The sequence below is a fragment of the Vigna umbellata genome, chromosome 8 (genome assembly GCF_029865625.1).
Source record: "Vigna umbellata cultivar VRB3 chromosome 8, Vumbellata_1.0, whole genome shotgun sequence".
In the NCBI taxonomy this organism is placed as follows: domain Eukaryota; kingdom Viridiplantae; phylum Streptophyta; class Magnoliopsida; order Fabales; family Fabaceae; genus Vigna; species Vigna umbellata.
The window spans coordinates 43,087,661-43,147,956 of NC_142172.1; the positions used below are offsets into that span (position 1 = coordinate 43,087,661).

At 33.5% G+C, this 60,296-nt stretch overlaps 5 protein-coding genes across 12 annotated transcripts; 3 read left to right on the forward strand and 2 right to left on the reverse strand.

Moving 5' to 3' along the window:
- Positions 1-5,808: 5,808 nt before the first annotated feature.
- Positions 5,809-20,581, forward strand: LOC124837266 (MADS-box protein AGL42-like). 7 transcript variants are annotated; one of them, XR_015781583.1, is made up of 11 exons: positions 5,809-6,059; positions 6,382-6,439; positions 6,595-6,779; positions 8,567-8,645; positions 9,134-9,259; positions 13,316-13,377; positions 13,609-13,708; positions 13,830-13,871; positions 13,966-14,007; positions 16,371-17,286; positions 19,907-20,035. XR_015781583.1 is itself a non-coding variant. In XM_088096505.1 (11 exons), the coding sequence occupies exons 3-10, from the start codon at positions 6,598-6,600 to the stop codon at positions 19,980-19,982; spliced, it is 780 nt and encodes a 259-aa protein (XP_087952631.1). In that variant the 5' UTR covers positions 5,811-6,059; positions 6,382-6,439; positions 6,595-6,597; the 3' UTR covers positions 19,983-20,031; positions 20,186-20,581. The 7 variants fall into 7 exon arrangements, 4 of the variants coding, with proteins under 4 accessions (XP_087952631.1, XP_087952633.1, XP_087952632.1 ...); XM_088096505.1 differs by lacking the exon at positions 16,371-17,286 and adding an exon at positions 20,186-20,581 and having other exon boundaries at positions 5,811-6,059; positions 19,836-20,031; XR_015781584.1 differs by lacking the exon at positions 16,371-17,286 and adding an exon at positions 20,186-20,581 and having other exon boundaries at positions 5,812-6,059; positions 19,836-20,035.
- An 11,387-nt stretch (positions 20,582-31,968) lies between these two features.
- On the forward strand, positions 31,969-35,590 carry LOC124837261 (uncharacterized). Of its 2 annotated transcripts, none has more exons than XM_047312575.2 (4): positions 31,969-32,265; positions 32,444-32,529; positions 32,705-33,751; positions 34,596-35,590. In XM_047312575.2, the coding sequence occupies exons 1-4, from the start codon at positions 32,079-32,081 to the stop codon at positions 35,292-35,294; spliced, it is 2,019 nt and encodes a 672-aa protein (XP_047168531.1). In that variant the 5' UTR covers positions 31,969-32,078; the 3' UTR covers positions 35,295-35,590. The 2 variants fall into 2 exon arrangements, with proteins under 2 accessions (XP_047168531.1, XP_047168532.1); XM_047312576.2 differs by having other exon boundaries at positions 32,708-33,751.
- A 2,263-nt stretch (positions 35,591-37,853) lies between these two features.
- LOC124837263 (junctophilin-like protein) lies at positions 37,854-41,875 on the reverse strand. The gene is made up of 7 exons (XM_047312578.2): positions 41,565-41,875; positions 41,456-41,487; positions 39,825-39,922; positions 39,628-39,710; positions 38,917-38,994; positions 38,746-38,844; positions 37,854-38,359 (listed from the first exon to the last, which is right to left on the reverse strand). Exons 1-7 carry the CDS (start codon positions 41,646-41,648, stop codon positions 38,066-38,068), a joined length of 768 nt encoding a protein of 255 aa, XP_047168534.1. The 5' UTR covers positions 41,649-41,875; the 3' UTR covers positions 37,854-38,065.
- A 3,278-nt stretch (positions 41,876-45,153) lies between these two features.
- On the reverse strand, positions 45,154-48,474 carry LOC124837262 (putative fructokinase-7). Its single transcript, XM_047312577.2, has 7 exons — positions 48,315-48,474; positions 47,041-47,249; positions 46,667-46,879; positions 46,385-46,582; positions 46,151-46,291; positions 45,783-45,899; positions 45,154-45,408 (listed from the first exon to the last, which is right to left on the reverse strand). The coding sequence occupies exons 1-7, from the start codon at positions 48,334-48,336 to the stop codon at positions 45,283-45,285; spliced, it is 1,026 nt and encodes a 341-aa protein (XP_047168533.1). The 5' UTR covers positions 48,337-48,474; the 3' UTR covers positions 45,154-45,282.
- Positions 48,475-53,410: 4,936 nt separating this feature from the next.
- On the forward strand, positions 53,411-55,392 carry LOC148194775 (uncharacterized). The gene is made up of 2 exons (XM_088096382.1): positions 53,411-54,305; positions 54,383-55,392. The coding sequence occupies exons 1-2, from the start codon at positions 53,411-53,413 to the stop codon at positions 55,390-55,392; spliced, it is 1,905 nt and encodes a 634-aa protein (XP_087952508.1).
- Positions 55,393-60,296: the final 4,904 nt, after the last annotated feature.

Consider the following 60,296-nt stretch of genomic DNA (forward strand, 5'->3'; position numbering starts at 1 on the left):
TGATTCTTGCTAAGTGATCAACTCGAGTTGGACCGGACCAAGTCGAGTCGGATTATCTGTTTTGAAAGGTCCAACTCCATATCCATTAAATAAATATTCACTTAAAATTATTAAAATTAGATGAAAGAAAAACGTGTTTTGGATTGCAACGGGTATATTCAAGTCAACTTAGTTTGTTAAACTTTTCTATGTTCACATAAATTTATCCCTAAAAATGTAGGAAGAAAATGTGGGGCAGGCTATATGAATTAATTGTTCTACCTCTAGAAAAATAATGGGCTGAACGATGTATTTTTACTTTTATTAATTCATATAATCTTTATTACGTGAATTTGTTTTAATTGTGTCCATACCATGTAATATGTCTATTGAGAATTGTGTGAATTTCTCATTCATTAGGTTTGTTTCCAGAGCAATCTTTTATTCACAACTTTAATCATTTAAAATCTAGTTTGAGGTGTTGTTTTAGTTATATACATTTGTTATAAAAATTCTAACATGTTTGTACTTAAAAACTACGAAATTATAAATATGATTTATTTTAAGAAATAACCTCATAAAATATATTATTTATATCAATTTAATTAAATGAAAATAAAATTATTATGATTTAATAACATGGTATTTTACATGTTATAACTGAAGGAAAAAGTTATAAAACAAATATATTTATGTAGGTTAGTCCACAAGCTCGCATATCAAATGTTATTTAAGATAAATGGAGATAAATTAGTCTATATTTCTTACACAACACAAACTAACTCAACTTCTTTTTATAAGCCAAATACAAAACAAGTCAAAATGGAAAAAATCAACCAACCTTATCATTTCTATGAAAATGTCTTAAATTTTGCGTTATATAAAAAACCAAAGTTTAACTACTTAATTTGACATGAAAATCCCCTAAATTTAATCAAAATTTCCAAAACATCCGAATTCTTTAATTATTTTAAGTAAAAAAAAAGAATATTTGAGGTTTATGGAAACGAAAGCTGGTTAAAGGACTTCATTGTAAATGGAAAAAAAATAGAAACTAAATTGAAGTGAAACAAAATTAAAACAACACATTAATTTTGTAGAGTTGTGAAAAAAGTAAAGAAGCCATAAAAGCCTCTCACACTTCCCTCCCAAACTCCCTATAAGTAAAAATATTGTTTTAAAATGGATCTTATAAAGATAAATTTCTTAAAATTAAAGAAAATTCTTTACAGAAACTTCTAAGGCAGAAACTCCTCAAACTTTCTTGTTCTGTATTTTAATAGTATTTCACACACATTTCTTATTATAAGCAACTCAATCAGTGTTTTACTCCAACCAGCAAACCCATTTAAAATTTTGAAATGGACCTCAAATATGAAAATTATAATATTTGAATATTTCATATACTATTTGTAGCCTACTTTTCTATGAACAGAAGTACTTTCTACCAGAAACAACTCATACACATTGGGTCTCAGCAAGTCTTTCTCCAATAGCAATTTTTTTTTACAGTAGTTTCTATCTATCATGTATACCAAAATAACACTATGTTTTTATATAACAGTTCATATTTACAATATTTGCAATAAAATAATATTTGTGATGATACGAAATTGATGAAAAAAATCTGATGAAACATGCTCTAAAAGTGGTCTGCTGTCAATAGTACGCAGCACAGTAAAGACTAAAGTATAGCGTGAAAATGCAGAAGGTGAACTGATAAGAATGGCATGACATCGACAATGGAAGAGCAGACAAATGGTCAATTCCACGAAAGGACAGCCAAAAAGAACATGGAAGCCATGTTGATTTATTTTCACTCATGGCATATATATACAGTGGCAGTCATAAACAGCATCATCTCCTCCTACCAGTCATTGTTTTATTCCCAAACAAATCAAGAGAATCCAAAATGGGGTTTACGTCAAACCAAAGATCAAGTCAGATTATGATCTTAAATTTTCAAATGCTGTTCAACACTTTAATATAAAAATATTTCATATATATATATATATAGTTAATTTTAAGATAGGTAAAAGATGTATATCATAAAAACACGAATAATAAGTAGTAAAATAAAAATTGTACGAACTTGTAAGAATATGTGATGATTAAATATAAAAGTAGAACACAATAAAAGTTAAGAAAGACAAGAGTACATCAATCACAACACTTTTAATGTCAAAATCTATAAATGTAAGGGTAAACAAAGTTATTTATATAAATTATATGACGCTTCCCAACAAATATATTTAACTAAGGCATACAATCAGCCAGCCAAACAAGAATATTAACAACTAAGAAAGAGATAAAATAACTTAGAATACCACAAACCTATTTTTTTTTTGTGAATATGTGAAAATCACAACTTTCTCTCTCTTTTTTTCTTATTATTTATTATTGTATTTTGAATATCAAGTCTTCTATACAAAGTTTGTAGTTTGGCCACTTTTCACTTAAATAAACAATACAAATGAGTTCTAAACAATTTGTTGTATTTTGTGTTTCATTCTGTGGATTTTGTGTAGATCTCAATTAAAATGAGTAGCAAGGAAGTTTTCATCATCATGACCTTTTCTACCCTACAACACTCTTTTTCTTTTTATTATGCATCATTCTTTTTCATTTTAGTGGTTCCTATCTTCCTCAAGATGTCTTGTCCAACAGTCCAATTCAATCTCAGAAATATTCTTTTTCACAATACGAATGTCATCCACATATAATAATACTGGTGAGAATATATCTGCATATGTGTGTAACCTTTTTATTATTATAAGTAATTAATTTAGTTTAAAAATCCGTTAAATTTAAATAAAAAGTCACTTAATAAGGTAAAACTTAATGGTATAAATGATAATGAAATTATCATAACAAATAAAAGACAATATCATCGTAGTTTCTTGCAATGTTTCAAATAATATACGTTTTTTTAAACCTATAAACATAGTTTTTCTTGCCTTTAACAAGAAAACTATCTGCTTGCATATTATGTTTCTCTCTTTCCAAATTGATATTTATCTATTGATATTCTTTTTGTGATATTTTTTGTATATGAGTTTAACCCATTCCTAATGTCTTCTTATTTTAATTATATACTAGTTATTACTAATGAAGAAAAAAACTACGAGATAAAAATTTCATATTTGTTTACTCTATCTTCACATAAAAAATAACAAATAAACTTAACGCAACATCAATAAATATATTTTTACGTGAGAAATTCTTATTACAATCAACACATTTTCTTTGATTAAATTCCTTCATCATTAATATATATATATATATATATATATATATATATATATATATATATATATATATATATATATATATATATATATATATTTTCCAGAGATATCAAGTTCCAGCATGTTTCACCTAATAAATATACCTAGTATCTAATATTTATGATGGATTTTCTTTTAGAAAAAATGGATTATAAAAATCTGAACTTAATTCACAGACCACTCTCTTAAAACTTTAAAAGAATGAGTTTGTTAGTCTGTGCTCAACTTGCTCGTTTTTATTTAATATATGACACTTAGATTCTCAACATTTTCTCCTTATGCAACTTTAAGAAATTAAAAAAAAATGTGTTTTTTATCATTTTAGAATTTCATTTCATCATTCATTATCTTCTACTATTTTTTATTTTTTTAATATTTTGATTATAAAAAGCACATATTTATAAGAAAAGTACCCACTAGATGGTTATCTTTTGGTTGAAATTAAAATGCTTCAATAATATGGTTAAGTGATAGATATGAAAAATACATGTTTTCAAACTTATTAATTAACTCAAAATTTATATTTGTTCATGAAATAATGTGTTTTTCTCATTGAAAAGTTGTAATTAGAAGTAGGAAAGTGTGTAGTAAATTGTACAGGAATTTATACATCAAAGTGGAGTGCTATCATATGTTTCTCGCTAAGCCAGCATTAAATCGCTCAGCTAAATAGAGTTTTATTCGCTCAGCGCACCAGCACAACACACTGAGTGAATAAAGGACAATTAAAGATATGCTGCTGCAGTTGAATATTCGCTTAGCGCATAAAGAGTTGTGTGCTTAGCGAATTAGTTATTTTTTCAATTGGCTTCTAGAGTGGGAAATAGACAGAAATAACTCCTAACAGAAGTTCCAAACAAAGCAAAGAAACGAAAACATCTCAGGAACTCAGGAACTTTCGGAGACTACTTCAAGGCATCAAAACATCATTGTTACATGAGATTGCTTTAAATGTGTACGTTCTAGATGTCTAGGAGTAGTTAAATTTTTCTTTCGTTAGAATTTGATGTAACGAACTCATTTTGATGTAATTTTTCTGTTCAATATATCGTTGTTCGTTCATATACTCTTTGTTGAATTTACTAACATTGTATGAAAATATAATGTTATTTGAATGTCTTTGATTACTGGGAAGTAACTTTGAAAATGAACGAACACCTGAGTGATTTGGGATCTAAGGACTTAATAACTTGGTCATTTTTAGCATCAGACTTAATGTAAATTGTATGTTAAATTAACTAAGGGATTAACATTTTGATATATAAATTTAGAATTAGTTGCTAAGGGATTAAGACTAGTATGCCTTGATGTGAATGTTTGAATGAAATAATGATATATTGTACAGAATTTTATCTTCATATGATTCATGAAATTCAATTCCGATAAAGTTTCTTTTAAATATAATTCCTTGCACACCAACTGTTTGATAAAATACAAAAAAGAGTTTCTTGTGTTGTTTTGTGTATTTTGATGTCTAATTGAGTTATAAAAGGAAGAATTGTCATGTGTTACACAAGTGTTTTGGAAGAACGATACTTTGAACTTATTCTATATTATTTATAACGATTTGGTATACTTGCTGAAAAGTTATGACTAAGATTTTGATATTGTGATATATTATGAGTATCAAGATGGGGATTCTAAATAAGCTCATGTACTAATTCAACCTCTATACGTTTTGTACTTTTCATGTGCTAATTATATATATGTTTATTTCTGTCACTATATTACTATTTCTTTGTCAAAGTATTATGCTGATGATCAACTTTATTCCATATCAGGTTACAAACGTTTAGTTGGTTCGTTATTGCACCTTCGTTTTTTTTTGCGTTTAATATGCAAACTATATACTAATTAATGATTTTGTCAAGTTATTTTGACAACACGCAATTCCACTGCCTTTTCACCATTATAATATAATTTTATTATAAAATTGCAAGAATAATACAAATTTTAAAAGTATTTCGAGTTTGGATACATCGTATCATGCTAAAATGATTTTAATATGAATGAACTGAAATTGTAACATAACTTTAATTATACAATTAAATGAACTAAAATGATGTCATGCCTTAACAGCTAAAATGGTATCATGATAATAAAAATTGTACGAGTAATAACATAACTTTACTTTATTCACAAAAAATCCTAATATGATATATCTTTTTTATTTTAAAATCGTGTCAAGTTAATACAATTTGTCAAAAACTTAATTATTTTTAAAAGTTACATCATTTTTATAATTTTTTAATCTAGAATAAAGTCCTGAAAAGTTGCAGTCTTCCACTGTCACATATCACACTATTGACCAAATAAATTTTGACTAGAATAAGTAACTAAAATATGATTAAGGTAGCTTTAATGTTTAATATATGTAGTAGCAGAGTTTTATAGTGTATTGTTTAAATTAATATTCTTCAGACCTTTTATTCAAATACCAAAGGGGAGTGTTTCTTTTTTATAAAAAGAACATTTTGCCTTAAATAGTTAATGTAATTTTGCTAAAAGAAGACAGACAACGAGGTGATAAGAAAAGAAAAAACAAAATTCGTTTTCATTTTGTTTTTCTGATGGGTTTTCAAGTCAACTATTGGGGTAACCACTGGGAGGATGACAAAAATGGATGGAATAAGGCAACACCTTCCTTTTCTGTGGTCTGAGAAACAGCTACAATGAATCCCACTTTGCTGGAAGTGGGATCCTTCTGGCTAGGGTTTCTGGAATATTTTTCAGTTCTTTCTTCCACTAGCCACAGTTTCTGCTCTCTTCTTTAACTTTAACCTAAATAAAGTGGTGAGTTTTGTCTTTCTCTGTGTTCCTTGACCTATGATTAAGTCTTGAGCTCTTTTAGCTTTCTCTCTGCTCATATCGAAATGGTTTAATTTCAAGCATACTGGAGGTCAATATTTTCCACCGCATTAATTTAATCGGTACATGTCCAAAATAAGCTGAACGAAATGTTTGTCTGTAAGATCCATTCTGAAGTTGGAGGATCAGTAGCGCTATTTCTGATAAAACTAAATACCCCCTTTTAACCATGTTCTTCTATTGAATGTTTGCTGCTCAGTCCAGGCTGGATTGTGGGTTTTAATGGTTTTTTTCTAAAATCTTACAGTTTCCAGCTTTAGAAAGAACACAACTTAAAGGAAAAATTTTCTGGAGGAGAATTTTTGGTAATATTTTGTCCCCTTACATTTTCAATTTTTTTATAGTATCTTATTTCTTAGTTCTTTTAAAGTTTTTACTTCATTTTTATTTCTTCTCACTAGGGCTTGACGAGAACTTTTGCATTCTCTTTTTTTGTTTTCCAACTTGTTTTTATGTGCAGGAGATGGTGAGGGGAAAGGTTCAGATGAAGAAAATCGAGGATGCAACAAGCCGTCAAGTGACCTTTTCAAAGCGTCGAAATGGTCTTCTAAAGAAAGCTTATGAACTATCAGTTCTTTGTGATTCACAAGTAGCTGTCATAGTCTTCTCCCAGAATGGAAGGCTTTATGAGTTCTCAAGTTCCGAGTACGTTTTCCTTCATTATTCAATTTGGTCTGCTTAAGAAATATATGCTATCTAAAAAATGTATGTACCTTTATACTAATAAAAATGGAGATGGGTTGAATTGCTGATTCTGTGTTTATTTTTTTCACTAACTTCTGATTTGAGATTTGGTGCTATCTGTACAAACAAACAACTGAGTTGTTGAGACTTTAATTGTGAAATTTTCTTTTATTCAATGTATGTGACTGGGTTGTACTAATTACTGAGATGGCTATACTAAAGAGTCCAATAAATTTCTGACTAAGAACTACTCATTGTACTGGGTTTGGTACCTTGTACTCAATTCAATGAATTCTTTACTTGACTAAGTAAAATAGAAGTCTATTAACAAGTCAGTTACTCTTTGAATCATGATTTAGGTCAGTTCAATATTCTGTAGTTTTTAGCGTAATTATAGACATAAAGCCCATCTATCAAGGTTCAATTTTCTCAAGGCTTAGTTAATTAAGATGTCGAAGGCTTAAACAGTTAATAGAGATCACTAGAACCTATGTAGAATTTGATATGCAATATCTTCTAGGACGATTTATTGACAAGATCGATATCTTGTACTAAAATCACTATGTACCGTAAATTTGAGTAGATGTTAAAGCAACTTACATAAATTCAGATTTATCATTACATAAACTTCACTCTCACTATTTTTTCTTTGGAACCTAGAGACGTGGAAGTTTTTGGCTTTTGTGGAACAAACTATGGACATTTTCCAGTGCAGGCATGTGTTTATGCATGCCGTTCTCCAACAGTATTGAGAATATATAAAATATATATATATATTTCCACCTTGGAAAGAGGGATTTTACGTAGTATTTACGAACAGTGTTGTTTGGTCATTCCGTACACACTGATTTATTATTTCTAATAAGAATTCTGAGCACATCTCTCAATTACCCCAATTCTTGAAAATCTCAAGTGATGCACAAGTTAAGCAGTTTTTTTTTTATAAGATTTCTTGAAAATAGATTAAGAAAGGTTATATATATTAAGAAAAGTAGCTGCATTCCTTTTAATAAATACATTAAATAAATAATGAAGGTTGTTGAATAGTTAACATATTAATATGTAAGGGAAAACTAAAAAAAATATTAATAATATATTGTAAAATGAAAATTTCAGTTACTTTGGGGTAAAGTGAAAATGTTAAAATTGAAATTTAGGAGAAAAACAGTTAATAGTCTATACAAAATAAGTATATTACTTGTTTTGAGATAAATTGGGAGGAAGATGCAATGAGTAAATTTTTTTTATTGAAAAACATGGGGCAGTGTAGCCCACCATGAGAAGATGAGGAGAACCACTAATAGATATTTTTTCGAGGCAACATAAAACTTTCCATTCCTAGGGTTTAACATATTTATATATATGTACAATTTCACCAACATTTTCATCTGAGGTTTTGAGTCTGGACTGCATCTCCTGTTTATATTCAAGATCAATAAATGAATGGGTCAATCTTGTGCAATTATAATCTTAGTTAATTATAACAGAATAAACTCTTTGTATATGTAATAAAATTTATCCAAATAGCTCTATATTGATGTTCGGAGTTTAGTTATAATACTTTGATTAAACAGTGTCAACTAAATCAGTACTAATATAACTTATAAATAAATTATTAGAAAAGTTAACAATACACAATAATATATAATCAAGTGCTAATAATTAAAAAAATTATAATGTAAATTTATGGCACCATTAAAATTTAATTAAAGTCTTAATTTTAACAAGATTTGTTTTGAAAATTTCAGCATGTCAAAGATTTTGGAACGATACCGTGAATATACCAAGGATGTTCCTACCAATAAGTTTGGAGATGATTATATCCAGGTTTTACTCTCATCTTACAAATTTAGAACACGTCATTATATAGAGTCATAATTATGAATATATTGTTGAATAATATTTTTATTACTCTAGTGTGATATTTGTACTGATCATAATTTATTATCACTTAATATACTTATTAAGAGAGACTTGAATGTTTAAATTGTCAATCCAAACATCACGTAAACTTTTATTTCCATTTATGACCTTTATAAAAACACAATTAGTGACTTAAATAAAAGCAATGCCACTTGATTGGCACGGGAAACATTAATTGAATTATAAAGTAGAATATTCATACTATTGTCCATAAAATATTTACTCTAGATGCTGATTTGACTTTTGTTTTTTATCAACAAGATCTTTAGATGTTAATTATATATATATATATATATATATATATATATATATATATATATATATATATGTGTGTGTGTGTGTGTGTTCCGGTATAGGGTCGAGTCACTTAAGCTCTGTACAATTTTCTTCAGACGTCGTTCGGTCTACGTTCTCCCTGTTCTCTCCGTCCTGTCAAGCTTTGTTCAATCTCTTGTGCACCTACTGGAGGTGTACCTCTTAAAGGTGCTCTGATGCTAAAGTCAGTGATAATCCAATCGGTAAGTTAAGTGCTGTAATAAATGTGTAATTAATGAACTTGCCTAACTCTTACCTTTGACCTATATTTATAGTTTTGATTATCTTACCTTTGACCTATATTTATAGTTTTGGTTATGAGCTTTGTATTAACGAAGTCTTAATAGCGGCCCAACCACAACCCAATCATCCTTATTCAGTGTTTTACCTTAATTATGTTCGGAAGCACACCTGTCATGGCAGGACGACCTTGTCGTTACTCCTGTGCCGTTCGTCTAGACCGTCCGGTGGACCCCAGTACAATATATATTATAAATAAAAAGAGTACTTTAAAGTGCCCTAATTCATATATTTGTACATTATGTAAAGAAAACTTAAAACAAAAATTAGAGAACAGTGAAATTTCTTCGAAGTTTTTGGTCTTATGATTAGTGGAATTGCACTCAAGATCTCTAATATTATCTCTTCAAACAATCAGTTGCTTTGACTTTTTGTATCTTTCAAAAACTTGTCGATGAATCTGTTCCTGAAAATTTGGAATTGTTGTTGTGTTGTTTTGATTGTTAAGGCTTAATATATGCTCAAAACAATGTAGATATGTTAAGTTTTCAGCATAAAGCAACAATTTCAGCTTCAAGGATCTTCTCTTATCTACGTGAAATTTGGTCATAATCTTTTTATAAGATGTAAATATTTCTTTAACCTCTCCAAAGACGTCAAGATAACTAGTTTTAAAGCCCAGGTCATGACCAAAATAAAGAGAAGTCTAAAAAATCATTAAAATAAAAATAATAATATTAATAAAAAAACTAGTATTAGATTTGTATCAAAATCCAATTAAGTATAATCGATAAATTGAAACTTAGTTATAGTACCAATACTAGCCATAATAATAATAGAGGAAAGCCAATAAAAGATATTGCACCAATCTAATTCAAAATGTGGTGGCAATTTTGTAAATATTTGAAAGTATTTTAAATTAATTATAAAGAGAATCGATCTAATATGTACATATTCATATTAGATTGGTTAAAGAAATCACTTATCTAACATGTTTTCTTTATTACAAAGCAAAAAAATCCTTTTCATTTTTTAAACTTTGTGTTTTCTCTCACGTCTTCATTGTTACTTTTTTCTTTTTCCTGTAAGAAAACAATGAAACTCTAGTCTCTTTCAGGCTACTCACCATAGTCGTTGTCATGCCCTATCACGCTTGAACAATGTTCTTTCCTTTCAGGTCACTCTTTAGCAACCAATACAACAAGTTAGTGTTTTTTCTCTCTTTTTCTCATGCTTAGGGTTTTTGTTTATGGAGAAAGTTCTTTTCGTAGTTTTCTCTTCCTGGATGTTTTCCCCATCTCTTCTTCAAATGAAGCGCAATCGTAATGTTGCTTACCGAGTGGACATCGTTAGTTCCGATGGTGTTTCACAAAGTCTTCTAGTAAATTACATGTGTTTACATTCAATACAATATCTACATTCAATACAAATGGAGATTATAACCCAATTTTGTAACTTTTGTCAATCAAAATTTATATTTTAATAATTTCAATTCGTCCTTCATCAAAATAGAATATTATTTTAAGATATCTACACAATAATCTTTCATGATAATTATGCCCTTAGTCAATAACCTATTATTGAAAGAAACCTTTATAATTTTAACTAATCATATAATAGCATAACACATTATGTGATCCAACATTTTTAACATGCAACCCCTCAACCTCGTGCATGAGTGAAAAACATAACAACCTATATGTACACAACCTCTAATATGAGTAGAAGTGAAGAAACTAATATATGATAGTTAGATAACCTAACAATACACTTGTTATCACGTTGTTTGTATTGTACTTGTGGTGTCGTTTATCATTCTAATAAGTGATTTATTCTAATGTTAAATATCACTCTACTTTTGAGCTTGAATTTGTGACTACTTGGTTATCAACTATCTTGATATCTTGTATTACTTCTTAGGCCAACTTGGGAGTTATTTTCATATAATGTTATTTCATTTTCAAATTACTCATTTTTTATCATGTCAAAAGACAACTAGACAGGAGGACACAAGGTAAACATTATTAATTGTCTCACCAACTACATAAGAACAAACCAGTTGCATGTAATTACTTGAGTAACCAACTAGATAAATTGATGAATGACTCAAATAATATTAGCAGAATAGTTATATAAGTCCTAATGTATCATTCAACTCACAACTAGATAAGTGAAGGAATGAGTCACACACTATTAGATAAGGGATGTATATAAGTCCTCTTATTATTAGTCATGTCATCAACTAGCTAAGTGGAATGATTAAGTCAGTCACTTGTTCTATCCTTCCTGATATTTATCTTTTGTATGATTTCTTAGAATGTTTCACAAATTACTTTATTTTCTTGTTTTGCTTTAATTTTTATTGATTTTTGTTGAGTCACCAATAAGATATTAGTCGAGTAATCAACTAGAGAAAGAAAGTAAAAGACTTCACATTTATAGATGATTTGTTGATTAGGAAAGGTAAAAGTCCTTGTGTTTTAGTTGGGTAGTAAACTAGGTTAAGGATGCACAATTCTTCACCCTATCACATGAGTCACCAACTAACTGGAACAAAAAGTCCTTGTGCTATATTAGTCAAGTAGCAAATAGATAAGAGACATATAAGTACTTGCATTATTAGTTGAGTCACAATTTAATAAGGAATATAAAAGTCTTGCGCTATTAGCTAAGTCAAATAATATTATCTTAGTAGAAATGGAATGTTAAAGGAGTTTTTTGCCCAATATATATAAGGGATAGACTTTTGTAAAGACTTCATTATTTAACATGTTTCATTAAAATCAATACCATCCATTAGTGTGAAAGGTGAGGAATAAGTCACATGTTATTAATCTAGTTACTTTAACTATTGAAATTGATCAAGAATTACAATTCTTAGATATAGTTGCAAAATGAAAACTAGGAATTTACAACAAATGCATACATATAACACCATTGGTCAAAATGTGTTTTTTTCTTTTTAAATTATTGTTAACTATTATTTTTTAAATATATAAGAATAAAAAATTATTTCTAATTTTATTAGTATAATTTTTGAAAATAAATAAATAAATTCCATAATTTTTAATCGTAATAAAATAGTTAAAATATTATTATTTTATATTTTTTTCAATTCTATTTTATAATAAATGCATATATTTAAACAAATTAAAGATTAAGTGGTGACAAAAACATAAATGGTAAGAAATTGTTGTTTCAAAAGTTAAAAATAGTACTGATTGAAATTTATAAAATTTAAAGTTAATAATTGGCTTGTGACTAAGATAAACTCTATTTCATAGTTTTGAAATCGTTTTAAAAGTTAATTCAACCCCAGAAAATTAATTTGGAAAACAAAGTTTGCATCGATTTATATATATATATATATATATATATATATATATATATATATATATATATATATATATATATATATATATATTATAAACTCCTTTTATCTATAATGTTTAACTTCCAACCATCACATAACTTTTGTCATAATGAGGTATTGTTCTCCCGTTTTAATTACGAGTGAGTTTGCGTGGGGAGGACTGCTTCTTTGTAGCGCAAGGCATACGCCAAAATGTTTTGGCTGAAAGCTTAAAGCAATCTTGAATTAGAACATTTAAAATCGCTTGTCTTTCTTACCTCTGATCCTTTTTATAATTGATTATTCCTTTTAAAGGTTAAAAGTAGACTTCCAAGGACCGTATTCCCTGATTTTCCTTTATTCTGATTGATTCATATATATTAGTAATATTGACTTGGCTGCACCTACAAATGGTAACTTTTCTAGGACATTATAGTTCAGATTGCTCCATAACTAAAGTTTATTGATGAATCATCACCCTTCTTGATTTCTTGATTGTGAGAAGTAATCTTGATAATTTTGATTGTAAGAGAGACTATATGATCAGTATTACGTTGATAATTAGGTTATGGTAAATAGTTTAACACTAGAAAAATATATTATTTTTATTACTTTCATGATAGTGAGAAATATATTTCTATAACTTTCGTTCATCTTTTTCAAGCAGCAACTGAAGTTAGAATCCGCAAACATGGCAGAGAAGATTCAGCTTCTTGAAATATCTAAAAGGTCACTCCTTATTTAATGCTTTCTTAATTATCCTACTCCCGCTAGTTTATCGTATTTCAATACCTTATAGTATAGCTGAGGTTTTACTGCTGCCACATTAATTACTCAACTTTTGGGAATGCTCTTTAGCATCTTTTTGAGCTCTCATTCTATTGGAGTTCTTGCCTGAAATGTGCTGCACTAGCGTCTGTAGTTCTTGGCTCGTCATTTGAAATTGAATTAGTGTTTTAGGAAGCTGCTGGGACAAAGTGTGAGTTGTTGTTCCTATGATGAACTCCAAGAAATCGAAGATCAGCTGCAGAGAAGTTTGCTAAGAGTCAGACAAAGAAAGGTAAGTAAACACCTAAGTTGAGATAATCAACAAAAATGAAGTGCTGTAGTTGCCTTCTATGATTAAATTAATGAATGAATTCAAAGGACATAATTGAGAGATTTTGATCTCGCTCATTCAGGCTCAACTATACATGGAGCAGATTGATCAGCTACGATCCCAGGTAACCCTGCTTCATTCCGCTGCTATTTACATTGAAACGCTTAACACGGTTACAGAAATCCTTTACACCTGACACATTTTCCCATTGAATTCAGGAGAGTAACTTGCTCCAAGAGAATGCCAAATTAACTGAAAGGGTAAGATTCTTATATTTTTCCTGGTTTTGATCCATTTTATTCATTATCCCTCATCTTCTATATGCCAAAAACAAATGAAACAATTTGATCCATTTTAGTTTTGGTAACTGCTTAATTATAACTTTTTGTTAATTCATTGAGATTGAGGCATGATATTTAACTTATAGTAAATAATAGAATTTTTATATTTTATGTTTTTAAATATTTTCTATCACCTTCAAAAATATATTTATTTTAAAACCCAATTTAATAATATAAATAAATGACCCGAGAGGATAGAGAGTACTGTATTCGTCTTGGATTTAATTTAATAATTTATCATGCTCTTAATTTATTGATTTCTATAGTTTTTTAATTATATACCTAATTTTTTGTTACTGATATAATCATGGTTATCAAATTTTGAGTTAACTGAAGGTTTTACGTTTTTATTAAGTTTTTTTGAGTTAACTTAAAAACAAACTTGTTTTTAGAGTAGAATCGTGAGATCGAAGGTGGAATTGGTAGAACCTGTGAGTTTTGCTTCCAATTTAGTGAGTTCAATGAGCAATTTTCTTTTTGATCTTTTACGAATCCATTTCACTGTCACATTGTCTTCGTCTTTCATTTAGTGTCGAGGAGTTCTCCTTCACCTCCATAACTTCGTCATGTACAGTTAAACTTACAATGTTGTCCTTTGATTTACATAGGAATGAGTGAGTTATGATTGAGTAATGATAGTGTTTGCTTTCTACCAACCAATTAAATGAACTTGTATATACGTATACTTGCAACCCCCGGTGGTAGTCCCGGTGGCAGTGGTGATGGTTATTGTCGTGATGTTGTTCTTGGTTCGTAGTGTTGTTCTTTGTTGAGGCTAGCATTCGAGGTAAGATTTATATTCGGAAGATCCTTAATTGGCTTTCAAAAGCTGGTTAAGGAGCCAACCAACGTAATTTTTGAAGGAGGGGCCTACGTAATTCGAATTACGGCAAGGTCTAGATTTTAAAAGTCGACGAAACCTTAACCGTATTTGAAAGTATGGTTAAAATTTTTGAGGTTCATTTTACATACATTTATCTATTAACGCTGACACATACATTTCAATCAAATACATTTATCTATTAACCATGACACATACATTTCAATCAAATCCAGTAGAATGATCCATACATTTTAATCCAAAACATACCAATGAATGAGCAAAGGAGGACAAGAGGGAGACTAACCTTTAGTAACGCAATAACAAGAAAAAAGACATGAGAGGAGATCCACCACATTACCACCAAGGAAGACCCCCACACCACCACCACGTTATCACACCCGTCGCAAAACCAAAAGAGGAGAAATGAAGTTGCGATGAAGGAGAAAGCAAGGGAGGCGCGAGGGAGGAGAAAAGAGAAATCAAGGGAGAGAACGCGTGGGAGGATAAAGTAAAGAGGTAAGGGAGAAGACGTGAGGGAGAAAGTAAGGCTGGAGTGTAAGGTTAAAATGCACAAAGAATCTTTTTGGTCAAAGATTCTTCTTCCAAATGTCAAAGATGCAGATGAGTAAAGTTGAAATTTTTAATAAAGTTGGAGGTACAGGATGAAGTCATGTAAGGCAACGCCTTCTTGGTGTCACTTTACTCACTATCTGTGCCATTTGGTTGTCCCTTGTAGTTGTCCAAGATTGTCATCACTTATTGTCGTTCTCACTATCTGTGCCATTTGGTTGTCTCTTGTAATTGTCCAAGATTGTCATCACTTATTGTCGTTCTCGTCCGATTATGGTTTGTTCAAGAGATCTTCTTATATTACCTTCAAATAGCATTGAAATATTATATTTGATGTTAAAGTTTTTGTTAACCATTTGGACCTATTTAGGCTTCAAAAATAGTTTAGATATGAAAGTTAAGACACATTTTTTTTTATCATATTAAATGTTATATATAATTAATTAAAGTTATTATAAAAATAATAATTAGGAAAATATAAAAAAGTATTTAAAAATGTATAATATGATGAACTAATAATAATACTTCAATAAGAAAAATATAAAAATCATTTATAATAAATATCATATAATAATAAATTATTATAATTTTTATAAATATTTTAATATTTATTTATCTAAAGTAAACTCTTAAAACTCTACGAGTGTACATATTTGCACGAGCGTAAACTATCACGTCTAACAGCCTTAAAACTCTTAAAACTCACACATTACGTGTGTCTGCATCAGTCAGTTTTCCTCTGTCTTCTGTATATGTATCAGACTCCTTTGTTTACGATATACATGATATTATCAGCTTTTCTTTCATGCTTTCCATCTCTCCATCTCTTGCTCTGAAACCTTACATGGTATCAAGAGTTGATTTTTTTTCTTCTATATGACTTCTGCAGATTCTGGTGTTTCCCTTCACGCTGCCTCCTCTTTCTACTATGCCAACACCGCATACATTCACTTCTCCCATTAGTCTCAAATTAAATGAAGATAACTTCTTGGTTTGGAAACACCAAGCTTTAGCCACCGTTACTGGTCTGCATCTTATGAAATTTCTTGAGAGTTCTTCATACCCTCCCAAATATGTCACTCCTGATGCAGCTGCATCGGATGCCGTCAACCCCCTTGACCTCGATCACCTTTAACAGGATCAACTCATTGTAGCATGGTTGCTGTTCTCCATGTCCGATACAATGCTCACCAAAATTATAGGTTTAAAAGCATCTTATAATATTTGGAAAACTCTTACTGTGCATTATGCAAGTGAATCTCGTGCTCGCATAAAAAAGATCAAGAGTCAACTCAAAAGCACCAAGAAGGATAAAACTGTCTCTGCCTATGTTCTTGAAATCAAGAAATCCGTGTATGCGCTCGCTGCTATGGGGTAACCTATCACCGATGATGACCACATTGAGTATATTTTTGCGGTCTTCTTGACAATTACGACGGCTTCGTTACCTCTATTCTTTACCCTACACTGTTGAAGAAAATAAAGCATTTGCTCAAGAAGAGCGCCTTGAGAAAAATCTGAATACTGATTTGGTTCCACAAGTCAACGTTACCACGTCTTCTTGGCATAATTCTTCACGTGGGAGATCTTTTGAACGGGGTGGTTGTGCTTGCTCACGTTCTTTCTACACTCGTTGTGCTCGTTCTTCTAACCAACGCCAGCAGCCTAGTCAATCTTGGCCTCATCAACAATCTACTCCTCAAACCAACAATAGAGCTCAGTGCCAAATTTGTTCCAAGTTCGGTCATCATGCTCTTGAATGCTGGCAAAGATTCAATCAAGATTTTCAGCTTCACAACTTCCAGGTTTCGTCTTCTAGTATTGAGATTTATGATCAACTATCTAATATTTCTTCTTTGCCTGATCCCCTGTGGTACCCCGATAGTGGGCTTCACACCATGTCACAATGACTCCAGTAACTTCAATTCAAAATCCTCATATACTGGCTCTGAAAATATCAAGTTAGGTAACTGTGCAGGTCTGAAAATCACTCAAATCGGTTCCACCACTCTCTCTACCTCTTCTTCTTCATCCAGTTTTGTCTTAAACAATTTTTATATGTTCCAACAGTTATAAAAATTCTTTTAAGTGATCTCAGTTTGCACGAGGTAATCATGTGTATTTTGAATTCTTCCCTAACTTTTGTTTTGTTAAAAATCATGAAACCAAGGAGATCCTGCTCAAAGGCATTCCTAAAGAAGGAATGTATATTTTTCCCACGTTGCAGAGCAAGAGCTCTCGAAATCTCCCACGATTCATCACTCCACTCTGACTGCTGATCCGTGTACTTTTTTTCCTTATGGCCTGCTCGTATGGGTCATGCCTCTGTTCAAACAATTAAAAGAATTCTTAGTTAATGTAATATAGATGCTAAAGCTGACCTTGATTTCTGTGATTCTTGTGGTCGATAAAAAATTCATCAAATACCATATGTTGATTCCCAAACCACGTATATGCATCCTCTTGAATTAGACTATATGGATATTTGGGGTCCTTCCCATGTTTGCCCTTTGAATGGTGTTATTACCTATCTTTTGTAGATTTTTTTCAAAATACACTTGGATTTATTTCTTGCATGCTAAATCCCAAGCTCTTGATATATTTCGTAGGTTCAAACTTTTAGTTGAAAATCAATTTGGCTATAAAATAAAGGCTCTTCAAAGTGACAATGCTTGAGAATTTATGTATTTTGACACTTTCCTTGCTTCTGCTGACATACACCATCGTTATATCTGTGCACACGCACATTAACAAAATGGTAATATAGAACACATGCATCGACATATATTAGAAACTAGCTTAAGTCTCTTAGCTCATGCTGTTTTGCCTCTTAAATATTGGAGTTATGCTTTTCAAACAGTTGTGTTCATTATTAATAATCTTCCCCTTCAACTTTCCATTATCAAACACCTCATACTGTTCTTTATAAGCATGCAACGAATTATGATATGTTTCGGGTTTTTGGATGCACCTGTTATCCTTTACTCAGATCATACACTAAACACAAATTTGATTTTAAATCCCTTGCATGCTTATTTCTTGGATGCTCCTTAGTAAGAATGGTTTGTGTGTCTTCACCCAAGCGGAAAAGATTTATATTTCTAGTGACGTGTGGTTCAATGAAACTAATTTTCCATATAAAAACACTCCTAATATTTTTGAACCCTTGTTTTCATCTTTTACTCCCTCATCTTCTACTGTGTATCCATCCCTTCTATTGATGTCACACAACTTATTGTGGACTATCATCCTACCAATCCTGTGTTAGAAATTAATTCAATGAATTTGATTATGTTAGCTAGTACAATAAACCCACTAATAAATAGTGTGTCATGCAATATTAAATTAGAAACGTAATCGCATGATTAATTTCTTCCTGTTCCATTATTAAAAATGATACACTATGAACAAATAATATCCTATTTTCATTTCTATCTTTTAAGTAATATTTTTATAATTGGGTGACACAAGTAAGGGATAGGTGATTTCATTTGTGTTTAATTATAATTATTTTCTCTTTCATATAGGAAAATCAAAATTAATTTTTTATACTTTTAATGTATATTTGATATCATATATATGTGGGGCAACATACTTGCGTGTATAGTAGTATACCCTGGAGAAAGAGTTATCTCTATTGTTAGAAATATAATGAGGATAGCAATTCAACATTCATGGATGTTTGATTTAAATTATTTTTAAATAACTTTAATAATTTTCTTAGACCGGTTTTTTCAGAGAAAAAAATTACTCGATCTAAACAAAATGAAACACCATATAACTAAATGCTTCATATATCTAATAAGAAAAATACCAAAGTTGACTTCTTAGCGCAGAAAATCCTTGTTGAGAGAATTATTCTTATTGTGTCGTGAATCTTCTATACTCAAATAGATTCATTTCCTATGTTCCAGTAATCTAAACTAAATAAATAAACTAAACCATACATACATATAAGTCATAGGTAACGTGAATCAGCCATAGAATTCTTGTTAAAAATTTGTTTAGTTACATAAACTCTTTGATTAATCAATTGCAAAGATAAAAAACCTTGTTAGCGCCAATTGCAATGTTTAGATTTAAAATTTTACCTAAAACAATTTAGAGAGACACCATGTTTATACAGTGAAATGAAAGCAAGTGATTTAGGACTGATTAATTAGTAATGTGGTTATCTTACTTCAATTAATGCCAATTAATTTTAATATAAAATATGAGAAAAAGACATTCTACAAGCATGCCAAACTTGTTTAATTTTTCTCGTTACAAAATCCTTTTATTAATATCCTGACTTGTTACAAAAGAAATAACTGTTTATTTCTTAGTGATAAATCTTGTGGTATGATTGTTTCAGTTATTCTATTTTATTAAAGAAATTGGGAATATCCTTCCTTCAGCACATGTACCTTCTCTTTTTAATGGCAGTGGCAGAGGGCGGAAAACTCACAAGTTGAAGCAGAAGAAGAAGCGGCACCATACTGTTCGAGTAGCCAGATTTTAGAAGTGGATACAGAATTATTTATTGGACTGCCAAAGCAGGGTTGCTCATTGTAGGTACTTATACATATAAGTCCACTAATCATTTTTCAAGATTGATGACAAATCTCAGTGTTCTCAGAGTGTTATCAGAGATCATGAATTAATAAATGATGATATAATTCTTTATAATATTTGCTTATTTGTTCTTATTCATTTGAATTCTAGATAAATAAGGACATTGCATGAAGAAGAGAAGATGTACACGTATGAATTAAGAAGATGTACCATAGTGATGTTTATTCTCTTTCCCTCTACGTTGTTCTGCTACCATATTACGAATATTTCTGTTGGAATAAGAGTTAGATATCACGTTTGAGTTAATCACTCAATCAATATAAACGTGATTTTTATAAGATCAACTTTTATAATAAGGTGTATTTTATCTTTTTATTTAATTTTCTTTTCATCTTTTTACCTTCTTTTGGTGCTGTATCAGTGTATAACCTTAATGATTATATTAGTTCTGAACCATATGTTTAGGTTATGGTCTAAACTTTGGTAGGGAAAATGGCAGTTTAGTTTTCCTCTGAAAAGCTATAAAGATTTCAGAATTCTATAGTATTTATTTGAGAATGTTGATATGCATGTTAGTTTTATGGTAGTATTAAAGTGAGCAAAAGGTTTACTTATCTCAAATTTGGTTATAAACATGAAGACATGTTTATTTAATTTGGTTAATTATTTTTAGTCAGAAATATTATAATTTGACATTGACAATTTACTTATTTAAAACAGTACCATTAAAATATTAACTTATTTTATCAAATATTAATTACAATTTGGAAGTAATATTATAAAAATAGTAAGTTGAAATCAAAGTCTCAATTTTAAATAATTTGACAAACAAAATAAATTAAATATTTAAATTATTTAAACATTATTAAGAAACATTTTAATATTAAATACTAAATTGTTAATTTATATTTATTAAAAATAATTCAAGGGCAAGTGGATGAATTTGAAAATAAATAAAGAATAAAGCAGTATTTTTTCATTTAAGGAATTTTGAAAATGAAAATGAAAATGAAGAAATTTTAAGGGAAAAATTATAAAAGTTTGTGAAAGATTTGACGAATGTGAGAGATAAAAAAATGTTTTAATAGACCAAGTACTAAGATTACATGTTTGTCTTTGTGATTAAAATTAATATAAAATTAAATTTAATTAGTTAAAATTAATTTAAAATGAAACCTGAATAGTTTTTTGTAAAACAAATTAATAGGTGTAATTAAATTAAAATGAAATAGGATTGATTAAAAGTAATTTTAATTAAATATTGAATTATAAAAAAATTAATGCTATTATTAATTAATTAGTTTTGTCATTAAATTATATTTATTTTTATTTTTGTTACAATGATTATTAATTATCATGATTGTAAATTTTAGAAAAAATCAAGAATCATTTGATAATTACATTTTTTATTCCCTCAAATTATTTCGCAAAATAGAATTTCACCTCTTGTTCGTATACTCTCCCCAGTCCACCATCAAATCTTTAAAAGGAAGAAGCATATTATTCTCACCTACTCTCTCACAATTACAATAAATACCCTAAAAATAAGAGGGCTAAATGTTAGAAAATGAAGATGGGAAGGGGTTTAGATGAATAGTTTTGGTCCATTTTTAGAAATAGAAGTTTAACCTGCCCACATACTAATTCTCAATTTGGGCTTTAGTTTTCATCTCAAGAGGGAACACACAAGGCCGACATGTATGAGGCCCACATCGTACGAAGTCAATTAGTGATTCTATATATGTATGTGAATGTATGCCCCCACACCTCTGTCTGATAATTTTTTTGGATAATTTGCATGAAGAAGAAATGGGCCTCATCCATAATTTCATTTTATTTACCATGCTCAACAATCGTTCTTTTCAAAGATCAAAAATTCAAAGATCAATGTGTCCTCTTGTCTAGGATGCTTTACCCTCCTGTTTTGGCCTCATGCGTCTACGTTTTTCATCCTTGCAAAACGCAAATCTCAAAGAATGATAATATAAACAACTGAGAATGCGAGAAAAGAAAAATATAAGGAGATGAAAAATGTATATGATAATATCGAATTATATGGCACACTGCAGACTATTGATTCCCACACAGTATATTAGTTTTTTTTTTTAGTTTTCAAATACGGTGGAGCTCAGTGTAAGAGGGTCAGGAATGATGTAAGAGTCAAATATGTATCATGTGAAACTGAATCTAGTTCTGAAGATGACATCACGTGCTCGATTAAAAAATGTATTAAATTTCAAATTTTTCATGATGCAAATCTAATAACGGATATATTAGCATGTTCCTTTTCAAAATACATACATCATTGTTTATTTATTGAGACCAATAGTTCAATGCATGAATCATGTTATCATGTCTATCCAACGATTTGATTTGCGAAAATCAGTACGTTGAGATCGTAGGTGAAGATGAATGGTACAGAAGAAGCATCTCATCTCATCTCAATATATTATACCAAATGCATAGTTAGTAGTCTGGGGCCACATAATTGTTGTGTTATTCATGTAATTTAATTTTGAGGTAGGAGATTGAAGAGTTTGAGCACCGACTTGTTGTTTAATTTTGGTGTAATTAAATTTTGAGGACAGGCACTGGGACCACACTAGAAGTAGCCACGTTCGAAGAAGACACCAATTTCAATTTGGGAGCTATGAGAGAAATATAAGAAACTGATTTCGAATCTGAATAGGTGACAGAAGCATTTGAGAGCAAGAACTGGTGGTCCCTTTCATCATCATCATTACAAGTACTAAGGCAATGTAAGATTTTACAAAACTCAAGTGGGTAAATTTATCAGCAGCAATAACTGATTGCTTTCAACAAGTTAAGTCTCAATCTATACAATGTTAACTTTATTCTCTAAATATAAGATTTTTAATCTTGTCTTTCACAAACCTTGGAACTTTATAATCTTTAAATACATATAAATAGATATAAATATACATACGTATACACTGATGTCAAAAATGGATTGTAATCCACGAGTCAATCCGGTTTATCAAGGATTTGAGTCGAGTTGAGTTTAAAAAAATATAATTTTTTTATGCGGATTAGTTTTTAACTTGCCTCACTTAAAACCCACCTCACCGGATTGAACTTGTAGTGAGTCGGGTTGACTCACTAACCCACTTAATTTAATCTAATTATTTATTATTTTGTGTTTCAATATTATTAGTTAACATTTTTTATTATATCGTAGATTCTTCAACAGAGAAAAGTATTATAGATTTATCTATTCAAAACTCTAATATTATAAATGGACAACTGATACAAAAATTATCAATATTAAAACCTTATTTGTTCGTCTTTTGTAATATTTTTGGATTACGCTTGGATTGTATGTTATTCTTTTATTTATTTTGAATTATCTTGTTTAACATCATTTAGTGTGATATTTATTTAGATTTGAATTAAAAAAATTGTAAACTTTTTAATTTAAAAAAACTTATAATTAAATGAGTCATTGAGTCAACTCGTTTAACCTACCAACATGTGATGGATCGAATCCGAATTCGAATTTTTTCAGTTTATTAATAAATGAGTGAGATTGAGTTAGCTCAAGTTACTAATCCGTTGTGAGCCGAGGCAGATCAAGTGGATTATCTATTTTCACAACTCTATGTATATAGAAAAAATATTTATAGAATAAAACTGAAATCAAATTGATAACTTTCATATGTGAAGAAATGCAATAAAATACTGAATAAGTCACACGTGAAAACTATAATTACAAAAATTAGTTTTTTTTTTCAAAATATTTTTTAGTCTATCATACTTATTATCAAATCTCTTCAAATCACATAATTTTTTTTAATCCAAACAATTTCATATTCACTTCATTTTTTTTTTCAAATCCATCTTTAAATCTAAACGCCCATTAAATCAAACAGAAAAACTGTCGGCAAAGCTGCACACACATTGTGGGGGCGCACGGTGTAGGAAAGTTAAGGAACTGAGGGGGGCCCTCTTCATTTCTGTGTCTGAGATATTCATGAATGATTTTAAGTTGAACACGAGTCGATGCATACGTCAATTGTGTTTGGAACCGAATTGGGTTGGTTTGGGACAGAGCCAACTTACTGAGACGATTTAAATGCTGTTGTTCATCCATCAATTGCAAAATATTGAATGGCATTGTATTATGTTAGGTATTGCAAGTGACGTTGCTACCTAAATTGGACAAGAATTTTAAAATAATGAGATAATTTCTGACATTAGTATTCTGCAACAAATTAACACAGTCAAATCCCCGCCTCTGCATTTGTTATTGCTCTTACGGATTAGGTGCTCTTATATTCATTGCTTACTTCCATTTTGATATCAAAGTACTACTACTATTCCCTCTTCATTTTACTTTACATTTTGCATCTAAACAGTCTCCTTCTCCGTTAATATCAGATTAAAGCATAATGTATTTCACATTCTATGCTATCATAATTTATGTCACATTCTGGCGAGGCTTGATTGCTTAAAATATGAAACAAAGCCCTGAATCATTGTATCTCGTTCAACTGTTGTAACTGCAATCATTTTACCTATCTCAACGTCAAACAATAGTATTCTCCAATAAGGTAGAATTTCTGTTTATCCTTTTTTTGGTAGCCGTCATTCTCCTTTGGTATTTCCATCCACTCGTTTTAAGGGTATCTTACTTTGGACTACCCTACGTTCAATCTCAACTCCATTCACACTTTACTGCACAACGTAGGATGGACCCCAATATTCGGCTGATTGGTTTTTGGTTTGGACCTATTATTCAAATTTCATCTATAAAAATAACAGTCATTCAAAATAGATTCAATTTTAACGGTATCATAGATTTGTCGTTTATTTGTTTTGAAAGGAAATCAAACATGTACTATATATAAACTAAACTTAAATTTTAAAAATTAGTTGAAACTTTAATAATTCTATCAAATATTTATCTTTATACTTTTTAATTCATGATAAAACTAATTTTATTTATTTTTCTTGAAGACATCCTTTGTCAAGATTTTTTGAAAAATCGAATGGAAGTTAATAAAAACAAATACATATAACTCAAAAAAGGTTAAAGAAATATGTTTCAAATTTCTTGTATTGATCTTATTTGGTCCTTGTGTCATAGGGTAAAAAACACAGATATGGGTGGGTGATGATGATGATTGTCGAGGTGCAAAACGCAGCCCGCGGTTATTCGTTGTTCGCAGTACCAGACGTACAGAGAAGAAGCGCCACGACTACCCGCACCCCGAGACCAATCGCCAGCGATCACCACAAATCTCAGGGCGCCTTCACCGTCACCCCCTCCGCCGCACTCCACGAAGGGCCAGAGTTTCATTACGTCACAACCATGTTGCCCCGTACCACTGGGTCCCACAGCAACGCCACCACGCGCATACCCCACCTCCATTTTCATTGGTTCTCCCCGCCCCACCCTTTGGACCCTTCACTCTTTCACCGTCTCGAGCGCTACCCAACATCCCATTCCTTTGTCTCTTTCCCAGAAGACAGCAAAGATAGCGTCTTTGAGGGGAGACACAAGCTGGGTCCGCGCTACAACCGTAGATAGCTGTTGGATTTGGTGAACGAGTTACTGTCGGAGAGTCTGGTTAGGCCGAAGCGTTTCAGAGACAGGGTTCGGAGTTTGGCACGTGCGAAATGCGAGGTTTTGGAGGGCATTAATGGTTTGGTAGAGATGGAGGAGATGAGGGAAAAAGAGGAAGAAGAAGGTTAGTGAAGGAGATAGAGGGAACATAGTAGAGTGGTTGGTGGAGGGGACGGCGTCGTTTGGAAAGGAAAGTGTGGGGGCCACATGGGAAGGTTCACGTGATGAGTGAGAAGAGATGCAGTTTAATGCCCATGGCTTGGCTGTGGCTGTGGCTGTGGCTGTGGCTATGGCATGGATCGTTCATCCGTGAAGCCGTGGCAGTGGGTCCCAGTTTGAAACCATGAAAAGAAAAAAAAGAGGGCATTGTTCTGTAAAACTCATGATTTTCTTGCAGAGGTTTCCGCCTGCTTTGTTTTTTACCCCATCCCTCTATCTATCTATCTCCTAGGTTGCTCTACAGTGTATATTTCATTTTTTTTTGTTAATATTTGGTTTATAGTTCGAGGAAATTCAAACAAGTCAATGGATTTTGCTTTACCTATGGTACGAGGAAGCAGATTGACATTATGAAATTAGGTAGATCAAATCGTATTGATTGCACATGGTTCCCCACTGTAAAAAACTGAAAATGAAATAGTGTTGGCTGATTCATTTCCAGTCTATTACGAAACACTTTTCAATCAAGTTTAAAATAGTATTGAAAATGAAAATGAATTAATGCGTAAAAGATATCATTATATAAAAGGTTTATTTCCAACAAAATGAAAACAGTTAATCATTCAATCATATGAGATTCAAATCAGAAGAAAACAGAATTTCCCTTCAAAATCTTTAACTTCAGATTACTTGATTCTTTATCATATGACTTTGGTCAATTTTATTTTGAAAATCTCTTACTTTCTCTGCACTTTATATGGTTCTCTCTTTATCTTCTTGAAAAAAATTTCATCATTATTAATAGATATTTTATAATGAATTTAGATAAGTTCTTCAATTCTTCTAATAATTGATATTTGATTATTATAATTTTGTGAAAATCATAGATTCAAAAATTTATTATATAGAATAATTTTCTTAAATTGAATTAAAAATATATGAAAATTCTAAGAAAATCTTAATAACCAGTGATCCTGGCAATGATTGCATTTTTCGTTCACTACATTGATTGCTTTTCCACGGTTATAGATTTTTTTTTTGTTAAATTAATCCATAATTGATTTTTTTGAAAATTTGATAGTAAATACGCCAATAATATCTATCCATTGTCCTTAGCTTAAGAACATAAAAATAATATTTAAAAAAATATAATTTCTTTTATTTTCTGAAGATGGATAACAGCATGATATCTTTTAACTCGTATATAAAGTGGATGGAATAATAGGTTAGTGCACAGACACTGTTATCGTACCACAAAGAAGAAAAGGTAAGATTATAAAAAGGATGCTTCACCTTTTGAACAAGAAGAAGGCTTAAAAGGTGGAATATGCTCAGAGAATCATATTCTGTTTGGTTCTTACTTCGTGGAACTTTGAGATTGTAGGCTAGCATGCAATAACTATTATTTTCAAAAATAAATAAAAGGAACTTTTTGCATGAAAACGTTTGCCAACTTCGATGCAAGCATTTTTTTTTTCCATTTTCCTTGTTGAAAACAAAATGTTAAAGGTTGAAAAGGAAACCAACACAATAAACTTTTTTCTCGTTTTCTTTTAAAAGTTAAAGAGCTTCCGTCCAAAAGCAAACGATCCTTTTCTTCAAACCAAAATTTGAGAAAATGGAGATAAGTTTGTTTGATACAAAGGAAAGAAAAGAAAGATAACATTAAAGCAAGAGAAATACTCTTCTGACATTATTTTTTTTAATTACATTCATTTGAAAATTACATTTAATAATAAAATATTATATTTAAATAATAATAATTATATATAAAGTATTGTAGTAAAATTATAATTTGAATGTAAAAGAAATATGACAGTATCAAAGAAACCAAGTAGGTAGAATACAAAAACAAAAGCAAATAAGTAAATTAGATAGATAAAACAATTGGAGTAATTACATAGAAACTTACCATTTCTGTAATACTTATAACTGTTTGTATTGTCTCTGTTTTCTTTTCTCGTAAGAATAACGTATGTATAAAAGTTATAGTAAAAAGATGGTTGAAATTCAAAAAGAGATTGTGTGGGAGGTGAAAGTAAAAGTATATTAAGAAAATAAGCGGGAAATTCAAACAAGAATTCATTAAATAGTTAATTAATATGTGCATGTGGTATTAACCATATATGTCTGATCGAAAATGGTGGGAACAGGTGAGTAGACTGAGAACTCTGTCCAATTTAATGTTCACCTGTTGAGAGAGCCAACACATGCTTCGCTTATAGATCTGTTTCTTTGTGCCTATCCTTCAACGCTTTTTAATCTAATAAGTTACTCACTCTTTCATGCCCTCACATTACAGTAGTACTTGTACTCCTGCATTTATGCACCATGCATTATCAATTATTCACATTCATCATCAACTCCACTTTCCTCACATCATCAACACCAATTCAACAATTAAGTCATTGATTGGGTGAAAAGACTCAGATAGGGAAAGCTGACACTCATTTAACACCAAAACAGAAACAAAGTGCAATGCCCACACTTTTTGTTTATTGTTTAGGGCAAACGCATTCCAATTATCAGTGCTAAAGATTTTATCACACTGGCCCAGACAAGAAACAAATTAAAAAAACAAAAGGGTTTATGGTGTGCGGTGAAAGGAAAGTAAAGGGAATCTTTCCTAGTTTATCGAAAACACAAATTGCAACACCACACATGCTAAATCTGATTTTATTCTGTTTCAGTTAAGTGGTGCAACCTATAAATTTGTACGAAATGTTCATTTCGTTACCTACAAACTTCTTCAGGACTTCACCACTTTTTTGCCGTTGCCAAACTATACAAAGTTTCAGATAATGTATATCATTAATAAAACTTACATTACATTCTCCAACAATCATTATTGTTCAAGACTTAATTAGACCCCATATTGTTTGGGGATCACACAAATTCAAATAACAGTGATAAATTAATTACCAATCTTTATAATAGTCTTTCCTTAATTATTGTGCACATATATCACGGCCACAGAAGCACGTGACTCCTCGCTCCCTCTCACTGTCAGTAATGTAAAAATTAACTTAATTTATCGTTGTTATTATATAAAACATTTGATGTAAAAAAAAAACTAAGTGAAAGATGAAAATGTTGATATTATGAGGAGAGGGATAAGTTTTGAAAAATTTAGACAGAGAGGTCGTAGCACAGTAGTACATTCAATTATTGTAACTGTTTTTATAGATTATGGAAAGAAGAGAGTTATTACACCGGTAAAGTTTGAAAGAGTAAAAACTAAAAACATGAAATGCGAAGGAAAAGGAGAGAAGGGTGCGTTGAATGAATGGATGAGTGAGAAGAAATAGAAGGTAATGATAACGTAATATGATACGTGAAATAAGTTACAGAGCGAGTGTTACCAGAAATAGCGGTAGCATCATGAAATAAGTGATTGTAGCAGGACTGTGTTGTTGCAATTAGAGTATGATGGTTGCAGGTGCAGGTCCAGGCTGACACTGAGTCCCAATACAGATGCAGACCATCTTAATAGCATGAAAGCAGAGTAGAAATTTTGAGTTAATTTCTTCTCAACCAAAAATTTCATCATATTAAAATTCAAGCCCTTGTCTTGTTCTTGTCCCACCACTTACTTCGTACTTCCTACAACTGCAGACCTATTTCTGCACGATTCCCCTCTCTTCATTCTTTTTCACTGTACACTCACTCTCCCATCGTCAAATTATAATGCCACACTATTCTGCTTACCCATAAAAAACTTACCACCTTCAATTTCGGCTTCGTGACAAACACTATATCTAATTTTCCATTCGGTAATGCACCTGCTTTACCTTCTATATGTAAATATGGCATATAATAGAATGAATCTATGCATGGTTTTAACGTTGGATCACTCGTCTTCCTTTTTCTTTTTCACCACTTTTCTTTTTAGGACATCTACACAACAAAACAAAAATTCTTTTTATTTTCTGAAAATCGTCAATAGAAAAGATGCAATGTGCTTCAGAATGATTATGTTCCAAACTTGTGTGATAATGCTGTTCGTTCAAAAGCATGGCAATACTCGATCCCACCATGAACATAATATACTTATCGGTGTGGGGATAAAATTTCGATGCTCCCTCCTACCCCATTGGGAATAGAACAAAAACCTACCCTCCCGCCATTTTTTCTTTATGTAATTTTATAGTATTTATGAACTAAATTTTGGATCCACTCATACACATGTTCGAATTACGATGATGTTATTGTGATTAAAACAAATAATGACACACAAACTGTATAAATTGATTTTATTCCTATAATTTAATTATTATCATAATAAGTTTAATAAGGCAAATATTTGCATATTTCGAAACTGATATTTCCAAAGTTGGGACAGAATGGGACAAATATGGGTTGGTGTGAATTTTTTGCTTAAGCCTTGGCAGCAAACAAATTGTTTGGATGCTGTACAAGAACAATGAGATAATAGAGGTACTGTCTTTGCTTTTTACTCCGGAATTCTCAAATTACGGTTTAGAACAAAAGCGGGAGTTACAGTTTTTTTGTCTCCTTATTTCAAATATTTCAAACGATATACCAATTATCATATCACACTATACATACTGATGTCATGGCACTGAATTGTTTGAGCTTTGAAAATTTCTTTCGTTATTATTCTTGAAATCGTCAATTTTTTGTGTACGATGATTTTCTTTTAAATGTATGTATAAATTGAGATTTCAGTTTTCTCCCAAGGCATTTAAAATTGTACTATCAGTTTCTACTTTAAATTTGAATACTCCAAAACGAAATTTGTACTTTATTTAAAAAAGTACTTTGATATATAGCATGCACAACTGAAATAATTTAAATTAATGCTTTCGGATTATAAATAAATAAATAGTCTTTTAGGTACTTTTGGTATTTATTCTTCAACTAGAATTTAGTTTTCAGTGCCATTAACGTGTATTAAATTTAAACTTTTACTTGGTTGATAGCGCAGTTGAAATTGATTTTTAACTATTTCTTTTATTACATATATTTCAAAATACGTTTTTTTTTCTTAATCGGTTTTTGAAATTGGTTAAGAACTCACAGGCTTTCAAAAATCAATTAAAAGAAAAATGTATTAAATCTTTGAATTTTTAACTGATTTTTGAAAACTAATTAAAAAATAAAATGGATGTAATGAGTGAGAAAAGAAGAAAAAAAATTAATAAAATATTGAAAGTTATATTTGTAATTTTGAAGATACACAAGAAAGAAAAGAGATGAATGGTGAAATACTCTATTGAAAATTATGTTTAGTATTATTTTCACATTAAACAAATTTTTTTTTACATTAATTATTTTTATTTTTTGATTTCTTTTTACAAATATAAAAATTAATTTTTATATTTACTATTTTTTTTCTTACAAATACAAAAAAGTTAATTTTTTAAATAAGTAAAAGGGTTAAATATGTTTTTAGTCCCTAAACTATTGGCCGTTTCTGGTTTTCGTCCCTCTTTCAAAGTAAGGTACAATTTGGTCCTCATTCTTTTCGAAACGTTCGTTTTAGTCCTCGAAAACTAAACATTGTTTAAAAATTTGGTCCTCATTTAGCAACAAATGAGGACTAAAACCAAAATTCCAAGGACTAAAACGAATGTTTTGAAAAGAATGAGGACCAAATTGTACCTTACTTTGAAACAGGGTAGGGACTAAAAATATATTTAACCCTAAGTAAAATAGTCCTGAACATGGACTGTGGTGTTAAAAAGATATTTTATGAAAATTATATTATTGAAAGGTGAAAAAAATGCAGCTATACTGTCAGGAGAAAAAGCCATGTTTTTGACAGAACGAAATCCAAGGTAGAAACGTGGGCTTGGTGAACATATAGAGATCAAAGACGAAGCACTGAACTGGTGCTATACATAAAAAATCTCTCTCCCCTCAAGATTACGACAGCATGAAAGTGTGCACTAAACCAGATATCGCTTTTGACTTGTCTACCACAATAGCGATGGTCATTCTTCACCCTAACTGCATGTTTGGACCTAAGCTTTAGAGAAATGGATTTGCCAAAATACACATGTTCAACTTTGTACTTTAATTCCTTTCATCAGATGTGACCGTTTTATGTTTCAAAACGGATCCGTTTTTCTCGCTTCTTCACCTGCCTATATATATATATATATATATATATATATATATATATATACATATATACCATAAGCCATTTTAGAATATTTTGCCAACACCTTAAACAAACTAATACACCGCTGGCTGGTTCCTTTTATATAGTCACTTTGACACAAATCATCTTTCTTACTTTGAGAGTTGAGCAAAGCCGTAAGTTTACCAATTATGGGCAAGGAGTGGCATTGGGGTGGAAGGTCCTCCAAGAGGGGTGGAGAAGCTCAAACAGAAATCCCTTCTGGTTGCATGTGTGCAGTCTTTCAGGCTTTCGATTTTCATCCATTTCACTTTTCCATTAACCACCAGCCATCCTCTTTCAAGTCTCGCACCCGAGAAGACCACACTCTCTCTAAAGGTACTTTCTCTCTACTACACTTCACTTTAAGCGTTCCACTACTTACTTTTCTCCAACTCTCAAACGCCCTTATGCTCTTAAATGACCACTTTACTACAACTCTAAAGTAACTTCTTTATACTCCTAAATCAACTTATTCTGGCCAACTATGGATAATTCATGGTTTTGTATATTTCAGGAGCTGAAGGACCAAGGCATAGCTTGGAGTCAGAAGATGGTACTACAGTGTCATCAATCTCAAAAGAAGCAAATTTTAAAATACCAGTAAGTTAATTAGCATGCACCTTTTCACAAGTTTCACATCACCTCCAACTTTTCACCATTTTTTCTGTGTTTCACTTTCACATATGTTTTTATTGGGTTTTCTTGTACTCTAAAGTTGAGTGCGGATGGTAATAATCATGGTTTAATCATTTAACTATTGATTTTTGAAAACCAGAAGAACATTCAGATCAGAACAGGAGGGAGCTCAAGATCAAAAACAGAAATTAGTGATCTTTCGTCAGAAATCAGTGTCTCTCCAGGGACCAAGACACCGACTTTGGTTGCAAGGTTAATGGGTCTGGATCTTCTTCCTGATGCACATTCCCCTTCTTCCCCGTGCCTTTCCACTCCAAACCTTTATAGATCACGACAACATATCAAACTAATCAAACATAGAAACAGCACGGGAAGTGACTTCTTGCCTGGGGTTCCTAAAATGTCCTCTGCAAGAAAATCGGATGTTGAGCATAGACTCTCACTCCAAATCAACAAGGAGAACACAGTTCCGTATGAGGATTTTGAGGTTCCTCTGTTTTCTTTTACAAAGAGAAAATATGATGAGAACAATAGCCGGAGTCCAAGTCACTATGCCAAGCAAATTGTCAAACAGGTTAGAGAAAGTGTGAGCAGAAAGGTTGGACGCGACATCACCAACACTATCAAAAACAGAGACCATGAAGAAGAGGAATGTGTAAGCAAAATCAAATTCAAGAAAACTTCAAAAACTTCAGTGAATGAATCTTGCCCTGGAAAACTTTCAAACTCATCTTATTCCCCAAGGCTCAGCAGATTTATTGAATCCAAACAAAAATCAAGCACAAAACCATCGCCAACAACTCCAAAAAATCAAAGCACACACTCGGTGCTAAAACCACAATCACCTCCACGTGCGATCAACATTGAAACTGAGCTTTCAGAAGTTTCTACAAAGCCAAAGCCTCAGGCATTGGCCAAGAAAGAGTTGCAGAACCAAAAAGCAGTCACAAAATACAAGAAAACAACCTTTGGAAAGTCGAGTACGAGAGTCAATATGCCTCCACAAACATCAATTAGAAACCAGCAAGAAGAGCCATTTATTATTCGTTATCCATTAGTCACTAAAGTCAATGACATCAAAACCAAAAAGAAGAGAACTCTTCCACTTTCAAGCGATCTTTTTAATAGTCACAACACGGTTCCAAATCTTCTCCCTGTCAAGATAGGTCTTTCTCCTCAAAAACAGGTACCCGTTAAATGAATTTCATAAATTACAAGTTTTTCTTTCTCTATTATCTATTCTCATTTCAAACACCGATACATTGTTCTCGTTAAAAAAGAAACAATACATTATTATTGAGTTTCATTACATGAATATTATATTTAATTAACAACTTCACAAGTCATAAATTTAATAATATAACTTGAATAATATTTAAATACTTACAATTAACTTTTTAAAATGATCATTACTTTTAATTTAATCATCAACATACAATTACGCAGCTTACATTTATAATATTATTTCTTTACTATATCCTCGACTTCTCATAAACTCCATCTCTATATACATATTCTTATAAAATACACACTTTAGTTCACTTTTTCCTTCTTTTTTTTCTTTCCATATTTTTTCTCTCAAATTGCATTTGCATACTATTCCTCCAATAGAAAACAGATACTCCAATAATGTCAAACTTTTTTTTTAACTTAATATATACATACATATACATACATACATACATACATATATATATATATATATATATATATATATATATATATATATTAATATTAAGGAAATTATTAATTTCTAAAAATTTTGATGCCGTTTAAATTATTGGTTTCTTTTAACAAAGTTTTACATTTATCTAACAAACCTAAATTATTTATTACAAAATGGAAATATATAATTTATTTATTTATCCAACTAGTAATTTTAGTAATAATTTCATTTCCATAAAAAATATATATTTTGTGTACATAAAACATTAAAAAAAATGTTTCAAATTTAGTGTATTGATCTTATTTGGCCCCTGTTTTCTGTGCATTCCGTTTAACTCTTGCGTGTCATACGGTCAAAAACACAGACACGGGTGAGTTATGCTGATGAATGTCGAGATGCAAAACGCAACACACAGTTATTTAGTTGTTCGCGCCAGACGTACAGAGAAAAAGCGCCACGACCACCCGCACCCCGAGGACCAACAACCTGCGATCACGACAAATCTCACGGCGCCTTCACCACCATCTCCTCCGCCGCACTCCACGAAGGACCAGAGTTTCACTACGTCACGATCATCTTGTCCCGTGCCACTGGGTCCCACAGCAACGCCACCACACATATACCCCACCTCCATTTTCAGTGGTTCTCTCCCACCCACCCCTTGGACCCTTCACTCTTTCACAGTCTGGAGCGCTACCCAACATCCCATTCCTTTGTCTCTTTCCCAGAAGACAACAAAGATTGCGTATTTGAGCGGAAACACGGGCTGGATCCGCGCTGCAACCGTAGATTGCTGTTCGATTTGGTGGACGAGTTGCTGTCGGAGATTCTAGTTAGGCCGAAGCGTTTCAGAGGGAGGCTGTTGGAGACGGTGTGGGAGAGGGTTCGGAGTTTACCACGTGCGAAGTGCGAGGTTTTGGAGGACATTGATGGGTTGGTAGAGATGGAGGAGATGAGGGAAGAAGAGGAAGAAAAAGGGTTGGTGAAGGAGATAGAGGGGAACATAGTGGAGTGGTTGGTGCATGAAACGTTAACCGTTATGGTTGGTGGCGTGGATACGTAAGTGACGGCGTCGTTTGGAAGGGTAAGTGTGGGGCTCACATGGGAAAGGATTCACGTGATGAATCAGAAGAGATGCGATGCCCTTGGCTGTGACTACGGCATGGATCCCTCATCCGTGGAAGCCGTGGCGGTGGGTCCCATTGTGAAACCATGAAAACGAGGATGGCCTCACACCTTGTTCTGTAAAACTCATGATTTTCTTGCAGAGGTTTCCCTTTTTTTATTCCCTCTCTCTCTGTATCTCCTAGGTTGCTAATGTAAAATTTCAAATGGTCAATGAATTTTGCTTTAGTTCCAGTACGAGGAAGCAGATTGACGTTATCAAATTATGTAAATCATCGGGTATTGATTTCCTGAAACTTCTTTATTATTCTTAATACGATTAGTTAAATTGTAAGTATTTTATAAATTTAAATATTTTTAAACAAGTTATTATTTATTTATTTTTATTAAGTATTCACTAATTATATTTTTTTTAAATTAAATTTTTATCATGTTTTGTGTATTATTGTTTACTAATGTAAAATTTTATAATTAATATAAATAATGTTTTGATGTATAAAATACTAAATATTTTTTTATTGAAACTATATTAGAAAATTATTAATAAAAATTCAATTGAAAATATTTAAATTTATAAAAAATAAAAATTTTAAAAAATACAAGAAAGTTAGAGTGAAAATGAAATTATGATATTAGGTAGTATATGATCCACAAAAACACCTTTCAACCAATTTAAAAATAATATTGAGAATGGAAATGAACTTTAATGTGTAAAATATATCATTATCATGATATGCTGAAAAAAAAACTTAAGTCTTTGCAACATGACTTGACTGATAATTTTATTTTAAAATCTCTTGCGCTTTGCTTTATGTTATTTGTTTTAAAGCAAAACAATCAGCCATATTAAAAATAATATCTATTATTTAATAGATTAGATTTACTTGTGATATAATAATTATAATATTAAAGAGAATATTCATGTTGGACACGATAGATTCTCACTAAATTATCTTTACATGAGTTTCTTCTTTGTTGTTAAACGTAAGTTAGGTAACATGAGTCATTATTAGTATGTTGTGATTCTATATATTTATATATTTTCATACAAAGTATGTTAATTATTTTATTCTTTGGACGAGTTCAAGTTTTGTTGTCCTACTTGCACCAATGTCAATATCACCCAAAAAAGTATATAAGATTTAAATATAGCTAATTAAATAAATATATTTTTTCTAGTAAATTTTGCATAATTATTATAAATGATAAATCTGTAAGTATGGAGAGTGTTGAAGGAATAAATGAGAGGTTTTTTTGGTCCGAATCATTGATGTTAGAAGGGTTATTAAGGTTAATCAAAGTCCACTTAAACTTGATTTTCTTAATGTAAAACTAGTAGTGTTGAAAAAGGAAATCGTAGTAATGTTGGTAGCAATTGCTTTTACGGTGGACTCAATTGGAACTTTGTGGATTGTTTGTAGATATATATATTATTATAATTACTTTTAACTTTACACATTAAATTGGTAGCTACCATGTATTATTAACTTTTTCATCAACAAAAGAATATATATAAGGTGTCTCAACACTTTTATACAAATGGTGAAACTGTTAAGTATATTGTTAAGTGGCGCTAACAAGTATTATGATTAAAACGTAATTCAAAGCTCGTGGGTTGAGATAACAAGTAATTATGCTATATATGGATTTTAATTATATTTATAGTTGTCTTTGAATTGAAATTTATATTCATAACATTCAAATTTTATCCGGATAAATACATTTTATTTCTAAAATCAATTAAAAACTGGTGTTTAATTTATTTGAGAAAAAAGAAATAAAATTTGAAAAATAATAATAAGAAACAAAATAAAAAAAATCAGTCTGACAGCTACAAGTGTTTTTTGTTTACATTCCTTTCTAAAATGGGCTATTGGGTCAAAAGTTATTTTCTACATCCATACTGCCCTATTTTTCTTTTGACACCACCTAAACACCCTCCTGAAGATGACACTTGTCCCACCGTTTCTCTCTTTCAATTTGGAACTTCACTCGGGCTCCTGGACACTCCATGATCTCCATCTAAAATCAATCCCCACTTTCAATTCCCACCATACAAAAACAACCTCACTTTCCATCTTCTTCCCATTCTTCCATTGATCATGTTTGAGGAGGAAGAATGAAGGCACTGTTCCTCCCTTGGGCGTGTTAGAGAAGAAGAGGATGGAGAGAGAAACCCCAAACACGATGCCGCTGGTGATGATTGCTGCCTTTGTGCTGGCGACAGTCCGAACGATGGTGGCTTGGCTCTTGTTTATCAAATTAAAGACTTTTTTAATTTTTATATTGTGAGTAACAAGAATAAATATTAACTATAAGCTCGCTCAAGTATGGTTGCGTGTCTTTGATTTTAATCTTTTCACTATATAAATCCCATACACATATATGAAGTGTATCAGACAAGAACACCCAACTATTTTGAGAAACAAAACAAAAAATAATTATAACTACTAGGCGTTCAGGTTGTGCACTCAATCATAAATACCACACAATATACTTCCTTTCTAATCAAAAAGATCACGTGAGATTTATATAGGATCATGGCTAAACCAACAACTGTCACGGAAATAATATAATGGGAGAAAGAAGATTACACTTCCAAGTTAATGGGCAACAAGAACAGAGGACGGAAGGATATGTACCTACCATGGACATCTCACCCAAAAAAATATTTAGTTCAGTAATATCTTACGATAGTATATAGTGCTCTCAGGTTCTGCCATCTACATCGAAGCCAGCCCCAGTCCAGCCAGGAGTTGAAGATCTACCCTTGGTCACAACACCAATTCCCTTCCCTTTTGATGGCAAGTTGACTTTCTTCTTACTTCTTCCTTCGCCTTCATTATGTGGCTGCTGATTAGGTCCATTTCTCGCTGCAGCTTTCTGACCATTACTTTGGTTGGAAACGCTCTCGGTTGATCCCTCATTTGACTCCTTTGCATTGGGGACAGAGGAACCATGCTGGGGTGTACTATCCTGAGAAGAAGCTGCCGATCTCCCATCCTAATATGTGCACGATTTTAACATTCAATGCTTTAGTATGAAGATGCATATGCAAAACCGTGTATTGTGCTCGACACCGACGAAATGTAGCATTAACAACATGGTGTGAAAAAAACATTTCCGTAGAGAAGTCAGAAAAAGCAAGCAGGTTTCCATTCTCAGCACATGTTCACATTCTCAAGAAATTTCAATTCCAAATGGCAGATAATCAGTTTCCCAGCAAAGGGACTCCTTGTTGATAAGTTTAGGAGGACATATAGTTAGGAGTTCTGAAAAGAGTTTGTTAATTAAGGACACCGTGCAGCGTACACCCCAAAATTAGGTTCATACCTTAGGGGCCACCACTATATAATTAATAATAATGAATACAGTGATAAAATACTTACATGATAAAGATTAGTTGATGCACGACTTGGATTCAAAGCTTCCAATCTTCTTTTTAATTCCTCCAGCCGAGCAAACTGAGAGTTACTGCTTTCTTGAACCTGTATAAAATTGTCACAGTCAAACAACCAGCTAAACAGGGGTATATTATGTCTTCATTTAACACTAATTACCAGATTACTCAAGTCTTCACATAGCTTTTGTTTCATTGCTTCCTCATCTCGTACTACTTGTGAGGCTGATTCCCACACCTACAGCACATATAATTAAGATGTCAACTATATTTGAGAAGGTACTTAGCATACCAATTGATTTTGTAGATCAAAGTATTCAGATCATCTACACTCCTCCATATGCATATAAATAACATTTACTTTAGTGCACCAATTTGTTAATTTAATCATTAGACTGAACTAAGAGCAAAAGAAAAAGTACTTACGTAAAACGAACTATAAACAGAAAGTGGGAAACTACTTACTATAAATTTATGTCATTTACGATGATCAAATGAGATTTTGTTACCACAAATGTATTTGCATTTTCTGGATAAAGTGCTTAAATAATGTTATCTGCAATTTTTGTGATTAATACTGAGTAAGAAACTAATGTATCTCTAATGCACTGATAGATTTAACTTTTAACCCTAGAAGCTTATTCAGTGGTACACTATAGACAATTCAGAATCATCACAACTATTTATTAACATATATATCCTTGTCATCTATTCCAGCAACTTCATTGAACTAATAGTGAACTTGACATCAGAAATTGTACAGAAAGCTGATACTAGTACTGGCATGATGCAGTACATAATATCAATATCACAAATAATTTGATATTATGAAAATTGCAGGAGAAAAATAGAGATCAGTATAGTAACAGACCTTCCGTGCCTGCTCTTCCTTTAGCTTGGCCACACGGATTCTTTCTGTTGACGTCTCAATTTTCTTTCTCAAATGTTCAAGTGCTTAAAGTATGCATCATGTATAAAAAATAAAGCAAAGTCATTTCACTACAATAACCAGGGAATAACAACCTTTTTAAATTGGTTCCAGAAAGGCCAACAATAATTTGTAGAAACCTGCTTTTTTCGGACCAGCTGTAAGTTTCATCTCCAGTGAAAGATTTGCAAGCTCACGCTCCACATCACGAATTTTAGAATAGTTTTCTTGAATGTATCTGAAGATAATAACAAAATAATACTGACAACAATAATAATAACAATAACGAGTGGTAAAGATGATTGAGTCCAGTTACTTGTTTGCCTACATAGAGTACGCAATCAAAACTGATAATAAATAAAGACCTTTTCAAACCATCAATCACATCATGCAGTAAAGTTGAAAAAGGATCAAATTACCCAAGATCCTGTTTTTATCAGTACTACAAGACAGCAATTTTTTTTTCCCAATTATTCACATTTTGCAAGATTAATTGCTATAATCCAAATGTCTTGTATGTCCCAGCTAGATATTAGTTCCTCAACAAAGTTAACAATGATTCTGTTCCTCGATCTTAACCCTATTGATTGGCTTTAAACACAAAACACAGGTATTACTTCATTATCTATATATTTTACACGAAATTACAAGTTCAGAACAGTGAAAACACCCAACAAAACTATTCAAATTCCATATATATTTCCTGCCGCCACCATCCTTGTGGTACATCATAAAAATGAATTAAGGGCGGTTTGCTTCAGGGTGAGGAAGGTTTATACAAGCCACGAAAAGGGTGGAGAACTGGAAAACAAGAAAAACAAAATAAAAAATCTGAAAAATTAAGGTGATAAGAGGCCATTGAGCCATAACAATTATATCCCTAATATTTTATTAATATTTATATTTTCTTTATTAGTATAATAACAATAATAATTAATTTAAATTAAATTAAAATAATAAATGAGAAAACTACTAATAATGTTAGAAATCTCATAATAAAGTCATATTATAATATATAATGCAAACTTCATCTTAAATACAGATTTGTGACAGAGTTAAACATAAAATATTTTTTTTAAGATGCAAATCTCATATTGAATTATGATCAAGTTAAAATCTACTTTCTTACAAAATAACGAATAGATATATCTCATTTTCCAGTTATTTACATTAATTCTCATCTAATCCAACCAACTTTATTTTCTACTCTCTTTTCCTCTATCTATTTCCTTTTCCACTCCCTCAGCCCAAACAAATCAGTAATGTTACTATCACCACAGCATCACAATGAATTTCATTCACCTTAACATTCCAACCAACATTTCACGGCAAAAACCAGCGGCTTTAATTCCTTCTGCTAGCAACATATTACCTGCTCTTCAAGCTTTACGAAACCATATTTCACAAAAAATGTTATTAAGATCATTGCTTCATATACCCAACTGAATCCCTCACAACACAATCACTGACCTAAAACCATTCACTCAGGGATTACAGTAAAAAAACATTCTAGTCATTCCGTAGCTTATAGCTAAGTAGATATCAAAATAAAGTCTATATCTTCCACAGCCATTGGCTACTTGATATTGCACGGAGAGTCACAGAATTACACAAATTCATTATAAAATCTCCAATTTCTACCGAAAGTCAAGTAATTCGATTTCAACAAATCCAAACAATGTTGTAAGTGCAAACACATAATAAGTGCAAACACAAAGGAGAACAAATTAATTATCAGATCCCAGTACAGAGAAATAGGGAGAGAGGTTACTTCTGCAATTGAAGCTGTTCTGCTTCGATGATCTGCAACAACAAGAAGAAAAACAATGAAAAAAAATCCAGCAATGACAAAGCGAAACCAAAATGGCGATGAGGAGAACCTTCTCTGTGTAGCTGATGACGGGGGCTTCTTTAGCGAGACCGTCAGGTCCGATCTCAGGGAGAAGTGAAGGGTTCGAAGTCATTTTGGAATCCAATCACTCGCATTCCACAAATCCGTCGTGTGCCGCCGTCTCCAGGTCTGTGATTTCCAAGCAGCGGCTTCAACCCGGTTGGACCGTATCCAACGACGTCCGGTTCGAGAGAAACGCGGTTTGAAGAACCCAAAGCGGAGATGGCCTGTGTCACGCTGTTACAGATTCAGTTAGCGTGGATGGATGATTCAATCTTTTGCACGTGCATAGCACGTTAGCCGGAGTCGCCTCAACTGTTTATAGCACTATCATATTTTAAAATTACTAAATTAAAATTTAAAATTTACATTAATTTTAATTAAAGAAAATGAACATAAACATGAATTCTTTCTCTGCCAATCATATTTGTTATGTTAAACAGTAAGAGTAAATCATATATGGCGAAAGTAGGATCAAGATTGAATTGAAAAAAATTGAAGAATGATATTTGAACAAATTACGAATTGTATTAACCATTATGAACATTTTTAAACTTGAATTTAATAGAATGATTTTGAATAAAATATTGAAAAAATAATTTGCTATGCTACATGAGTTTGGTCATATGATATTTTCGCTTAAAGCAACATTTTTCGCTAAAACAAAAATAAAATAAAAATCGAGACTCTTGGTCTTATTTTTTATTAAGCAAAAATAAAACTAAAAATCAACCTTACTTTTAGATTTCTCTCAAACAGGTCAATTTTCGTTTAAGCTAATTTTTATTTTCTTTATTTTTCTCCTTTTATCTTTTTAATAAATTGTATTTGATTGTTTATTATATGTATGTAAAACGATTTTATAAAATTAAATTTCAATTATTATAGTAATTTTTTTATAAAAATCATCATTATCCTTCATACCAAAATACTTTTAAAGATCCGTCAATATATATTACTAAAATGTTTTAGCACTGTTATCTGTAATAGTCATACTATTATGAATGTTTCCATTGTCTTGCATGAGATAAAAATATTTAATAATTTAGGCCAACCAATCAAATATGATGATATAAATCGAATCAATTAAAGAAGTTTAATTTTGTTTATTAAAATTCGATTCAAATTGAACCGATTAAATTGATTGTATTGATTATAATACGGTGCTTTTAGTGTTGTGCAAACCGTTTAGCGTGAAGGAAACTATGTTTTCCGATTTATACCATGAAACGAGTTTTGTGACATAATCATGTTTTTTACTGTTATTAATTAAGTATGCGTTAAATATGTTTTTAGTCCCTAAACTATTGATCGTTTCTGGTTTTCGTCCCTCTTCCAAAGTAAGGTACAATTTAGTCCTCAATCTTTAAAAAACGTTCGTTTTAGTCGAAAAAACGAACGTTTTGAGGACTAAAAACAAAATTTTGAGGACTAAAACGAACGTTTTTCTAAAGAATGAGGACCAAATTGTACCTTACTTTGGAAGAGGGACGAAAACCAGAAACGGCCAATAGTTTAGGGACTAAAAACATATTTAACCCATTAAGTATTCATATTTATATTGTAACAGATATATTTTTGTTTCAGTAATAATCTATGTGACTAAAGCATCATGTGATAAAAAATTGAGGAAAAAACTCTTATATATTACATATGTCATATATGTATATACAAACTTTAATTGTTGTAATTTGTTAGTTAAAATATCTTGTTTTATATAATATATGTTATGTTAATAATTTGTTTTGTTAATATGTTGTGAACTTTGTGATTATATAATATATACAAATAAATATAGATATAAATGCATAATTACAACCGTAAAAGTTTCTAACTATATACATGCTTTGAAAATTATGTATGAGATTAATTTTCTTTGTGTTAAATATACACATACGTTCTCTATTTATAATAGAAGTATGGGTTAAGCCCAAAATACGAATAAGAAATAATAATAAATTAACTAAAGATAAAAAATAAATATAAAATAAAGATAATATATTTAACATTCCCGTCAAGCTAGTACACACATATGTACTAAGCTTGTTACTAATATAATTCATGAAGTCTTAATGAAAATATTTGTTTTTGCACTTGAGTGACACGAAATTGTTAATGATTTGCAAGATGATGTAAAAGACGAAATATCAACCCAAAAGACTCTTCTAAGTAACAAATCTGGGAGGTTGCCTCATGTAAATCTCTTCTTATAAATCATCAGGAATGCATTGTTGACATCGTGGATGAATAGGAGAGAGAAAGCATAAAACTCCAAGATTCTCCAAAGGTACCTGAAAAACGAAAAAGAGCAACTTGGATGCTCTAAACGTTTTGATACTATGTTAATAAGTGGACTTTAAGTCTAACTCAACACCACAAAATATATACTATTGATCTCTAGTCGATATGAGACTTCTAACACATCCCCTCACACCGAAGTATATACATCTCGAGGATGAGAGTAAATATTATATTAAGAAGTGGACTTTAAACCCATAATATAAATAAGAAATAATAACAAATTAATCAAAAATAAAAGATAAATATAAAATAAATATAATATATCTAATAATATACATGTACTTTAGTATATATTTAGAAAAAAATATATGTTAAATCCTAAATTTACAGTACATGTATATATTCAATACAAAATAATGGTATAAATAACAAAAATCATAATTATCTTAAGTTTTAAAAATAAAAGTTAAATAAATAAATATTTATAAAAATACGACATTTAAAAAATAAACATATGAATATTCATTAACATTGATTTTCTTTCCTTCACTTAATCTTTTATATATATATATATATATATATATATATATATATATATATATATATATATATATATATATATATATATATATATATATATATATAAATGAAAAATGTAATATTTATGTTTATTTTATTAAATTTAATACATTTCATGTATTTCCTTTATAGTTTAAAAAGTTGTGGAGAGAAAATAATCGTTATGCATTTGAAAAAATCTGTTTATAAAAAAAAGGAAAAAAATTATTTGACCCCACTGTTCATAGATAACATATATTTGCCACTTTTTTTAATAAAAGATTATATTATGATAAAATATTTATTTATTTAAGTGTAGGATGAGAATAAAATAAAATTAGTACACGAATCAATGTCCAATAAAAAAAGTTGAAAAGATAACAAAATTAAAAAGAATCAGTCCAAGCTTATTATTTGCCCCTAATTTTGGCCTGTTTTAAACTAGTTCGTGCAACTTACTTTTTTTAACCATTTTTTAGACGTGTATTAATATAGTTGGACGTAAGAAATTCACCAATTTTTCAGTTTAACGGAATCGCTACAGGTTAATTACTCAATCTACCAACGAACATAGGTTAGTTGAAAATGTTTCAGTCGCAAACAATTATTACTTAGAAAAGAGAAGGAAGTCTACATCATTCAAGCTCAGATGTTCAGAAAAAAAATATAATGACATATTTCTCATTTTACCTTGGAATTTTGTTAAATGTCTCAAATATACAACATTTCAACTCAAGCGTTAATTTTTGTGCTGCTCAACAACTGCTATAAGACATAACTAGAGATTGAATTTATTATTATTATTATTATATATAAGGAAAATACAGGGCATAAAAGAAGGAGAATACAATACATGAGCTTAGTAAGAACTAAGCTATAGCTTAACATTTGATGAGAAAAGAAAGATGTTATGTTTCAGCGAATTGCAGGACAGCTTCTTTTGTGGGTAGTGCAGGAATTGCCCCTCTCGCTGTTACAGTTATGGCACCACATACATTCGCAAAATACAGAGCTTTTCGGAGACGTTCCTCATTCTGCCACACAAATTTTACGTTCAAGTTAATGCCTAAAACTAACTGTTAGAGTTTCTTTTTCTTTGATATTATACAGAATTCAATTCAAGAGTACTATCCCATTAAATAGTACTGAATACCAGAAAAGAGACAAGGAAACAAGATTAATTAAATACCAACAAAACTAAGATTAGAAGCATATGGTTTTAGATAGTCCCAGCCAATCTATTAAGTGACAGTATGTAAGGCATTTAAATAGTTAATGGTATTTAATTATGGATTACATAAATATTGGGCAAGACTATGTAGAAGTGGAATATGCATCAAGATTCAAGAGGAGTGTGTAAAAAATGCATCAAGAATAAAGAGGAGTGCGTAAAAAAATTCTGAACTACCTGGAAAATACTTTGGTCAGAAGCTAAGTTATAGATAATCCCACTAACAAATGCATCCCCTGCACCAGTTGTGTCAACAGCATTAACTTTAACACCTGCAACCCTGCCCTTAAATTCCTGCACAGTAATTAGGCAATAACAATTAGCCTAACAGATTGGACATCAAAGAAAACCTTGTTATCGGATTTACAAGTAGCCAGTAGTTGTCAAGTACATACATTACAACATGATGAAACATTCTTAATAAGTCACAGCCATCTATTCAGCCCGCTCATTCGAATCACAGATGTTAATACAAGCAACGCAGCAAACACAACAGTACAGACTAAACTTACACTAATCAAATTATTTTGACAAAACTAACATACCTGTGTGTAATATCTACAACCTCCTGACCCTTCAGTAACAATTAAAAGCTTAAGATTATGGTGAAAAAGCTTTTTTAATACAACATCATCATCGTAAGGATCATCACCACCAGTCAAAAATGTTATCTCGTCCTCACTTATCTGCACAAACATAAAAATAGCACATCCGGTTTACTAAGGGGAAAAATGACACAATGCTTATTTTCAGAAATCTTCCAGCCACATACAATATACCTTTATGACATCGGCTTGATCCCATACACTCTTTATGCCATTCCGAGCTGCCTCAGCAGAGGGCCATAGTGCCAATCTCAAATTTGGATCATATGAGAGAATGCAACCAGAGTCTTTAGCAATTTTCATAGCAGCAAGATGAGCTGACTTGCATGGTTCGTGAATCAAGCTGATGGAACCATAATGGAATATTTTAGCCTGCGATCAATATCATGAGTATCTGGACATTCTTAAGACCAATTTCACAAGTACAAACAGATATTAGAAAAAAAAAAAAAAAACCTTCTTTATGAGATCGGTAGCAAGCTCTGACTCTTGAAGAAGCATATCAGCACTAGGATTTCGGAAAAACAAAAACTCACGCTCGCCATCAGCTCTAAGTGTAACAAAAGCTAAAGCAGTTCTTGCATTAGGATCAAACTTTATGCCAGATGTGTCAACATTATTCCGCTTTAAAATATCAGCCAACATATACCCAAATTCATCTGCTCCAACCTAAAATGTAGATGACAAAAGAATTAAACTATCATTTTTCCATCAAATAGATCAAGCAAACAACATGCTATCTATCTCTCTGATACTTTCTTTTCAAGGGGAAGGGTTCGAGGAGATGTCCTGGAACAGTCTTATTCAAATAAATGGATAGAGAAATACACCTTGCCTACAAAAGCAGATGAACCTCCAAGCCTAGCGATGCCAACAGCCACATTGGCAGGAGCACCACCAGCAGCTTTCTGGAAAGCAGGTGCTTCAGCTAGTGACACTCCACCCACTGTTGGCACAAAATCTATTAACATTTCACCAAAGCAAACAACGGGTCCACCGTTTCCCTTACAGTTATCATTTGTGAGATCGTTTGATTTACCTGCACAAATGGAGCAGCTGAGGTACCCACGTGAAGTGTAAGCAATGCAAGATGCAGACACTCAATACTTTAAAAGGAGAAAGTTTTATCTTCGTAATAGGATGACTTCTATTAGTGTATTCAAATGTGGAATACCATAAACTTCCTTATGCTAATACCAAGAGTAACATGACATCCTAAATAGATAAATTGACATTATACTTCTGCTCTCTGTTTCCTTGGAGCCAAAACCATAACAACAAAAGTGTAAGTATTTTGAATTCAAGTATTGCTCGGAAATAAACCAATAACAGACCTTCAAAGAATTGGCTACGAGCCAAGGCATCTTGTGAGCTAGCTCTAACTCAATTTGTTAAGAACTCAGAGAGTAAAAATTTTGAGACGTCTGTTAGATGAGCCAAGTTAGCTTAGTAGATGGTAAATTTTGTAAGAATAATAGTAGTAGTGATTTGATTAAATATATATTATTACTTGAATTTACTGTTAATAGGTACCTAATATAAATATATGTAAAAGATTATTCATTGGATTATAACTTTGAAACAAACTAGTTGAGTGTACAGCTCTTCAAAATTTCAATGAATTATGCTCCCAATAGGCCCGGTCTAAATCAAAGACAGATCCCAGAGACACACAGAGGCCAAAAAAATGTAAATATAAATAACCACCCAAACAATCAGATCTTATTATATCAGGCTTTATAATAAAGAATCCATACGCCTGATTTTATTTCTCTTCATGCAATAACGTAAATCACATCTCGTGCATTAACAAGAAAATATAGTAACACATGCACATCAACACAAAAGCAAAAGAAAAAAGATCTCGAATCTGATTCAGTAAACGAATTCAATAAAAAAACGGGAACCCAACGCCAGAAAAACATCAAAGATGCCATCTTTAACTCAAAAACGTAGTTTCAACGAACACAACAAACAACGCCCTCGGCCGAACAACGATAAGAGGTATGAAAACGTAGAACAGAACACCCCAGAAAAGAAAAGACAAGAGAAGAAAAAGAAAAGAGAATGCGTGAGAGAGAGTGAGAGAGGAAAGAGTAAAAACCTGAGGAGGTAACGTGGGCCATCAGGGAGATGGAAACAATTGGAAACCAAGAAACAGAGTATTGGAAATGCAGAAGAAGACGAATAAGAAGAAAGAAAGAGAATGTGTTATGGAGAAAGTGGATAGTTTATAGAGATAGAGAAGAGAAGCAAGGGAATGCAATGAAGAGGGAAATTGGTTGGATTTATAAAAGCATGGAGATTTGTATTGTTCTGATTAACAGAAAGGTGAAATGTTACACTGTGATACCTGACAACGTGGAATACGACCACGGCCATCTTTAATATTTATGAAAATACGTCCTCGCATACTCTTTTATTTAATAATGATATTTGACACATAAAAATCTGTAGACTCATTTAATTATTTAATTTATGAACGTCAATTTTACCAATTATTTCGTTAATAAATATTTTAATAATTAAATTTATGTAAGTTCATATCCCCAATCATGTCAGTGTGTTTGAAAGGAATTTTAATTTTTATGGTTAAATAAAAAAAAGTTTAAATCTTTTAGTTGTTCGTGGGGTTTTCCTATTTTTATTTCTTTCTTATTAAAATCTCCAATTGAATCCTTAAAAATATTAATTTGAATCAATTGAGCCAATGTCGTTAAATTTACTTAACGGAGTTAAGTTTGTACACAAGTGGAAGGTTGATGTGTCTATTTTTTAAGACGTGACATGATGAGAGTTGAAACGTGGTATGGTGAGACCTGAAATTTGGTAAAATGTAATAATTTAATATTTATGTGGGTAAATGAAGAAAAATTATCTTCCCCAACAGCAGAAACCATTTTCAGTGGTGAAAAATCCAGCATGGGAGCTCTTTTGCCTGAAGAGATTGGAGCAATTCCTGGCACCCATTTTAGATTGAAGAGGATTCTCAGAGGTCATGGAGTTCACCACATCAAAAGAGCCACCAAAAGCATTGTCAGAAGCATTCGAAGAACCATTTAACATTCAGATCAAACTGATCCGCCCATAAATTCTCTATCCTAAACAAATCCAACAACCCTATTTAACATTGAAATCAAAACCCACGTATATGTTCTTCTTCAAGACATTCTCAACAAAAAAAGTTAACTTTTTTCTTATAATATGTATTTTAATCCACTCACATTGGTTCCAAATCTCCTACCATACCTATTATCCTTCTTTGTTTTAATTTTCTCTAACTAATGCTAATTTTAAAAAAAGATACCCTCTTTAACGTGAATCGATTGAAAAATTGGAACCAAAGGTGAACGAAAAATGATACCTTGGAGTTGAAGGGCATTAAGGTAGAAGGTAAAGACGTCAGTTTCAGTGTTGCAGACTGAGAAATGATAAGAATGGATATTGATTTTGTTGTTGGATTGTTGATGATGAGAACCACCATAAAAATATTCATTCTATTGTTGTGGTGGTGGTCCTTGTGGTAGTTTTTGGGACTAGAAAGACTAGAAAATCTTGAAAAGCAATAAAGGGCGTACATAAGATTTTGCATATCAAATCCAAAGTTGAGGTCTTTGAACTCCTTGAGTCTGGCTTTGAACTGAAAAGTACAGACACGAACAAAGATGAGAAGAGGAAGAAAGTAAAGAGGTGTGAGGGTAGAAAACGAAGATTATTATTTTGTCTTTAGATCTAACTCTGCCTTTGTCTTTGGATCTAACTCTTGCCGTTGACCGTTAAACTCCTTCAACATTAAGGCGCGACGAGATGGTGGATGCGTGAAGAAGGTGGCGGTGCAGCGAAGACGTTAGTGGCGTTCTCACGATGGCTTCACGGTTGCGGCGTAGCAAGGTGGTGATGGCGAGACTGAAGGCTTTGCAGCGGCTTTACGGCGGCGACGCTAGGGAAATTAGGTTTGTGCTGTTGGAAAAGATGACTCTAACGCAATATGAGTGATATGGCAAAAACTGGTCACGTCAACGTTCTAACATGTACACAAACTTAACCCCTAGGGGTTCCATTGATTCAAATTAGCACTTTTAAGGACTCAATTGGGGATCCTAATAAGAAGGGGATAAAAAAAAACTCACACAAATAGAAAGAACTAAAGGATTTAAACATGAAAAAAAGCACAAAGTTACTCCAAATTTTAGAAATAAAAAAATTAAATATAAAAATTATTAGAACAGCCATTCTTTATTTTATCATTATATGATTAACTTTCTTGCAACGTTAGCAAAACTTATCCAAAATATTTTTAAAATCATTATTAAAAATTAATAAATTTGTAATATAGACATTAATTAAAATTCTACATTATAAATACATACTAATTTATTATAATTATTAGTATTGCTTTAATGACTAATGATGATATTATAGCCTTTAATTAAATAAATTTAAATAATTTATGTATCAGTAATTCATACATAGAGAGATGAAAGAGTCAGTCAGTTCATTTAAATTAAATATATCTCATAAATATCAAATTTATTACATCTACGAGTATAACTTTTTTTTTAATTTTACCATCTTAATTATTATTTTTTAAATTTAAATAATTCTTCCTAATAAAAAATGTATTTTTTAGTTTTATCACTTTAGTAACTTTTTTTACTCTTTTATTATTTTAGTAACTATTTTTTAAAATTTAAATAACTAATCATAATATTATTTACACAATATTACTTATATATTTTTTATTTCAATAACTAAAATTTATTTTTATCTATAATCATATGTATCTTTTATTTTTATAATTTTATTTTTTTAATTACTATTTTTAAAACTTAAATAATTTATAGATATTTTAAAAAATAGTTATGCACAATATCTCCCAATATGATTGACACTTATTACCAAGCATGTTCTGTTAAAAATTAACAATTGATTTATGGGAAATATCATATATAAAAATTGTTCTCAATTTGTTATATTTGGATGGTGGTTTCGGTATACGGGTGTTGCGCCCTCCACCTCCACAGCCTTCTCCCTCCACCTCCCCAATTATCTTTAATTCCAATTATATCCTTAAAGTTAAAATTTTTTATTTTTATTATTTTATTATTTTAATATTTTAATATTTAAATATAAACTAATATAAATATACATTATTAAAATACATTAAAAAGATATTCAAAAATAATAAATCAAAATATTAAAATATCTAATAAAATAATAACAGAAACATAAAATTAAAACAAAGCTTAAACGGATGACATCCTTCAACGGATGTCAACATTCGTTTAAGGCGAAACGGATGTCGACATCCGTTTTGCCTTAAACGGATGTCATCCGTTTAGGCTTCGTTTTCATTTTACGTTTTAGTTTACGTTTTAGGGTTAAAGGATTATTGAAAAGATTATTGGAAGGATTATTGGAAGAGTTTAGGGTTTAGGGTTTAGGGTTTAGGATTATTGGAAGGATTATGACTACGTACCTGGAGAGGAACCACGACAAGCACATTACACCACAAACGCACTGCACCACGTACTGCACCGAAAGCAAGAGAAAGATTGCTTGATAATTCTTTTCACGATCACTGAGCTTTGCAGAAAAATATTTTACTCATACAAGGAACTACGTAGGTTATCAGTGAAATATGTTATAAATGAGTAAAATTAAAAAACAATAATTCTAAAAATAAAATTTTACTGAAGGGCAAAATAGTAAAGGGGAGGTGGAGGGAGAAGGCTGTGGTGGTGGAGGGAGCAACACCCTCGGTATACATGATATATTAAGCTGTATGATCATACATTTAGTGAAGTATTGATGATCTTGTTTTCTTAATGAGTTTTATACTTAATACACTGATCATTAGAATCAAATCCTATTTCACAATAATGAATTGTGAAAAATAATCATTTCATATTGCTTTGACATCTTTTAAGTAATTAGCTATCACTTAAATAATAGTTCAAAAATTATCATTAACGTAACCAATGAAAATACTATTCAACATATACTAAAATTTATCCAAATCACATCAAGTATATTGATATTCAACTCTAAAACTATTTTTAATAGGACACATACTCCACTTAAGAAAGAGATTTCCTTTTACTATTTGTTTCTGTAGGGATGTGGAGAACGAGATACGAACCTAACAAACTTGCTCTGCGCTGCTTCTCTGTGCTGCTTTCACTGTGTTACCTTTTTTCTGTCTCCTTTGAACAAGGTGGGCTGGGTACCTGCAAAAGTACTCCGACGCTCAAGTCAACAAGGGTGTTGTCTGAAAAATGAGAATATCTATCTGAAAATAAGAATATCTCTCTTCTTAGGGGAAAAACGTACCTTTTTTCCTAGATGCTCTGTGTATTTAAAACAGTAATAATAAACCGTTACCTGGCAATCCGGTCAGTTATCGAAACTGACTGCCTAGGAGTTGTAACTGCCAGATTGTGTATTGATACCGAGTCAACTACCTCCGTGATTCATGGTGTTGGTTAGCTAATTATGTGTAACATGTGTAACTGCTTATTTGTAGCTGCCCTCTATGACATTGCGTCCTGTATGTCGGACATACTGTGTGTCGACATGGCTAGGCGACATGTCGTGTGTCGTGTGATTGTTAATTGTCGCGATGTTGGTTGTCGAGGACCAAGCGGTCGACCTTGCTCTGTGATCGACTGTCGTCGGGCTATTGGTCGACCTTTGGGGGAATAGGTGTCCCATAGTACAGTGATCGACTGTTGTCGGGCTATTGGTGATCGACTGTTGTCGGGCTGTTGATTGACCTGTGGGGAATTAAGTATCCTACAGTACATGCCCCCCAAGTCCGAGTAAATGGGGGACCGAGTTACGAAGGGCTTTTGAGTATTGTCGGAAGAATGTAGGTGATGTGGAGGAAACGAGGAGACGTGGATGACAGCTGTGCGCGGCGTTACGAAATTTAGGGTTTTCCCGCTCCTTTAGGGAAAGGAGGGGACGCCAACTAGGAGCCGTTAGATTAAAAATAATCCTACGGTATCTGATAATGAAACGGTTTGGCTTCTTCAACACGACTCAAAAGAGGTTTATTCACTTTGGCAGAAGAGCAAATACTGAGAGTGTATACTGCGAACGAGATTGTTTCTTCGTCAATTTCGTTGCCTTCGCTACTACGAGAAACAACCAGGTAACCCTAGAATCTCTTTCGTCTTAGTGTACTTACTATTGATCATGGAAGGGAGGGGGCGGGATACTGGGGGTGAAACGCCGGGGCCGTCATCTACGGTGGAATGTGCCGCAATTACTACAGTACCGTATGGGGAGAGAGCCTTCGTATATGGAAACGTATGTGGTGAGGGTCCAGGGGGACGCCTGATATCTCTGATTAGCGGAGATGAATACGCCTGGGCGGCGCGTGAGGTAAAGGAACTGAGGAGTCAATTTGGGAGTAGGGCCATCCTTATGGATTGGATTGAGGATAGTTGTGTGTTGAGGACCCTAGGATATCAGACTTGTGTGAAATTGGTAGCGTGTCGGGAGGATGAGAGGGTTTGTCATGGGAGGGAGAATGCTGCTGATGAATTTTTTTACTGTTATGCTGCGTTATTCTACGATTTGTATGTAAGATTGCCGTTCACCACTTTCCAAATAGATGTTTTGCGAACCTTGAATGTTGCACCTAGCCAACTGCATCCCAATAGTTGGGGATATGTACAGGCCTTCGGAGTGTTGTGTGGGGTGTTAGGAATTAGGCCTACTGTAGGCTTGTTTTTGTACTTCTTTAGATGTCGCCCGCTTGCGACGAAGGGGTGGGTATCACTGATTTCAGAACCAGGTAACGCAATTTTAGAGCTTTACCTGCAATCGTATAGGGGTTTTAAGGAAAAATTTTTTAAGGTGTCGATCACCGATGCTGGTCGACGGTTCTTTTTTGATGGTGAGGGGAATCCCAGATTTCCCTTATATTGGACACAGGAGCCTCTGAAATTTACCTCGTGGCCGGAGGATAAGATGACGATTGAAGAGTTGGAGGCTTTGAGTGTGTTGACCTCGTTGCCCCGCCCCTTCTCTTCACGTCAGATTATAGATTGCCTCGAGTTCGATGACGCGGGGGCGAGGGTGTTTGGTATGTGTCTTTACCCACTACTTTTGTAAATTATTATGTTGTTGCTGACCATTGTGGGTGGATGTTTGTGTTTGCAGAGATAATGGGAAGGAAAGGTAGGGGTATCAGTTGGTTTCAGAGCATTGATAGCGAGAGGGATGAAGGTAATCGGCCAGGGTCGTTTGTTGAGCAACAACGCTCCCAGGTACCACCATCTGGTCCACCTCCAGTCGCAGTGGCGTCGGTTGGGGAGACAACACAAGCTGAGGTGCCCCTTGTGCGCAAAAGGAAAGCCAAAACAGTCGACCCTAATCGCGAGGCGTCAAAGAAAAGTAAGGAGGTGGTTGAAGATAGTGAACGTCCCCTTCCGCTGGGTATATGGGATCGCGCCTTCATGCCGGGTCATAGAGTGGACCTCAACCTGGACGCTTCAGAGAAGAAGGTGATCGAGAACATGAGCGAGCAACAAATTGCTGACAGCTTGCTGGAGATGAATACACGAGCCCAAGCGCTGGCTTGGCATCTGGCGTATGCTTCGGATAGGGGTCAGATGCGGTCTGAGTTAGAAAAGGTGCGTGCCCAACTGAAAGAGCTAGGCGAGGTCCATGCTGGCTGTGAGGCCAGGCAGAAGCGTATGGAAGAACGTTTGAAGGAGGGCGAGGTACGTTTGAAGGAAGCTGATGTGGCCTTCCAACAAGAACGCGAGCAGATGGCGCGGGACCTGGATCAAGCAAAGAATTCCATGCTGATAGTGGCCCGAGAGAGGAACGCGCTGAAGGTAGAAGTCTTTGATCATAAGGAGTTGATTGAGGAGCTGAAAGATGCGGTTATGGATGAACATAAGAAGGGCTTCAGGAAAGCCTTGAGGCAAGTCAGGCACTTGCTTCAAGTATCCACCAAAGGAGTTGAATTTGACGTCCGTAAGGACGTGCATGAAGGCCACCTGAAGCCTTTGAAAGAAATACCAGAGGATGCTGTCCTGGAGGGGGAAGAGGATGAAGAGGTGGCCGTCAACAACGAGCCCGAAGGAGCGATGGAAGTAGACGAGCCCGCCAAGGAGAATGCTGATGCTGCTGAAGGCGACTCGTCTAAGATTGTAATAGATTAGGATGTAGGAAAGGTCTGTAGATACATACTTGAATATTTGGTTGACGACTATGAATGCTAAACTTTGATAATTTTATGAATGCTCGACTTGTACGTTTGGTGACTTTGCGGTTTGCTTTTTAACTTAGCTGATTCTGCAATGTATTTGCTGTAGTGATGGCTAAGTGTGAGTGTCGAGTGTGTTGATAGCATGTCGTGTGACAGTTGAGAACGATGGTTGAGTGAAGAAAATACTGGGTGTTCGAGGGTGAACCTCTACCAGATATTGGATGTTCAAGGATGAACATCGACTAATGGGAGTGTATTCCACGTGTGTGGGATGTTCAAGGGCGAACATCGATTAATGGGAGTGTATTCCACATGTGTTGAATGTTCAAGGGCGAACATCGAGTAATGGGAGTGTATTCCACATGTGTTGGATGTTCAAGGGCGAACATCGATTAATGGGAGTGTATTCCACATGTGTTGAATGTTTAAGGGCGAACATCGAGTAATGGAAGTGTATTCCACGTGTGTTGGATGTTCAAGGGCGAACATCGATTAATGGGAGTGCTCTTAAATCCTTTGTAGGTGGAAGTGTCCTGTACGACAGCCTTGGGACTCGACATCATAACATTGATAAATGAATTAAGACAATAAGCATGATGGAATGTAATCTTTATTTGATAACTGAACTTGATAGAGTTGTGAAAAGAAATGAACAATAAACGGATATTAGCTAAAATAATATTTAAGATGAGTGGCGTTCCAGGTATTGGGAACTGGGTGTCCATCAAGCTGTTGGAGGCGATATGCACCGTTCGACATGTCTTCTGTGACCCGAAAGGGTCCTTCCCAGTTAGCTGCAAGCTTGCCATGGGCTCGATTTTTCCGAGCCTCTCCCCGCTTTCGCCATACCAGATCGCCGCTTTTGAAGGCTCTGGGCTTGACTTTTGTGTTGTATCGTCGAGATAGTATGCGTTTCTGGGCCTCTGCGCGGATGGTGGCAACCTCTCGACGTTCAGGAAGTACGTCGAGGTTTGTCCGTAATTGCTCTTCATTAAGTGACATATCAGTGATTTGTCGTCTTAATGAGGGTTCGCCTATCTCGACCGGGAGCATGGCATCGGTGCCGTATGTTAAGTTGAATGGCGTGTCACCTGTAGATCCGTGGGGTGTGCATCTGTATGCCCACAGGACCTCTGGCAGCTCCTCCACCCATAAACTCTTGGCTTCGCCGAGTCGCTTCTTTAATTCTGTCAGGATGGCTTTATTCGCGGCCTCGGCTTGGCCGTTTGTTTGAGGGTGTTCGACTGATGACGTGACATGTTTAATGCCCAAACTGCTGAGAAAATCCTCTAACTTGCGTTCAATAAATTGGCGACCGTTGTCGGTAATGATCTTTTTAGGGAGACCGAACCGACAGATCAGGCGCCAAATGAATTTCTGCACTCGTTGTGCACTGATGATGGATAATGGCTCCGCCTCGATCCATTTTGTGAAGTAGTCGACCGCCACGAGGAGAAATTTGTTTTGTGCTTTGGCGACTGGCAGTGGTCCCACTATGTCGAGACCCCACTGGGCGAATGGCCAAGGAGAGACAATATTGTGCAAGTCTTCAGGAGGTGCACGGATATCGTGGCCATGTGCTTGACAGGAGATGCATTTCTTGACGAATGTCTCACAGTCGTGGTCGAGAGTGGGCCAGTAATATCCAGCACGGAGAACACGGCCTCTCAAGGTCCGCTTGCCAGAGTGAAATCCACATATCCCGGTGTGTAGTTCACGTATCACATAGTCTGCCTCTTCCGCGGATATACACTTCAATAGAGGATAGCTAAAACCACGACGGTATAGGTCGTCGCCTATACATACAAAACGCGCGATTCTCTTGGAGTCGGCTGCCGTAATGCTACCTCCTTTGTCCTGCTGCTCCATAAGATCTTTGACTTTCTGTCGCCAGTCGGTTACGGGTGCCGACACATCGGTGGCTAAAGTTTCCACCCCAGGATGGTCGAGGGTCATTCTAATAACAGATGATAGCTGTGCTCGCTCCTTAGAATGAGTTAACTTAGACAATAGATCAGCCCTTGCGTTTTGTTCCCTGGGTACATGGATGATATTAACTGTGACGAAGCCCTGTAGTAAGGTTTGAACCTTGTGGAAGTATCGCAGCAGTTGGTTATCCTTGACTTGATAGGTGCCGTTGACGTGGCTGACTACTAACTTTGAGTCCATCCGACACTCTAAATGATCGACTGAGAATTCTCGGGCTAAAGATAAGCCTGCAACCAAGGCTTCGTATTCGGCTTGGTTGTTGCTGGCAGGGAATTTAAATATGATGGCTTGCTCTACGACCACACCGTCGGGGCCTTCTAGAACGATCCCGGCTCCACCTCCCCTCTTGTCGGAGGAACCATCGACACTGAGTAGCCATGTGGTAGGGGAGTCGGCCGGTGCAGATGTGAGGTCAGCTGCGAAATCTGCCAGATGCTGACCCTTGATGGATCCGCGTGGCTCGTAACGGAGTCCGAATTCGGATAGTTCCACGGACCAGGCAACCATTCTCCCTGCCAAATCTGGCTTGCGGAGGATCTTGGCTATGGGATGATCCGTACGGACTACCACCTGATGGCTCTGGAGGTACGGGCGAAGTCGTCGAGAGGCGTTGAGAAGGGCCAAGGCGAGCTTCTCGATTCGAGAATATCGTTCCTCCGCCCCCTGCAGTGTACGGCTGATGAAGTAGATCAACTTGAAGGAGGGTGCTTCTTGTATCAGGGCAGCACTGACAGCATGCTGGGAAGCTGAGATATATAGCTGTAAGTCGAATCCCTCGTCTGGTCGAGCCATAATTGGAGGACTAGTGAGGATGCGCTTGACAGTGTTGAATGCAGTCTCACAATCCTCGTCCCAATGTTGAGTGGAACCCTTCTTCAAATTCTTCAGGATGGGTTTGATGTGTTCGGCCAGCTTTGGAATAAACCGTGACAGGGCGGTTAGGCGACCCACAAGACGCTGTACCTCTCTTAGGGTCTTCGGAGCCGTCATGTCGAGTACCGCCCTGCATTTGTCGGGGTTGGCTTCAATGCCTCGACGTGTGAGCAAGAATCCTAAGAATTTTCCGGCTGGGACGCCGAAAGTACATTTGGAAGGGTTGAGGCGCATGCTGTATCGTCTGAGTTGCCCGAAGACCTCCTTCAAATCTTGCAGGTGCTGGTCTATAGAATTGCTGCGAATTACCATGTCGTCCACATACACATCCATGCAACGCCCTATCTGATGATGGAAGACCTTATCCATGAGGCGTTGATAAGTGGCTCCGGCATTTTTTAATCCAAACGGCATTACTTCGTAGCAGTAATTGGCGCGTTCAGTGATAAAGGCTGTCTTGCTTTGATCGGGGTGGTACATTGGGATCTGGTTGTACCCCGAGTAAGCGTCCAGAAAACTGAAAATGACATGACCAGAAGCTCCATCTACAAGGCGGTCGATGCTGGGCAAGGGGTATGAGTCTTTGGGGCATGCCTTGTTGAGATCAGTGAAATCGACACACATCCGCCACTGACCGTTTGACTTCTTGACCATAACCACATTCGACAGCCATGTGGTATATGTTAATTCCCTGATGAATCGGGCATTTATCAGCTTGTCGATCTCAACTTGAATGGCTTGACGCTTTTCTTCTCCGAACCTACGCTTCTTCTGGGCGACTGGTCGCGCCTCCCTGAAGATGGACAATTTGTGGGACATAACTCCTGGGTGAATTCCTGGCATGTCGGCGGCTGTCCATGCAAATAAGTCTGCATTGTTTCGCAGTATCTGACTTAGGGCCTGCTCCTCGTTTGAGGTGAGATCCTTGCCGATGCTGGTGGTTTTAGACGTGTCACTCGTCAGGGATAGGAGCTTGACTTCGCCTTGCGGATGAAGGCGCTCGTCCACATTGGTTCGGGGGTCTAGGTCGACTACTGCTGCGTCGACTACTTTTGTTCTCTTTGTTGGAATAAAAGGGGTGACCTTTAACCCCGCCACATAACACTGTCGGGCCGTTCGCTGGTCGGCCCTCACCGTACAAATAGTACCATGATTTGTTGGGAACTTCATGGCGAGGTGGGGAGTAGACACAATTGCTCCAAATGCGTTCAGACAGGGACGCCCTAGCAAGGCGTTGTATGATGCGTTCGCCTCGACCAGCAAGAATCGAACTCGAAGTTCAGGTGCCTCCCGACTGGTTCCGAGTCGAGTTCGCAAATCAAGGTATCCCCTGGTGTCTACTCGCTCTCCTGAGAATCCGACAATCTGCTCATTAAATGGGGCGATGAGATCCTCGGATAGGTCCATTTTCTGAAAAGTGGACCAATATAAAATGTTGACCGAGCTTCCTTGATCAACGAGGACCTTGCTGACATCATACCGAGCTATGTTAGCCGTGATGACCATAGGATCATCATGATCAGGGTCTGGAGCGTGGAAGTCAGCATTCGTGAACGTGATGTCCGGGATCGACCGAGCCTGTCGTTCGACCATATGGACCGATTTCAGCTGTCTCAAATGTCGTTTCCTCGCTGAAGACGACACGCCTCCTCCAGCGAAACCACCAGATATAGTGTCGATGCGGCCCCGGACTGAGCGTTCCCTCTCTATGCGTCGAGGCGGACTGCGTGATCGCCTGCGGTGTCGATCATCTCTAGGGGGAGATCGCCGGGGACTTCGCCTGGGAGGATCCCTTCGACGAGGAGTTGTTGCTCTTGCGGTAACTCTCTCCTTGATGTAACTCTGGAGATAACCCGCACGGACGAGCCGTTCTAACTCGTCTTTTACCGTATTGCACTCTTCCGTGTCGTGACCCTGGTTCATGTGGAACCGACAAGATTTGCTCCTATCGGCGTTCTTTGGGGTGGTCTTTCGCCGCGCTGTGAGAAGTTCGGT

Excerpts from the sequence above, each read along its gene's own strand:
- LOC148194775 (XM_088096382.1), top strand. The coding sequence starts at position 53,411 with ATGGAAGGGAGGGGGCGGGATACTGGGGGTGAAACGCCGGGGCCGTCA. Across the intron at positions 54,306-54,382 it reads CGCGGGGGCGAGGGTGTTTG|AGATAATGGGAAGGAAAGGT; the intron begins GTATGTGTCTTT and ends TTGTGTTTGCAG.
- LOC124837266 (XM_088096505.1), top strand. The coding sequence starts at position 6,598 with ATGGTGAGGGGAAAGGTTCAGATGAAGAAAATCGAGGATGCAACAAGC. Across the intron at positions 13,378-13,608 it reads CTTCTTGAAATATCTAAAAG|GAAGCTGCTGGGACAAAGTG; the intron begins GTCACTCCTTAT and ends TTAGTGTTTTAG. Across the intron at positions 14,008-19,835 it reads ATGCCAAATTAACTGAAAGG|TTATTCTATTTTATTAAAGA; the intron begins GTAAGATTCTTA and ends TGATTGTTTCAG.
- LOC124837263 (XM_047312578.2), bottom strand. The coding sequence starts at position 41,648 with ATGACTTCGAACCCTTCACTTCTCCCTGAGATCGGACCTGACGGTCTC. Across the intron at positions 41,488-41,564 it reads TCATCAGCTACACAGAGAAG|ATCATCGAAGCAGAACAGCT; the intron begins GTTCTCCTCATC and ends TTGTTGTTGCAG. Across the intron at positions 38,845-38,916 it reads GTGAAGACTTGAGTAATCTG|GTTCAAGAAAGCAGTAACTC; the intron begins GTAATTAGTGTT and ends AATTTTATACAG.
- LOC124837261 (XM_047312575.2), top strand. The coding sequence starts at position 32,079 with ATGGGCAAGGAGTGGCATTGGGGTGGAAGGTCCTCCAAGAGGGGTGGA. Across the intron at positions 32,266-32,443 it reads AGACCACACTCTCTCTAAAG|GAGCTGAAGGACCAAGGCAT; the intron begins GTACTTTCTCTC and ends TGTATATTTCAG. Across the intron at positions 33,752-34,595 it reads GTCTTTCTCCTCAAAAACAG|ACACGGGTGAGTTATGCTGA; the intron begins GTACCCGTTAAA and ends TCAAAAACACAG.
- LOC124837262 (XM_047312577.2), bottom strand. The coding sequence starts at position 48,336 with ATGGCCCACGTTACCTCCTCAG. Across the intron at positions 46,880-47,040 it reads CATCTGCTTTTGTAGGCAAG|GTTGGAGCAGATGAATTTGG; the intron begins GTGTATTTCTCT and ends TCTACATTTTAG. Across the intron at positions 45,900-46,150 it reads GTTGTAGATATTACACACAG|GAATTTAAGGGCAGGGTTGC; the intron begins GTATGTTAGTTT and ends ATTACTGTGCAG.